A 72089-nucleotide genomic window follows, 5' to 3' on the forward strand; every position below is an offset into this window, starting at 1 on the left:
TGGACATTAGAATGAGTACTGTGCTGGGTATAATGTGCAAGTAGTGAATCATGGAACTTTACATCAAAACTAGGGAGGTACTGTATGGTGACTAACATAATAAAAAATATTAAAATAAAAAATAAAAATAAAAAATAAATTAAAAAACTTAAAAAAAAAAAGAATTGAGTACTGTAAAGGATATAAATATCAGGTATCATCCCTACCATCAAAAAGGGCAATGGCTGGCCCTACAGGAGACTGGGAGAACCATAGTGGGGAAACATCTTCACCTTCCAAGCAAGCCTGACTTTGGGAGGTTATGTTCGTTCCCGTTTTAGCAATGGTCCAATGGAGAAGTAACAGGAACAAAGCCAAATCTCTGGGCTTTGGAGGGTACTGGTTAGAGACATAGGAACCCCTTTCACATTCAGTACGTTGGAGGTCGTGGTGACACACTCATGGTGTGAATGAGGGTAGCCCTGAGGGATTATACAGCTGGGGTGTCATTAGGTCTTTCACCGATCAGGGACTGCTGATTTTCTGTTGTTATCTGCTGCCAGTACACGTGGGGATAACTTCCCGCCATCAACCAAACAGTCATCTAGGTGCCTTCACCTTCTTCATCAGATCACGAAATCTAGTGTGCAGGAAGACTGAGCCAAATTTTACAACACAAGTTAGTGTCCCTACTGCTGGGAAGTACATAGCTGATATGCTTAATGCTGACAATGAAGCCCCCACTAGAGGCCAATGGAAAATATGGGTGGCATTGTATTAGAGGGCAGTTAAGGAAGGTCTTTGATGAAGTGAGTGTCAGGTGACCTCTGAGCACCTGTGCAGTCCTTGGGTTCATGAACAGTGCCCTTCATAGGACTTTGCAGGTCCACTTACTCAAGTCCAGGACAGCTGGCCCTCTCTGTTCCTGGGCAACCTTCCCAGAATCGATTTCCATGCTCTTCTGATAAGTTCCCTCCTTCTTTCCTTTCACACTTCAGTTTCTTATTTAGATTCAAGGAAAACCTTCATTCTTCCAAAATTGTCCCTTTCCTTCTCCCTTCTGTCAATTCTCATCTCCCTTTGACCTGAACCTAAGACCCAATTTTCTGGATCAGCACTATCCTATAGTTCAAACCACACATACATAATTGAAAATATTCTCATGAACACAGTAAGTAAATTTAAAGAAACAAGGACAATACATTTTAGAAAAATATTTTATTTAACTAAATTTATAAAAAATAATACATTTTAACAATTGTTGGGGTGTGTATTTGCTTTTGTGGGTGGTTGTAAATATTCACTATTTAATATGAAGAACATATGTTAAGTACCTTTCCTGCTGATAACATGATGACAACTATTGTTTATATTAACTTTGAACAAGGTTCCAGGCCTCTCTCTGATCCTCATACATTTTATCCCTGGGCTGGGCAAGAGCCTGGCAGAATTTTGCCATTATAGAATAGATTTCAGAGAGTAGAGAGAATCTGGGATTGAGCATATATGAATAGAAAGATGCATATCTAAAATATCCATACCTTCTTGAGGCTCTGACATTTCTAGAAATTTTAAAATGAGAGTCATACTATTAATATTTTGGATTACAGATAATAATATTACACATTAGCCAACCTACACACATTGCTTTAAAATAAAATCTAAGCATTATACTAGTTTTGACAATATTAAATAATTTTACAGTACAAAGATCTCATTTGTAGACATTCTGTCACACTGATTCCAGTAATGCTTTTACTTGACCACTTGCCCCTTCTGAGAACCCGAAGTCTAAAGCATTGCATCATGAGTTTCATTCATATCGGATCTGACTGCGTTTGTGTCAAGCCAGGTGTATTAGTTAGATAGAGCTGCTTTAACAACAGAAATTTATTTTCTCACAGCTCTGAGGGCTGGAAACCCAAATAAGGTGGGTTTCTTTTGAGGCCTCTCCCCTCGGGTTGCAGATTTCTGATGTCTTGCTGTATCCTCATGCAGTCTTTCTCATGCACACATGCTTGTCGATGTCTTCCTCTCCTCCCTTACAAGGACACTGGTCATATGGGATTAGGGCCCATTCTCATGATCTCATTTATCTTCATCACATCTCTAAAGGCCCTGTCTCCATACACAGTCATAGTTTGAGGAACTGGGGGTTAGGACTTCAACATATGAATTTGGGGGGCATGCAGTATAGCTCATTGGTAACCTAAGGCACACTACCCAGCTGTCTTTACCCATCCCCTTTCATTAGCCAGTGGCTTTGAACATTGTCACAAGTCGCCTATCCCATTCTATTGAGAAAATCTGAGGGGTTTGTTCTGGCTCTTTCCCCAGACCTCTGTCTCTTTGATCAATGTCTACCTTGCAAACACATTTTCTGTACCAATCTAACCATAGTTCAGTGAAGAAATTCTCTAAAAATAATCATAAATCTTTATTTGCAATATTTTAAAATGTGTAATGACACTTTCTGCATTTAGTTTCATAAGACTGAAAAGATGATTTAGTTTTGTTTGATTTTTTTGCATTAATTTTAAGACAGAGTACCTCAGAAACCATTTTTACTCTGCTTTTAATTCTGAAACTTTTTTTTTCAAATAAGATAGTTGTTTTTCTATGACCATATACTCAAGTTAATTTTAGACCAAATGACTCTTTACTTATTTAAATAATATTCCTAAATGTTGCTTGTGTCCTCAAATAAATATAGTTGATTAAAAGAGTAGAGTTGATAATATTTTACTTCTCATCCTTGCAGTTGCCATGGTCTTCTTTGTGTCCTGGGTCCAATCTCTTGTCGTCTGTTTTGCTCTTGTGTTTTATAGGAAATTAAGGTCAATATTACTGACTTGACTTTACACCCCAAATTTCTCTGGCTATGTGTGCATTAACGCTCTATGAAAGGAGGTTTAATGCACGATGTGTAATCCATACTAGTCCCAGGAAAACTATTTGATTAGCAGTTATTACGTTTAGTTCCTGTTCTTCGATCTCTGTCCGCATAACGTCAAAATGAAACACAGGGTTGAAATGAGAGAATTTTGCCTATCGGTGGTATGGTCTGACCTGCATGATACTCAAATAAAACAGTCAACTAAATTTTCTCATTGTGAAGCTAATATTATTTATCCACTGTTGGGGGAAAATCTATCTTAGGTGTTCTCCTGGTAGTGGCAACCTTCTATTTTTTCTAATCTGTCCTAAGACTTATGCATGGCTTCCTTGAGTTCAGGGTTGATTTTTTTGTTTGTTTATGTATGGATGAGTTCCTCCGTAACTGACTATAATAAAGTTTTAGCTTTATAGCAGTGGTGTTCTAAAGAAGTGAAATAAGGTATACAGGTTGCTGTTTATTAAATGTTTGAACTGATTAACTTTGAGTGTCATGTGTGCACAGCTGTTGGCCCCCAATTTCCACAAGGCCTTGTCTGTGAGAGAGAGATTCCTTATCACTGTCCATTGGGTGGCTTCTTCCGCAGCTTCCATTTGGGGGCATCGTTATGAAGTTGTTCTTCTCACTCTCAGTGCCTGGTTCTGTCTCCTTCTTGGCTTTTGCCCTGGCTCTCTGTTTTGCACACAGCAGTGTGGAGTCACGGTGACACATAGTTTGAGTGGAACTGTCCTCCACATGCCACAAGAGGACACTTTCATGTAAATGCGGTCCAGGCACTTCACAAACCCAAACTGACTGAGTTTGGACAGTTAATGTTAAGTATGGCTTACACATACTTACACATACTTACACATACACAAATGATGGCATCATTTGCAAACATAATTGTTTTATTTAAGAAGGTTCAGGCTGCAGAATAAATAGAAGTTTGATGTGAGGAACACTGCACGTGTCTTCAGCTTGCTCTGAATATCCGCCACATTGATACTGCCTGTTTTTGCCAAGCTTCTGGAAAGACAGGGCTGGATCTGGTGAGATAGGGTTTGTCAGTTTGAATACACTGAGGAGACTGCTGCATCCATTGCTCCATTACATGAGAGATTCTTAATTGTTATTTTGTTTTCCTGAATAGGAGTTCACTTTTGTTCACATATTTACTCATTCATCCACACGCGTGTCCGTACATATGTTCAACACAGGTACACCTGCCACTTGTGAGGCACAGCATGGGCACCAGTGATCCCGAGACAAGGACCAGAGACCACCCTTAATGGGCTCACAGTGAACTAGGAGAGAAGCACATTCTGCCTGCTGTATGGGACCATGTGCAAGCCGTCCAGCATGCACTAGTGCCCTAATGAGATCATATCTCAGTGGTGGAGTGGAAGTTAGTTGAGTAAAATCAGGAGAAAAGGTCTTCCAGGCAACAAAAAGCATAAGTGAACGTACATAGTGAGAGACAATATTGCATAGTGGAGAGTTATTAGAGGTTGGTATTATTGGAGCTTAATCACGAAACAGGAAGATGGGCTGGCTATTGATAAGAGATGGATCTGGAGAAAGAGGTGGCTGAACATGGAGGGCACTGCTTGCCTTCGTAAGTGGCTTGGACTTCATCCCGTAAGACAAAGGTTCTCATCCCTACCAGGCATGGTCCCTGCTACTTACAATGGATGTGTACTAATGCCCCATTTACTGTGTTGAAATCTGCAGATCCTATAAGCTGTCTGCAACCTTAATTTTTAAAAAAATTGATATAATGCTTTTACCATAATATGAAGACAATGTACAAGAAAAATTAACTTATAATAATATGTATTTAAGGATGCAAATGAATTTAACATCATTAAGAAACATGATGACACTGAGCTGCATAAATGAAACATAGGATAATGGGATGTGTGACAGCTCCCAATGCAGACTGGTGCAGGTGTATCATACTGATGACTCAGACGCCACGAGAACATCGTGGTGACATGATTTCCTAAAACGTTAAATAACATGTGCTATCTTTCGGAATAAAGCAAAGTGCAAAGTAGATGCATTACTGCATATACTGAAATACCAGCATATACTAAAACTGTACAAGTACTTTGTGTTTATGGGCAAAATATCTCATGCATCGCAAAACATCTGGGACCTCGGGCTCCAGGACTAACTGCAGTATCCTTTCGTCCCCGTCACTGTGCCAGCCAGAAATCCACACACCTTTCCAGACAAGCAGGCGCTGCCTCTTTTGAGAAATGTTGCTTTGGACAATGAGAAGTGAGAGTGGTGGGAGAATATCATGATTAGATCTGGGTGTAGACAGATAATTCTAGAGTGTTTCTGACTTGAGTTTGAGGAGCACAAGATGGAAGGCAAGAGAGCCTGTCACTGGGCGACTGCAATGATCCAGGTGAGGTATTTATGTGGGCACAGAAAGAGGATCGTGATAGCAGGAAGGGAAGGAGAGAGGGATCTGGAGACACTTGATCTTGGTGAGGTAACGTTGTAAGATGCAGCCAGTGACTAGGTGGAAGGGGAAGTGCTCCAGCACAAGTCTGAGCTCTGTCCTGAGAGACGGGCCAGCTGGTCTTGGAAACTTGAAACAAACACTAGAAGAATAAATACAGAGGAAAAATAATGAAAATAGTTCTAGCTGACTTTAAGTGCCCGTAGATAGCCAGGAAGAGATGCTTTGTAGGAGTGTGTGTGTGTGTGTGTGTGTGTGTGTCCACCTATCTAAAATTCAGTGGACAGATCGAGATTGAAGATAAAGATTTAAGAGTCATCAGCATACAGTTGATAACTGAAACCACGAGTATTTCCTAGAAAGAGTGCGTGGCGTTGGATGAACAGAAGAAGATCAAGGGTGAAATATGTTTTTAATATTTACAAGATTAAAAATTCATTTCAAACTCTTGATCTCTCCAGAAATAAAATCTTACTTCATTAATTTCAAGTCACCCCAATCATTTGGATAACCAAAAAGGAGTGAGGGATCGTTCTTCTTTCACATTCATGCCTAAGAAACGATTTCCAGAAGCTGTGCCGTTTGACACTTACGAAAACACGTGTTTAGTTTTAAGGGACCAAAGTCAGTTTAGGGAAATTTGTTCAGGAGCCCCTGACTGCAGCTGAGGTGTGGCAATGACAAATATCACCGTCCCCATTTTACAGATGGAGATCTGGATGCCTGGGGAATGAAGCAATTTGCCCATTGCCTAGGAAGTCACCCTTATTGAGCTGCTACGGTGCCTCATTGTGTCTAGCTTGTGTCAGATCCCAATAGTGTTTTAGATCGAAGATAAGAGACAAGATTCCACTTCCCAGATCACAAAATGGCTTCATTGCCAAGAGGTCTTCCTGCCAGGGAGACATGTTACGTTAGCAGAAATCGGTTTGGAAATGCAGTGTCAAATTTCATTAGCACAAACTCCCCACACCTTTAGGTTAATTTATCACATCCGTATTAGCTAGAATAGAGCTTAAGGTTTTCCCTGCAATGAAAGAGATTCACCTTGTCAAAACTCAATACTTTGAAAAACCCTGAAGACAGTGGCATCCCTAGTGCATTGGAATTTGACACCCTGAGTAGATCACTTTCTAACAGGTGCTTCTCTACACAACAGTTTAGAAAATTACCAAATCATATCACTGATGAAGCATTTCATTTCCTTGGTTCATTTCCTTAGTTTTAAAAGAAAAGTTAACAATTGTAAAGGAAGACTCACGTTTGATTTTAAAGACAATGTTCAAATCCAGTAACATCTTCTCTGAATGTTTTCTGCTTGTACTAAAATTTGCACTTACTAAACAAAAATCTTATACCTCACTTGAAACTACTTCACAGTATCAATATTTAAACACAAATGAAAAGACCTCCAAATGGTCACAAAGAATGACAAAACTGAAGTAACGCAATTCATTTTCTTAGTCTTTACCATCACCATGTTTTCTGCTGTTTCATATGTATTGCTTCAATGCGGCATATGCAGAACAGAGAATATATAAACTGAGTCCAAAGTAAGCTGTATGATTCCGAGTTGCTACTCCAGTCCCACCCGTGTCATGGGGTAACTGTATAATTGGGAATTCCCCAAATGTAACTTCCATGTAGACCGTGACGTTTGTTAAAAAAAGAGTAATAAAAATGGGCTAATTTGTAGCTTATTATATATATATATATATATGTAATTATATATGTAATTAATATATATGTATATGTAATTAATATTCACTAGTAACCACAGCAACCATTTGGAATGTAGACCAACAGAATATCCCCTCCCCCCCCCCAGGGAGGTATATTTCATCACTGACATTGTTTAGAATTGTCAGTTCATGGTGATAATAAAAAGACAGATTTTAGTTAGTTTGGTTATTCATCTTACGTTTCTACATTCAGTGGTCTTTCCCCCTCTCAGTATCTTAATGTCTGCTGTAGTTACATCCAGTAATCCCAGACTTAAAAAAATCTGTAGGACCCAATTTACAATTGGACACTATCTTGTATGATTGTCATGGACTAAATGTTCACGTCTACCTCCAGTTCCTACGTTGAGACCCTGTCCCCCAGTGGGATGGTATTAGGACGTGTTAGAGGTCATTAGGATTGGTCACCAGAGAGCTTGCTTTCTCCCTCTGTTCCAGGCCAGGTGGACGTCAGGACAACATGGCGGTCTGCAGCCTGGAAGAATTCTTGCCAGAATGGAACCACGCTGCCCCCGATCTCAGACTCCCAGCTCCAGAACTGCAGGAAATGAATGTCTGGTTTACAAGCACCCAGTCTGTGGTAGTTTGCTGTGGCAGCTTGAACAAGGACAGTGTTTTGTTTTTGTTTCTAAATAGAAACAGCAGCTCAGCGTTAACCATAGTGGTGTGAATGGGCCAGTCTAATAGTGATGCATGCCTTCTAACAACAGGGGTTTAAAATAAGTCTTGATGTGGCCTGAGGAACTAGATTTAGCCTTATATTTCAGGCGATAATAAAGGGTCTAAAGTAATGAAGCTTATAAAGGCTTATGGAAAAAAATAGACGCCATTGGGAATTTGAAGCTACAGCCAGCCATGAGGAAAGCGTAATCCCATCTTCCTCATAAGTGCTCGATGTGTTAACATCTAGCATTTTGCCAAAGGCCTTAATCACAGCTAAATGAAATCAAGGATACTCCCTTACCACCTCATCAAAAAGAAATCTGGGCATTTGGATAAGCAAGGTTAAAAACTCGGGCATTATTGTGCTCCACAACCGTAAATGCCAGTCTTGCTTGATTTGCCCGTCCTTATCGGGGCACTGACTGAATAATAGCCCTTTGGTGTGCTGCGGGGTGTTCTCATATCCCTCTCCTCGGCATCCCAATGTTTTCCTCACAGGAGACTCTTAGCCATTTCGCGAACACCACCAGGCATCGGGAAGGGGCAGCGGTGTACCGAAGCAGACCCGTCCCCATTGGCAGATAAGAAAGACAAGTGGAGGGTTCCAGAATGACCACAAAGCTGCACCAACCATCTCTCAAGTCTATTAAACGAATGGCATTATAGAGACACTAACACGTTGACCTTGCTCGAATGTTTGTCTGATTTCAACCTACTTTTCCTTAATGTCTGTTCCTTAATTTTCTGAACATTTATTTGTAAGTCTAAATGTGCAGATATTCATCTGCTATGTGTGCAAACACAGTATTTGCCTCTCTCGGAGTTTCAGTTTAACCTCTCTTGGTTTGGAAGGAAAACAAATAAGCACTGGAACAAATGCTTTACTGAGGGGAGTGCTCTCAGAGTAGTCTCCTGGAACATCCCAAAGCCAGACAGTTAGGTGAGCTAGGAGCCCACGGAACTTGTCCCCAACACAACCAGACTGTTGCATGTCGAGTCACTGAAACTAGAGGTCTTCTGTCATTCTTAGGACGACAGACATTCTTTTTTTTTTTTTTTTTTTTTTTTTTTTTAGAATTTCAAATCATTTATTGATTTTGAATTTTTATTTAAGCCTATTTGGAGTATTTCTTTTTTTTTATGTTTTTTTTATTATATTATGTTAGTCACCATACAGTACATCCCTGGTTTTTGATGTAAAGTTCGGTGATTCATTAGTTGCATATAACACCCAGTGCACCATGTAATACGTGCCCTCCTTACTACCCATCACCAGTCTATCCCATTCCCCCACCCCCCTCCCCTCTGAAGCCCTCAGTTTGTTTCTCAGAGTCCATAGTCTCTCATGCTTCATTCCCCCTTCTGATCAGCCCCCCTTTCTTTATCCCTTTCTTCTCCTACCTATCTTCCTAGTTCTTATGTTCCATAGATGAGAGAAATCATATGATAATTGTCTTTCTCTGCTTGACTTATTTCACTTAGCATTATCTCCTCCAGTGCCTTCCATGTTGCAGCAAATGTTGAGAATTCGTTCTTTTTGATAGCTGAATAATATTCCATTGTATATTTGGACCACAACTTCTTAATCCAGTCATCTGTTGAAGGGCATCTCGGTTCCTTCCACGATTTAGCTATTGTGGACAATGCTGCTATGAACATTGGGGTACATATGGCCCTTCTCTTCACTATGTCTGTATCTTTGGGGTAAATACCCAGTAGTGCAATGGCTGGGTCAAATTTTTAACTTTTTAAGGGACCTCCACACTGTTTTCCAGAGTAGCTGTACCAACTTGCATTCTCACCAACAATGTAGGAGGGATCCCCTTTCTCCACATCCTCTCCAGCAATTGTTGTTAAGAGCCTTATCAATTTTTGCGATTCTAACTGGCGTAAGGTGGTATCTTAGTGTGGTTTTGATTTGAATTTCCCTGATGGCTAATGATTTTGAACATTTTTTCATGTGTCTGTTAGAGGATGACAGACATTCTTAAGAATTTCATAGAATTTGTGTGTCTTACATGGTGAGGAATTTCCTCCTACAGTCCTCCCTGATCCCTCTTGGCTTCCAGCGTTTCTCCCTCTCTGATTAAATCAAGGTTAACAAGTTTGGGACCATGACTTACCGCAGCTCTTCAGCCAGAAACACAGAGATAAAGGGCACTCCAAATGGTTACATTAAATGAATCTCTACCTTAGAGAAAAAGTATTGACTCCATTTCTGTTTTTCCAGAAGTAGAACTAATCAGCTGCTATGGGAATCAAGTTAGACATTTCTACCTTTTAGGAAATTGCAGAAGAATTATTAAGTGGGATTGGTTTGCAGACATTTGCTACAGGCATTGTCCTCAGCTCATTGCATATGTATGCTGGCATGAGTCGGGACCGGCTATCTGAAGCGATGCCATGTCACCAGGACTGGCAGTTCCCGACTGTGACTGGTTGCATCTTTCATTATGACTAGTCTCTGCCTTTGTATCATGCAGAGAGCACGTATAAATGATGTCCTGTGCAGGCAAAATAAGCCCTATTTTATTATTGAAAGATTGGGCTCATATATGTGGCATGATCACTCAAGACACAGACAGAAAATATTATCTCCTCAAGGTGGAGGGTATGAGCTCTAGAATCAGTGTGCTTCCATCTTAACCACACCACTCACCTCGTACAAGACCCCAAGCAAACTGTGCAACTATTCGGTGCTTCAGTCCTCCTTTGTAAAATAATGTCAGTGAGAAGAGTGAATGAGATAAGGTGTGCACCCAGTTAACCACAGTGCCAGACATGTGGTTGGCTTTCAGGTTTAATTACAACCATGATTGTCCCTAGGACAAAATGGGAGATTGGAGACCTAAGAGTAACTACTATTATGAAGCTACTGCTTTCAGATAGTTTATTTGATGCAAGTGACTCGACTCTGTCATTTGGTTGTGGAGCCGTTTGGAACTTAAATGTAAAAAATTATTCCAACTTTTTAATTTTATGGTATTTTATTCTGGTAAGAACACTGAATATGAGATCTGCCCTCTTCACAAAATGTTCAGTCCATAATACGGCATTAACTATAGGCACAATGCTGTAGAACAGATGTCTAGAACTTATTCACCTTGTAGAACAGAACAACAACTGTCCATTTCCCCCTCCCCAAGACCCTGGTAACCACCATTCCACTTTCTGTTTCTACGACTTCGACTATTTTAGTTACCTCCTGTACCAAGGAATGCAGGAACATGCTTAGCCATGCCTGCCCCCAAATACCAAGCATACTCCTAGGACTGGGATTGGGATAGGACAAAATGGATGAGGGTCAGAAGTGGAAGGGGAGGGATGCCAGTTGTACATGTTGCTTGGTATTAAAATTTTATTTTTTATTTTTATTTTTTAAAGATTTTATTTATTTATTTGACATAGAGACAGTAAGAGAGAGGAGTGGAAAAGGGAGAAGCAGGCTTCCCACTGAGCAGGGAGCCTGATGCGGGGCTCAATCCCAGGACCATGGGATCATAACCTGAGCCGAAGGCAGACCCTTAACCAATGAGCACCCCAGGTGCCTCAGAATATTTTTCTATATTTTGATATGTCAGTATATTCCTATTCCATCTCATGAAACAAATTTTCAAGTCATTTTAAAGCTAAAATCCCATATTTACTTGAATTATCTCAAAGTTGGTGGAGAACTACCTCAAAGGGACAGATACTCCATTCAGTTTAGAAGAATTGACCGAGGTCCTTCTTTTCCTCCTAAGTCCTATTCTTATATTCTGTGATTTAAAAAAAAAAATCTGCAATCTAAATATCAGGCACAAAGGTAGTGAACACCCTTGCTATTTTCTTAAGGCAGGCATACTTCTCTATGTCTAAATCCTTAATTTTATCTCTGTAATGTTTCTTTCCCTGAATTTATCTGTTGAAATCTTCCTGTATTTCTTCTAGACTCATCTTGAATGAATCTAGAGTTCTATTGATCTGTGACTTAAGAGAGCATTTTTACTTTAAAGAGCTTAGAGTAAATCTTGTGAGCCAACCTAAATGGAACATTCCAAAATGTGTTCCATTAAACACTAGTAAGTCTACTTGAAATGGATTTGGTGGTCAAATAAAGTTTAGGAACCACTGAGCCACATCTCTTCCTTCTAGGAGACTGCTAGTGCTCATCTTCACATTAAAGCTCTTAAGGTCTGTAACAAAGTGGACTAGTTCATCACACTGGTCTTCTAAAATGAGCCCACCCCTCCCTCACTTTTCATTACATGTCTCTTAGCTTGGTCTCGCACATACAAGACAGTTTTTGGAAGCACTTTCTCAGAGCACAGGGAAGAATCATAAGTGAAGGTATAAACTCATCTGTGTTCTCACTGAGATTATAGTGGGGTTGGGTGGGGGAGCTTCATCTCCATCTTCAGTGGTTAAGAAGCCATGGCTAATCCAGAGAATTGGTGATAAGGACACAGAATGGGGGGCAGTGTCAGTGGACACAGAGGAGAACAAACAAAAAACAATATGGCGGAAGCAGACTATCCTCAGGTTGGTGCCTGAGTGGGTGTGTTATAGAGGACTTCAAAGTTTCAAGAGTAGTTGTATGGGAAGAAGGTGGCGCCATTTCTTGATTGAGGAGAGCCCAGGATGATTTCAGTTTTAGCATGCTGTATTTTAGATGTCAAAAAAATACATAAATTAAGAGAGTTGGGGGTATTTGGAAGAACACTGGCAGTAACTGGAAATTTAGAAGAGCAGTCTAACCTGAGAAAACAGAGGCTGGGAATTTGTTTCATAAAATAATAACTAAAGCAGATTACTGGCTATGGGTTCAGAGAAGTGCAAATTTTCCTTTTTAAACAATTCAAGTTGTTTGTGGCTAACCATGTATGTTTGTTGAAATTTATAGAATTTATTGTTTTAATCACACTTTTACCACATAAATTCTTTTTAAAAAAATAGTCATTTTTATCCTTGTTATTTCTCCTATCCAGCTTCTTCTTCTTCTTCTTCTTCTTTTTCTTTTCTTCTCTCTCTTTTTTTTTTAGGCTGTCAGAAGCACAAGCTGCAATGGTGATGATAGGAAGATGCCGGGTGAAATGCCAGTCCTAATTAGAGACTTGATTTCTCTGTAATAAAAAGCTTACATTTGATTGGACGGTTCTGGGTTGTCAGGTAGAATGAATCAAATGTGTCTGCACGTTCATGTCAAAATGTGAAAAATGTGAATGTGCATTATTTATATTGTATTTCATGGGTATAATTAATTATGTGTCTGTGGAAATGATGTCCCCAAAGACAGTTGATTTTATGTTCAATCTGTATGTGCATTTGTAAAACTAATTTGTTCTCATTAAAATTTTTAAGGGTTTATTTGAGCTAAACTCAGGAGGCCTTTCTGGGTATAAAACTCAGAAAATACAAAGCAAAGTCTAATTTCGGTTTTTACTAGTGAGTGAACTATCAATGCCTGAAGCATTGTACTAAATATTATTGTAGTGAATATGGCTGGGCTATAAAAATAAAGAGAAGACAGACTTCCTTCCCAGAAGGTGCTTTTAAGCTTGTTTGGAAGACTAGGGTATAAAGCAAATGCAGATAATGCAATCTGACCTTCTATTGCTTAGTTAGAGAATATTATTTGTGGTCAATGAAATATTAAGCCAAATGATGAGTTGACCAGTTTTTCTTGTTAATTGATAGAGATTTTGAAATTATTATGCTTTTTTTTGAAATTGCATGTCATTTCTTCTAGCTTTTACTTTCAATATTTTCTAAATATATTAACCACTGATATTAAAGTTTCAAAGATATTATCTCAAGTGGTATAAATAAAACATTTTTCCTTGTCAGTGTCAATGGTAAGTTGATTTACTTTCAAGCAGACCCACAATTGAATTGTAATATTGCAAATGATTTATCTCAAGTTCATTATGATTAAATCTATTCATTGCGGTAGGATATAATTGCCATCATTACAGCAACATTTACCACAAAAATTTTTGTTCTCATTTTCACTTTTCATATGATTATAAATCCTTATGTTCTCCTAGTCATGCTATAATCAATAGTTCAATGGGGTATGACAGGTAGTTCACAGATATATTGGAGATAATTTCATTTAAAAAATAATATTCTTCTTAATATTAGCATAAGTAGAAAGAATATCTGTGTCTGACGTGAAGAGTTGGCCTTCCATAGATTATGAGCGTGCCATTCCTTTGACAGTATTCTTTCGCTAATTTTTAACATGGTGATGATGGTAAAACAAGCTGATTCCTCTGTTTTATTTTATCCAATTTCAGAGATCAGTACCCTCCACAAGATGAAGCAATTATTTCCCTCTTTATTTGGTGTTTTCAGAGACCATTAAGCTGATTTTGTCCACATTGGGAAACAAAGTAATTTTCTATTCAAGGTATTTCTGATTCTCAACAGCTCATTTTTCATGACTGTCGGTCCCGTACTCCGAGAAGTCGGACTTCTTGGCAGGCCCAGCTATGACGAGAACATGGCCACGAGCTTGGAAGTAAGAAAAATAAAGGATCTCTGTTAAGTGATAGCCACGAAGCCTGTACAACTAATCCTATGGTGGTATTGAATTACTTTCTGTTTTAAGCATAGAAGTGGGTGAATGATGAGAAGCAGGGAGGGGTTGCACGCTGAACTCACAGTAGCTGGGGGAGACTGAACTGGTCACATCACAGGCCAGCACCAGCAAATGGGCTGAAATCATGAGATTAACATCAGGGCGTCCTTGGAGTCTGGTGGATAGACAGGGGCCATGGAGCGAGGGCAGGGCACTCGGGAATACCACCAACCTAGGAGCAAGAAGCCTCAGAGAACCTACGAAGGAGACCAAGAAGTAGACACTGGGTAGGAGGAGAGCAGGACCCAAGGAAGTCAGAACATTTCCGAAAGACGTCAAATCAAATACAGCAGAGGCACTTTGGATTGCAAGATAAAAACGTGCCTTGAATTGTGTCGTATGCATGCGAGTGCCGACTGCTGCCGGGGATATCACAGTGGTGTGTGAGGGGTAAAAGCTAGATTCCAGTAAGGGAAGAACAAGGATCAGAGGCAGCTCCTGTGGTCTCACCTTTCAGGAAAATCCGTTCAGTTGTGTTTATGGTCTCGGTGTAAACTCGTTGCTAAATAACTGGAAATTATTAGTATCATTATCACCCATAGCACTGGCTCTGTGTGTAGCAAGAATCAGATTCTGGGTTTTCTCTATGTCACTTGAAGATAACCCTATATCGAAGGTCATAAAAATTCTCGATTCTCTCTTCTCCGTCTGTATGGTTTATTTGGGGCAGATAGATTCTAGAACTTCATAAAATGGCGACCCTTGAGGACTGTTGATTTTAGTCTCTTACTTCACTAGGCTTTACTCAACTGTATAAAAGTTTTCTACTTTTTCTTATTCCATCTACTTCCACATAGCCAATTAGTTGAACTTCTGTTCATAAAACAACCAATTTGCGATTCTTTCAGGACCACTTGGATTTTCTCCCTGTACCCTAGGATAAATTGATTTGGGACCTTAATTACATCCGTAAAATCTCTTCATAGCAGCACCCCTGTGGGTAATTGATTCAATAATCGGAGGCATGCATATATGAGGGGACCAGAATCTTGGGATGGGAGTCTTAGAATTCTGCCTACCACAGGCCTTCAGTTTTCACACCTGCATCGATTTTTTTAAGAGTTATTTACAGTCACCTTTCTTAAAATTCAATCTCCACATAAGATCAGAAAAGATTGTAAATGATAGTGATCTTTCGTAGAGGAATCATGAAATGATGATAGAAACCAGAGGTTATTAGTTTCAGAAAAAGGACACATAAAGATATCATTTTTTGAAGAAAAAATGGTTTTATCTGTTACAAATTGGCATTTCTAAATATTTTTTGGAGAAAATATATAGAAACCTACCTAGTTGCTAAAGTTGATCAGAACTAAGTATACACACAGATACAGACGTACGAGCACAAATAAAATGAGAAAGCTGAATAAAAGTGGTAAATTTTTGCAGTGTAAGTATTTTGGTTATGATAATATACTTTAGTTTTTTTTTTTTTTTTTACAAATGTTAATGTTGGGGGAAACTGGGTAAAATGTACAAAGCATCTCGTTCGTGCGGTCTCTTAGAACTGCATGTAAATCTACGATTATCTCAATAAAATTTTCAATTAAAAATATTTATTTCCTTCTAATCACCAGGACATATAAAGGGGTTGTCTTGTTGGTTTTCCATCAAACCACAAACGTTAGCATCAGCGCTCACAGCGGCAGCTGCCTGCCTTTTTCTGCTCCCTCCAAGCACAGAAAAGGACCCTTCCACTGCTGCAGAGGACCGACTCTCTCTGCTGTTATGAAATCCAGAGATTTAAAAAGTACTTATAATTGTAAAAAGCGCCTGTTTTGTTTCTGGACCCAAACCAGCACAGTATTACTATTCTTTCTGGAGATTGTGTTTGAAATCATCTCCAGCCTAAATCACTACGACAGTCCTTGTGCAAAACAGCTGAATTTGGCTTGGCAAACCATTATTTTTCTCAGGGTAATGCTGAGTATGCCTGCTATCTCTCTAGTGTGAAGTTGGCAATTGGCACCTGGATTTTATTACCCTCTGTAATGCCCTTGCAAATCCTACCTGTCTGTAATTTAGCACAGCTACAATTTCTTGTTATGCCTATGTTTTAAACTTCAGCTTTTGTTTTCATTGTGCTTACAGTTTCTTGACCGTTGTACAAGTCAGAAGTAACGATTTTCAGTTTTTCTCTTCCACCTACTTTGGCTGCCGCCTTGCGCGGGTCAGACTTTATGCTTCCTGCATATCTTTTTGAATTTCAGTGGGGACTTAGGTAAAATGTGTCCCTTGAGTCTAGTAAACCCTGTCAGATAGATACTTTGACCCCTCATTTCCATGTGTGGGAACAGAAATTCTGGATAATTTTCTGAGCTAGTAAACAAGAGATCTTCACTTGAATGCCAGGTATTCTGATTCTAAATTGAGTGTCCCTCCCATGACAGCCATGATTGCCCGAGTGTAACAGACACTGCCTGGCCAGCTGACTCGTTTGACCTTTGGGAGCAGGTGAAAGCCCACACTTCGAGCCTCCCATGGTGGCCCCCGTTCCTTCCCATTCAAGCTCTTCATTAAAAATAGCATAATCCAGGACAGTTAGAATACCACACTGAAAAGCACAAGCTTCTCTTAAGCTTTACTTCCTTTTTGGCATATGGATTTTCAAAAATATTTACTGACAATAATATTTTAAGATCATCCTTCCTAAGTTATTGACAAATTGGTTAATTAGTTCTGAAAATGCTTGCTCTATGGTGAGACAAGAATGTCTGGCAGAGCCAAGCCAATGATGACTAAATCTGTCTCCACGGAAGGGAGGAACGTGGAACTGAGCACAGGAGGGCTGTCAGTCTGTGATGGACAAGGCGGCAGTAAGTAGCTTGAAAGCAAATTCGCTAAAAGGTAAGATCAAGAAAAACAAATCACGCTAATTGCTTTGAATGCTGAGTTAAAAGATGATTTTCCTCTTTTTTAAAATCTTTTAACATTTCATATCTTCGTTGCAGGAACGTTTATGTCCTTTTCCGGGTATGTGACACAACTGTGCTGATAATGCCATTCTCAAGAAGGAAGGACAATTGCATTCCCCTCTGTGGATGAGCTAAATCAGCCGTCTAGGCACGTTTTTGAAATTAGGCTACTGATGCCCCCCGGTTACCAGTGTCTTAGATGGAATCTCATGAGAAGTCTGGAGAAGCATGGTACTGTGTGTTTTCACTGTTGGGTTTTAGATGCAAGGTCAACTGTGTACTTTGTCCGTTTGCAGGCTGAGGTATGCCCCAGACAGGGTCCCCCTGAGCACCAGCCTGGAGGCTGGAGTATGGAAATGAGGCTTCCTGTCCCGGCCCTGGTCACTGGGGACAACTGAGCTGGAGAATCTGTAAAAATGGGAACAGTAACAATGGTCCGCAGGGCTTTGCTACCTGGATTAGAGAAATAGGAGCTATAAATCCTTATAGTCCAGAATTCGATTTCTAGTAACCACTTACAGCTATGGCTTCTTCTAGCATCCATTTACAATGTAAAAATTAGATCGTGTATAAGTGAATAAAAAATAACTATATAACTAGCATCCATATATCTACTTCCTAATTAAGAAAAATAACTACCTTTGCCCTTATTCTTAATATATAGAGCCCATCTCCTTCCCTTTGACTGAGAGGGAACTATTTTCCTGAACATGGTTTTTATCAAGACCTCACTTTTGTAGATATGTCACTGTATGTGGAGTGAGACTATGTGTTTTAGATTTATTTGTAGTGAATTTTACATAAATAGAATTATATTTCATGTGTTCTACAACTTGAGCTTCAGTTCACAATTATATGTTAGAAGATGAAAGTTGCTTTGGGAAAAAACAGAAAAAGCACAGTGAGAGGTAAGGGGTGTCAGGAACAGCAGCATCGAGGGGCCGGGGCGTGCCAGGTGGTCCGGAGGGTGGTCAGGGTGGCTCTCGTGGAGAATTACATAAAGCCAGGTGTGACTTCCAGGCTCTGTCTACCTCTAGAAAGTCATAAATTCCCTTTGTTTGGGGGTTCTCAGTATTCCTTTTCTCTTGACAGAAAGTTAAGGGTTTTAATCAATTTTTCTTTTTTTAAGAAAAAGGTTTATTTATTTTAGAGAGACAGAGTGCGAGCAGGGGAGGGGCACAGGGAGAGAAAGAGAGAATCCCAAGCAGACTCCCCACAGAGTGCAGAGCCCAAAGTGGGGCTCGATCTCACAACCCTGAGATCATGACCTGAGGTCAAATCAAGAGTCAGACGCTTAACCCAGGGAGCCACCCAGGTGCCCCTAATTGATTTTTCTATTTGATCCAAACAGTTGTAGTTGTCTTTAGCCAGAGAACGGACGAAGTATCTGGACATCCAAACCACCAGAAATAAAGGCTTCTTTCTTTCTCTATTATAAGATTTATTAAGTGCTTAAGACATGCTTTTCTAATTTTTATTTCCTCAATTATTTCTTTTTTTTTTTTCGGGTAATACCTTAGCAATTTCTGTGTCTCAACACGTTGAGTGCTTATATCCTTGTGTTCTTGATGCACTTAGAGCAAGGTCATTAATTACAAAAATATTTATTGTGTTATTTTTCTTCCTGCCAGCGTTACCATAGATGCTGAGGATGATAGGGAGCAAGAGGGCCAGAAGCCTGGAGAGACCTCGGCAGGAGGGGTGGCGACCTTGAGCACAAGCAAGCCCGCGGAGGGCAGAGGGCGCTGCGGGCCCAGGCCGAGGTGGGGAGGCTCCAGGCAGATTATTTTCTATCTACGGAAAGAAATGATTTAAAGTGGAATGTTTAAATATAGCCTTATTAGCCTGGTCACATGCAACCTGGTCAATCAGATTAAATCTTTTTATTTCAAACTGTTTCATTATTCGTATTTTAGAGTAAATCTTTCAGTGCCTTTTCAGCCATGCTTTCATTTCTCATCAGCTCAACGTGATGCCATAAGTACAATCTGAACCAATTTTAGATATTTGGACATTTAAGGAAAATGTTCCTATTGACATTGGATTTTGCCGCACGTAACTTGGTTACTGGCAGACATGGAGGAGACGAGCGCGGTGGACAGAAACTGGCAAGGAGCCCTGGATGGGAAGGTCCCAGCCTGCAGGCTGTCCTCTAACCAGCTGAACTTCCAAGGACAGCCCACGACCTCTCGGAGCCTCAGTGTCCTCACATATTGAATAAAGGTAACGATCAGTCTCCTCCTGCGATTTTGATTCAAATACAGAATATGAAAGTGTGATGCCAGAATGACGCTTTCAAGTTTTGAATGAATTCATGTCCTTGCTTAACTCTTCAACATCTTGTCCTTTTATGTGGAATAAAATCCGGCGCCTTTCCTGGCGACCCGCACAACCTGGTTCCCTTCCACCCTGCCCCTGTAATTCCTGGCACCTCCCCTCCCCCACCAGTTCATCTGGTTGGTCCGTAGACCAGTCTTCGCGCCCGCTCTTCCTTCGGCCTGGGTGCTTTGCTCCCAGCATTTCATCCTTCAGGACTCAGCACAGATGCTGCCTCTAAAGGGGTCTGTCCCCCCACGGGGGTCAACGGGGGGGGGGCACTGGCTCTAGGCCTTTCAGGCACGGGTCACACACCTGTTCGCAGGTGGCTGTCTTCTGGCTGACCATCTAGGATGTGAGCCCCTTGCAGGGAGGATTCTGTCCCTCTTGGCCACGGCTGCTGAGTTTCCAGGAGTCCATAGCAGGTGTAAGGCGTCTAATAGATGTGTCTCGAACAGGAACCAGCCGCGGCTATGAAGGCCTATTTAAAACTCAAGCATTATTCATAGCGTTTTGACTATGTTTTTTTATAGTGTATTTGTTACCTAGCCTAACATGGTCAGAGAAGTCAGATGACACCGTCATTCAGATTCGGGGTTTGCTGTGGGGGGGTGGCCGAGCCTCTGCCGTAAGCCCAGCCACGGCCTGGGGTTCCTGTGGCTCGAAACCAGCCCGGGGCTGTGACACAGGAGCCTTGCCAGCTGCTGTCTTCCACCCGTTTTCTACATCAGGACAGTTTACCCACCAGCGGCCTTCCTGTTCTTCCAGAATTCCAAGTTGAAAAGTGCATTTTAGGGATCGATACTGCGGCAGTGTCCGCGCTGCTGCTTCGGTCTGGAACCCGGTGAGGCTCCGGGCCCAGCGACGCTGAGGGATGCTTCCTCAGAGGGAAACCTCTTCTCTGTGTAATGCTGTCAGCAGGAGACGCTTGGATAATACTGGTAGTTACAAGACGCTCTCCACGGACGTCAGGAATTCCCCGTAGTGTCTCTAGTCCTAATCACACTCAGCGGATTTCTGACTTAGACAATGAGCACCATATCACCACACAACCATATGGCCCTGGGCCATGCACAGATGGCTCAATAAACGGCCTCCTTTGTCCTCGCAGCAGCGGTCAGGCATGTAAGGTAACTGTGGCCCAAAGGCATCAGGCCACAGGGCAATACCAGCAACACAAGCATGGCTTCCTGAGTTTGGATGCTCTTTTCTGCCCTACTTGCATTAAGTGATATATTCCTGAATTTCATTTATTCGACCTTTCCTTAGGCCTTACGCACCCCAGCTCACTGGCAGGCCACCACACCGTGGTACGTGGAGTAAATCAGTGGCGCTCACTCTGACAACGCGTGTGTGTTTGACAGGTGCCTGGGGCTTCCGGAGAAGCTCGGATGGAGCCTTGCATGGTGGAAGGACTCACGCCAGGGTCAAGCCGAGAAGTACTGGCCTCAGCCCATTGGCTTGGAAATGGCATAAATGGCAAGACTAATATCGACTCCGTTCTCAAAGCAACAGGCATGCACCAGGCTGTGCTCTGGATTCCGTGGTCAGTGTCAAAGGGGCTGTGGTGGGTCAGTTAGGGACAGAACCAATGCCAACATTATTATCTCATGTTGTCAGTGGTCCTGAACTTGGGTGACCTCAGAGTTAGGACAGCAGTTGAGAGATGCTGTTAAGGACTCAAATGCTTTTTCTGGGGGAGGCGAGGCTTCTGTTTCTGCTACATGAACATGTCAGTCTCCGCTAGTTACAGGACGGATGTAGAATTTGAGGTTTTATGTGCAGACAGGGAGACACCTGTGGAGAACAGAGGGTGTTTTTTTTTCAATTTGATACCATGATTACAGAAGAATTTCCCCTCTAGCCACCTTACAACCTTTGCAGTAGGACTGGGCCACATACCCACATGACTGCTGGAAGAGGGGCTGGAAGGAAGACTAGCTGCCATAGTTGGTCTCTGAGGTCAGAGACAGGCGCTGCTGGAGAGAGAAGGGGCATGGGCAACAGAGAGTGTCTGTCCCATGAGCGTCGGGCACTGTGTTTCTCTCTGGAAATATACTTAAGAACAAAATGTAAGATGCAGCCAAAGAGCTTATGGGCAAGGGGGAGAGACGCATCAGTAAACAGGAAACTGCATTCAGAGTGATAAATGAGACCCACGGTAGGGACCCAGGGAACGACAAAAACATTCAAGAAACTCACCTGGCCCAGTTCTGGGGGCACACTTTGCACAGGTGGCTTTTCCCGAGAAGGTAACCTCAAGTGTAAACCCAGGAGATGCGGTTCTTGGCCACATGAACAAAGAGGGATCCGAGTAAGAAGGCAGGTAAGAGGCTGAGCCGTGGAAAGCATCCACGTATAAAACGCTCACAGGTCGTGTGTAAGAGCCTCCTGCCAGAACGAGCTGTGGCTCGGGAGCACGTGGAGTCCGCATGGGGCCTGAGACGCGGGCTCCGGCACGTGCTCCCCAGACCCCTTCCCACCTCGGGGGCCGGCAGGCTGCTACTCCCGGCAGCGGGCTCTGGGGTACGGCACACGGCTACACCTTTGCTTAAGTCGAAAATGCACACGTAACTATAATAATGCGAGTGGATTTTTTTACTAGCATTTTTTTCAGTCTTTTATTTAATAAACATTCATTAGCCACTGTCCTACGCAAACAAGAGAAAGAGAGGTAGAGGTAAAAGGGAGAATACAAGTGGGGTCTCGAGCTGAGAAGGTTAGTTTACAATGGAAAACAGACAGGAAGCCCATGGACACAGTGTGAAAAACAGAAAAGCCAAGGAGGCACAGAGTATCACTGTATCAGTGTGAAACCTGTAACTCATGCCTCCTGTTTGGTCAATAGTAGTAGATATGTATTTGCTCAATTAAAATGCAAACAGAGGGTTTCATACTCCATATGTTACAGAAAATTCCATATCATTGCAAACTGCACGAAGGAGGATTTTAAACCACTTTTAAATTGTTCAGCAGCCTTGTAACAGTCATTTTCTAAATCAGCTGACAAATTTATCAACCTCGACTTAGGTTACCCCCAGTTTTGCAGAATCCTCTTGGGTAATCCTTTGCCTCTGAGTTTCTCAGTGTAAAACTGTCTGCCCAGTTGTTTCGAGCACCCACACTCATTGGCCACCTGCTATTCTGCTCTCCAACTTTCCTTCATCGTGTATGTGGATAATGTTCATCTTCGTCACGTCTTATTAAGAACTAATGAAGCTCTTCTGGATTTAATTTTAGGACTCAGTGGCTGTCTAGATTTCCCGGTTTCAGCATTCACTTCTGTCCTCACACGCGGGGGTAATCACTCCTCCCCATCCCCGCAGATTTGGTAACTGACGGGTGCCTGAAGGCTCCCCCCCCCCCCCCCGGGCAGGACTCTGCTCTGGACAAGGCAGAAACTCTCTCCTGCCACCTTCCCCGCCTGGTTTCCCCAGCCCAGGGGCCTTGGGGTCAGAAGGCACAATGTGCAAATTTCATCTCTCCTGGTCAGGAGGACAAGCAAGGCTGTCTGTCTGTCTGTCGCCAAACACATTTTCTCTCTCTCTTGGTGCCTGTGCGCTTACAATGGCTGCTTGAAGAACGTGCTCTAGCTCCTTTGGGGAATGAATTCAATACGGTGAAAATAACGAAGCACATGTTCAGAGTTTTAGGGTTTTAAATTCTACGTCATAACACTGATTTACTGTCTAATAAAAGGAAGTAATGATGACGTCAGTAATGGTGCACAGCGCTAACGGCACAGTGTTCCCGGCACCGCTGACTGCAGCGCGCTTCGGGAAAGGACGGCCAAGCCTTCAATATAGAGTTAGAGGATTTCAGGCACTAACCACCTTTTTATTTGCCTTTTATTTTCACATACACGCTTTTTTTTTTTAATGATTTTATTTATTTATTAGAGAGAGAGTGAGCATGAGCAGGGCAGAGGGATAGAGTGAGAAGGAGGAGAAACAGGCTCCCCGCTGAGCAGGGAGTCGACAAGGGGCTCGATTCCAGGACCCTGGGATCATGACCTGAGCCGAAGGCAGACACTTAACCGACTGAGCCACCCAGGCGCCCCAGATATAAACACTAACTCTTAAGAGCAATATAACGTGACAAGTATTTACAAAAAGCAATGTCCTTCTCTCTTTAGGAAAGAAGGGAGAGAACATCTTTGTAAAATGTCCTAATTCCAATGAACCATTCTCCAACCTCCTTTCCTCCTAACCTGGCAATTTCAAATTTCAGTGTGCATTGGCCGATAACTGGCCTGGATTCCAAATTGTACCTGCAAGCAGTACGTAACTCAGGAGTTTTTAAGGCCTCATAAAAATGAACTGCAAGTCAATGAAGATACTTAAGAGAGGAAGAGGGAAGTCTTCTTTTACAATATTTCCAAGGTGAGCCATAGGCTTATTCACCTGCATATCCACCTCATGAAAGACTCACCCCCATTCCTGCATCTTCTTTCGTGTCACAGTTTGTAAGCCAAGTGCTGAAAATCAATCCGGGGGCGCCTGGGTGGCCCAGTCGTTAAGCGTCTGCCTTCGGCTCAGGGCGTGATCCCAGGTCCCTGGGATCGAGCCCTGCATCGGGCTCCATGCTCTGCTGGAAGCCTGCTTCTTCCTCTCCCACTCCCCCTGCTTGTGTTCCCTCTGTCACTGGCTGTCTCTTTCTCTGTCAAATAAATAAATAAAATCTTAAAAAAAAAAAAATAATCCGGCTACAGATGAATCATTGATATGTTCAAAAAGTTCCCGTGGAATAATGCATCCTACTGATTTCTCCATGACATTGATTCCACAAATTTACTTGCAACCTCATTCTTACCTATGTGCATTTGTTATTGTTAAATGAATACCCCTGAGAAAGTCCATTTTACCTCAAGTGGGTGGAGAGATTTCTAAAAAGTATGCTGAAGTCTTAGTTCACAAAACTCAAAGGACTCGGTATAAGCAATTAGTGTGAACCCCAATTAAATCCTGCAAAACTAATCCTCTTCCTCTACAAGAGTCTATTAACTAGAGTTACATGAAGGGAAAGGCTGTTAGCTTAGATTTTTCCAGCCTGCGTACTATCACTCTTGAACTAAAACGAGTGGGTTTGATATTAAATCTTGCAGAAAGCACTGTGCTTGTGTGTAATAACAAGTCATTAAGATGTGGGGGAAAACATTCGATTTTCCAGATGTTCCTGCATATTCATGATCGATTTAGTGAAATCTGTGTTGAGTTCCCTTAACGGAGACAAGTGTCCTTCCTGTCTCACGGACTTGATCAGGAGATAGGGAGATTGATTGGCAAAAACCAAGTCAGTCTGTGATCCGTCCTGAGAAGACAGGAGCTGCGTCTAGAAACGGGGATGCATTGGGGGCAACCGAGCCACCCGGAGTTTGAGAAGCCCATGCCACACATCTTACCTGCTGGGTGCCCAAGGATGAGTAAAGTGAGGCTTCTGGAATATATCATATGAAAATGGCTTATAGTCTGTATGTGCATGCAACTTTTAAAAAACATTTCAAATGTGCTTGAAAATATTAAACTTCAGCTAGTAGTTTGGAAAGGTCTGAGAAGAGTGGTTTGAGAAAGGATAGAGTCAGAAGTCCCAGTTCTTAGGTGATACCAGGCAGCTATCAGGGCAGGCAGCAATCTGGAACTTTCCACATGCTCCCAGGAGGGTCTGGGAAGGTCAACCTGAGACTGCAGGGCTCACAATGGGGGCTGGGCTGGCCCCGCAGCAGAGGTGCCGTCGGACTTCTCTGCCCCCTACCAGAGAGAGCGCGTCTGGCCCCATTCATTTGCTCTAGCAGACACATCTCCTTCATAGCCCTCCTACCATGTTTTCTTGTTCTCACATTCTAAATGTGTGCTTTCCAGAGAGAAGTCACCCCAGGGGGAGGCATACAGAGGACAAAAGGTAAAGAATAATGAACTGAATCTACACTCATGGAACATCACCTTAAAAAGTTAAATACCTAAAATCAACATGAAATATGCAAATATTGACTTCCAGCTTCTGATCCAAGAAACGAGCATCACGTGGCTACAATCAGGCAGACCTCCGGCTTCGACTAGACCAAGACAGCGGCCAGCCAAGGACTCCGGACATGGACAGCACATCCCTGAGGGACACGAGCAGCGGGTGTGCAATTCGTTCCTCCACTCCTGCACCCACGCAGTGTGGCCGCCTACTCCTCACCAGGTGAGGTCTGATTCCCCCGCCCTCGAAATTCAGTCGGCTGCACTGAAGCTTGTACCCCGTACAACAACGCAGAAGTGACACGCTGTGACTTCCCCAGCTGGGTCAGAAAAAGGCTCTGCAGCTTCCACCTGGTTATTCTGGGACACCTGACCCCACGGCACCCCCACATCCACCCCCTGTTCAGGGCCCAGCGGGCATGGGAGGCCACATGTGGCGGTCTTGCGAGGAGTTCCAGCAGAGCCCTGCCTTCACCTTGTCCAGACGGGGAAGCAGACGGGAGAGAGAAATGTTCCTGTACAGCCAGCAGTCACGTCATTCCATGTTCCTGAGTAATCCTAAAATCATGAGCCCCGCGAAGCCTCACACACCATGGAGTAGAGACAAGCTTCTCTAAGTTTCTGGCCCACAGAAACCATGGGCGTCATACAAGAGTTGTGTTACAGTACTGAGTTCGAGGTGGTTTGTTACACAGATAAGCAGAGAAGGGACAGAGTGTATGGGTGTGCAGGTGAGAGAAGACCCAGAACGCGGCAGGCAAGCTCCCCTGTCCCCGTTCCCCAAGAGCACGTATGCTTGTCCCTGCATTGAGGTGTCGTGTTGGGAGCCAGGGGGGTCAAGAGGGATGGGAGTGTATTTGAGAAGAGAAACATTCTTGGTGATGAATTCTGAGCATTGAACTTGACTATCAGTTCAGAAATGACTATAATGTATGAAAGACACTGAAACTGGAAGATACTAGAATAACTTAACATTTTAATCCACCCCCCAGCCAGCAATCAAATGGGGCCCTCCAGGTAAGACAAGAATCCATTTGCAAAAGAGAGGGAGCGACACTGACAGCCCCAGTCAGCTTGTAGAACCAGGTTGATGCTGAACACCTGTTCGATGATGGAAAGTCTGTTAATTTCTAGACACTGGATGTGTGGGAAGCAAGCTGACCGAAGTGTGAATGCCATTGGCCGTTTTCATTAACATTGAACATTTTTATTCATTAATCATATTGACAATTAGTGATTTATGATAAATGAGTTAAAGCTCTGCTGCTTTCTGTATTCCTGTGATGTGCTTTGTTTCCTCCATGTTTCAGGATCCCAAGCAGGTGTCACACTATTAATTTATCGGCTTTATGAAGCCCTTCTGAGGTCCATTTGCACCAACTAGATCCCTGCTGTCGAGGCACTGGAAGCTCCTTGCCTCTGTGCACTCACGTCCTTCCAGCTATGAAACGAGCATGATGTGAGCAAAGAAAAACTCCATCAAGCACAAATCAGCCAAGGAAATCTGACTTATTTGAGAATGCAGCAAATTGACATCTGGCCCATGTGGGAGAAAGATGGAAAATAAGTCATAAGAAAAAGGAACAAGGCTATTACAAATGGTAGGTAATTATCTAATGGAAATGTGAAGTTTTAGTTGTATTTTTTCATTTTTGAATTTGATTAATGGTGCAAGACTTCAGCAAATACGTATGTAATTTTGTTGAATGTTTCCCTAGTCAATGTCTCATCGAGACCAGATGTAGAATTATTCAAAACTTAGCAGTGAGCGTAACAGGCATGAAAGATCAAATGTTGCAGCTAAGAGCTGATGTATGAGCTCTCCGTGGAAGGGCTCAGTGATGGGGAAAGGATCCAGGTTTCTCTATCCATTTTATAGGAAGATGCGACCGGATGAAGAAGAGATGTCTTATCGTGAGTGGTTTTGTGGTTGTCTTCAAACCAGGATGACTGTTCATGTCAACAGGAACTGACATAGTTGATATTTCACCAAGTTTCACCTTACATCAGGCAGGTGAAATTAATAAAGGATATTCACAAAGACACAAAGCAATGCTTTTAAAACAGTGAAGTATATGGAGAGAAGAACCGATGCTCTGACACGAACTGTTGCTGTGCCAGGGAGATGGGCTCGTCTCAGGTGCTGAACCAGAACACCTTTGCACACCAGCAGCGCTATGTCCGAATATTTAACATACTGAGTTTGAAATGTTCAGGAAAACACCCTGTTCTTCCCATCGCCACACAGTGCACGTTAACAAGGTGGGGAAGAGACCCTCCTCCTTTTTGTGAATTGTCCTGTTTTCTTTCACAGCAGCAAGAATGAAAGTAATGGTGCTACCTCATGATGCACTGTGCTCCTGTACTTACACGTATGTTTTCTTATTTATGTCAAACCTCGTGAGACAGATAAGGTGACCCTGAGCCAGCACGGTATCAGAAGGAAACCTGAAGGCCTCTTCGTTAACTGCTCAAGGAGAAAAATCATGTGGGGATACGAATTGGCCACAAGGAGATTTGAGTCCTGTTTCTAATGCCATTCATGACGACCTTAGGCCATAAAATTGTTTGTGTCTTTGCTTCCTCATGCCTACAAGTTCAGTCGTAAATCACTGTTGATCTCGTGTGACATCCTATTTAATAAAGAGGTACCATACAGATATATATAATGCAACCTACACGTTTAAAAAAATCCGAATTCAATTTGCAATTATAAAATAATTTGAACAAATATCTGTGACATACAACTGGGTTAACAATATATTTTCTTATCTCCGTAGATTTTTCTTGCTGGTGTATAACAAGGATGATCAGACTTTCAACTCACACTGGATTTAGCTCTCAGCTCAGCTGTGAACCTTTACAAAAGTCACTCTGCATTTTCAGACCTAATTCCCCTTCTCTGTAAAATGGGATAATGATGGTACCTAAATGGGGAGGACAGTCTTTTTTTTAATTTTTTAAAAGATTTTAATTTTTTATTTTTTTCAGTGAGAGCGAGAGAGATCACAGAGGGAGAGGGAGAAGCGGACTGTCTGTAGGCGGAGAGCCCAACGCAGGCCTGGATCCCAGGACCCTGAGACCGTGGCGTGAGCAGAAGGCAGGAGCTTAAATGCCTGAGCCACTCAGACGCCCCAGTGGGGAGGACTATCTTGAGAATGACATGAGTTGATATACGTAAGGTAATGAGAAAAGGGTTGACACATGGTAATCCCAATAGAAAAGCTAGTTCTTAAATTTTAGGAAATGTTTTAGTATCAGTCGACTTATCTTAAATTTCTATGAATAACTTATTCACTTTTACCAAACACTGAGGCTTCATTTTACTTTGCCTTGTCATGTTTTTCATTTACATAATAAATTTACTTGAATTATACTAATATTTTCAGTCACTTTCTGGGGGGGAATTTTGAGAGCCATCTGTTTGTTGATAATAAGGAGGTGTCCACCTTTCTGTGATATACTAATATCCCTTTATAATCTCGATGGTGTGTATGCACTGGCTATTTTGCTGTATGTGATTTTAGTTGTGTGCTGTATCATTGAGAGTGTAAACTTTCCAAAGTGAGACCAGCAGATGTCATTCGTGGAGAGTAATTTTTGGGAAAAAATCTCAGGAAGCGGCGGTAAGATGACCACACAGAATGAGCCAAATCCTGTGATATCTCTTAAACTCTCTCGAAACATTTTTAAAGATAGTTGAGAGTGAATGGCTGGATGTCTAAGGTGTTACCTGGCTTGTGGCAAACTTGCAATGCTTTACCTTAAAATCTAATTTGCTAATGAGTCAACTCCCCAATATTTGCTAGATAATTTCTGGGTGCTGGGAAGTGTGAGCAAATTTTGCATTCTATTCCATAATATCTTGGTATTAATATAAATAGTGCATTAATTTATATAACATGGAAAGGCGTGGCAGTGTATATGCCAAGATTACAGGAAGCCCAGTTTTAGAAGGGGAGACAAATATATTTTGATGTTCCTAATATCTTACACATCGATTAGAATGTGGGTGTGGATTTGTGCACACGCATTATCTGTATTTATGTCCACATCTGTGTGTATATTTGACTGAACGCAACTTGATTGTAGATTTTGGCAACCATATACAGAACCAAATATTTTTGGAATAGAAAAAGATTCTATTCTTTTGGCTTAATTTTCTTTAATTAAAAAAGAAAAATTTACCGTGCTTTTATTCTGTAATATCTTTTTTATTTTAATGCAAATCTTAAGGCACTATTTTGGAGCCAAATCAGTTGAAGCCATATGGTCTGTGAAGTTTTTTTCCAAGTTCATTATTTGCTAACATAGTCTGCCACACTTTAATGAAATGGAGTACAGGGGTTTGGATAAGGGCCAACTAGCAATAAATTTCTCACATTGCTGTTGACTCACCTAGTTTACCCGTTTCAAGACATTGTGAAATTTGCCAAGGAAATCCTGTTTGGTCTAAATATTGAACATGTAATAGAAAGTAAATAAGAGTTAGAGAATTTGAAACTAATCAAGTACAGGAAAATAAGAAAAGTTGAGACCTTGTAAATACCACGAAAGACTTTAAATAACTTGAGTCTATCATATTTCACTAACATTTAAAGGTTGTCTTATCAGTGACCTGCTGACAGCTTCTGTCTTTGCCTATGGTTGATGAGTACCGTGCAATATGAGATGTAGAATATCCATTTGCTTTTTCTAGTAAACGGAAGAATATTTATTTTCGGATTATTGTAAGTTAATTAAATGACACTTTGAAGTTTGTAAGTTCCACAGGAAAAACAGAGTGTTGGATGTCTTGGTGAACTAGACCCATCGTTCAAATAATATATTCAGTTTTATATTGTCGGTTGTGGTCAATGAAGCTTTTCAGTGTAGAGCATATGCTCTCAGCTATTTTATGAGAATTACTGCTTAAAGCAATGATAGGAGACACTTGATCCATAATCTTCTATCATATTTTCATCCTTGGAAATCTTTTCAACTAATGGTGCTCTATGTATGTTTCTCAAATTGCTCTAAGAGCAAGCATTATACAGCTCTGGCGGCTTTAGGCATCTTCACCATCACTGTTAGAGTGTCTATACTATTATAGTTTGTTTTTCTCTCTAGGGAGACATAGAAAAGAAGAATCTTATGGTGAAAACTACCAAGTTAATGAAATGGATAATGTAATTGGCACATTTTCCAGTGTAGTGTTTCCAAGATATTTAACAAAGGTGCTTTTTATTTTTACCTCATTATGTTACAACTTTTACCTTTTTCCAAAAGTTTGTTGTGTTTATTAAATATTTAAACATGATTTTAGTTTCAAAAACAAAGCTTTTAAGATATTTAGCTTGTGTTAGGAGAGATACTTCTGATTTATGATTAAAGAACTCAGGCAACTAGCCAATATCTGAGTTCATTTAACATTTACTCAACAAATGTTTGCTGCTACTTTTTTGGCACCTTGCTGGTGTAGGAGACGTTTTTGAGCAAAAGAGATAGAGACTTTCCTTTCCTGAAGATTATAGTCAATTGGATGACCGCGCACCCCCAAAATCTGCATTCTTAATATCATGTAATTAGAATTTAGAGAATCATATGTGACTAGTGGCTACTGTATGGGTTGGACGTTGTCAGGTCAAGATGCTGAGAAACTACCAAGGAAGCTGACGCAACAAGCCAGCCACAGATGGTGAAGACGTGGTGTTAGTCAATGGCAGTGGGAATGAATATAAGAGGGTGTGCGAAAGGGATTTTTAGGGAGAGGAAGAGATCTGGGTGAGTACTGCTGTCTGGGTGAACAGCCAAGTCCACTGCAGCATCATTCAGCGACAGGGACAGGAGGGCAGGTATGAATCAAAGATGACTCATTATCTTTGAAGTAAAGAAGAGAAGAAACACCAAGATGGAGATGTGGGTGAAGACTGATATTGGAAGGGCAGACACAGAAAATCAACAATTCATGAAAGAGATTGTTATGTATACGAAGTAGAAGGAAATTCAGAAACTGGTGGTGTCACTACTTCCAGAGCAGTTTCAACAAAGGGTAAAGGTTTAAAAGTCAAAAGTCATGGCTGAGTAGAATAAAGACTAAGGAATATCCAGTGGATTGGGACTTTGTGTCAGAGGTAACAGACATAGAGTCCTTTCGAGATGTAGGCTCTCTGTGGGGTTTAATGGTTGAGAAATAAGCTCTTGGTAAGAGCAGATAAACTATGTCTTCTGAGTTAAACTTTTAACTTTATACTAAAATAAATAACTGATATGACTTAATCACTCTTTTGTACAAACATCTCTCAAACAACCTTCTCTGTTAACCTATTTTCAGCAAATATACCAAATAGTCATCAGAAGCAGGAGAGAATCTCAAGGAAGTGACTCAGATAAGGAAACCTTGTTCTTATTTATCTGAAGGGGAAATAGAATCATTGCTACTTTTTTCTCAAATGGCAATGATTATTTTGAACCTATACATTGTCTTTCTTCTGCATATGTGTAAAGCTTTAGAAGGTATTTCTTGTCCTGGGGACCATAAAGACAAATTTCCCTGGCAGGACTAGAGTCTTATCCCAATCAGAGGAGTTTAGATCCTACTGACAAATTCTAGCTAAAGGAATAGCAGCAAGTCAAACCATTTTAGGTGGTTTTAAAATTCATGATAGACTCTTTACCATTCCACGAAGCAACTGGGCCAAAGGCTCCTGCAGGAGCTGTGGAAGCCGATTCCCAGAGTGGGGCTCCTTGGAGGACCTTCCGGTGCTTCCTGATAGCTTGCAGAGTAGCCTATTCTTTTATGAACCAGTGAATGAGAGGCAGGGCAGAGGAACAGTGACTAGATAGCATGATACAACTGCTACGCTTTTTCCCAGAAGCACAGGAGGGCAGAAGGGGATAGCCCTACATGAAAGCCCAACTGGGGAAGTTGTTCTAGAAGCCATCTACTGCTCTGGTGCTGTGTGATGTTGTCCCTGAACCTTCTCAGTGGGTTTCATCTGAAGGTGGTGCCACTTCTGAACGGAAAGAAGATGTCTGTGTACTTTTGGAAGGGCTCTCCTCCTGTCACAATCAAGGGAAAACATCAAATCATGGTTAAATGTTTAGAATAGTATCAACTAAACAACTGGAACAATGGCCAAAGATTTATTAGCTCCTAATACTCAGACTATAGTCTGTAATATTTCCTGTTTAAAGGGAGACGAAGTCCTCAGAAAAATGACTAATTCCAGGACCAGCATACAAAACGAGCCTGGAACAGCTCATTCTGCCAGAAATCAAGGTCGTTATGAACGACTCCCAGGGTCAAGACTACCAAGGTTGTGTCAGTCGAACTCGACCAACAGTAAAGATTATGACTGCAGTGCATTGAAGAACCTCAAATATGTTTTCTCTATGAATTGCATCTCAGGGCAAGCAACTTGTTGCTGGATGAGCAAGGGTTCTCTCTATGAATTATTTCACACAGTAAATGAAGAAGGCACGACAGGAGTAGAATATCAGTTGTTGTTTTTTTTTTTCCCAACCCTTCATGAAATAATGAGTCCACATGAAGATTGTCAATGGCTGCAAACCTAAGGAAAGGAAAAATGACCAAACATTTTGTTACCCTGGTGAATATACACCATGCTATCTGTGGACTATTCTTGCTCAAAACTCAAACCTGATCTGACCAATTGTCTATTCTCATCTACAAATTTGCTGGTTCAAGAAAACTATGGTGATACAATAAACAGAGTCCAGGCTGGGGGAGATTCTGTAGAACAAATAAACTGGCTCCTTCAACAAATATGTTGTGAGCACAAGCCAAACAAAACAAAATAAACAACACAAAAGGGAGATACCGCAGATTGCAAGTTGGCATATCAAACAACGGAACTTAACTCAAACCAGTTATATAAAAGTGATTTTTTGCACTTGGGAAAATTCAAACACTGCATAAGTGAAATAGTTAATATTAATTTTAGGAAGATAATAATATTACAGCTATTTTTACAATCTAACCTTTTGGAGATAAAACTGTTATATTTAAGGAAGAAATGATCTGATGCATGTTCAAAGTCATCTGGGGCACAGGCAGCGTTTGGGGGGGGTATCTTCTTAGACAGCAGAATTCTACATATACCCACTCCGTCCAACCAAAGCTTCTAAAGGTCACACTTAGAGTAACCATGTCTTTGGAGGGGACCAGGTTAATGTGAGGTGGGGGAAACCTGTGTCTACACTTTCATTTGGGTATATAAATCTTCTTTTCTATTCTTATCTGTCTATTAATAAGAGTCCTCCTTTCACGCTATAATTTGGATTTGGTCCCGTGTGGTATTAAGAACTACTATTTTCTATTGTTCCCGAACTTTCTTGCATCCTGAGTACTGATATTTACTTTCATTCATGTTCTTTTGTCAGTAATGCACAAATGATTTCACTTTGAACCTGTTTCAATTTGTCAGGTGTTCTAGGCTTTCTCCAGCCCACTTTGTCAGATTCCAAAATTCTTCCTTAGATACCAGGTCGTGAACTTCTGCTACCTTCTATATTCCTTGGTAATCAAAATAATTCACATAGGGAACGTTGCGTTTATATTTTCATGGCCTGGCAATTTGACACCTCTACAATTCACGGTCACCAAACTCAACTGATTCCCTCAAACCTGCCTGGCTTTTCGCCCATCTTCCTCTGGTTGGCTTGCTCTCCAGCTCTCCAAAATAGTTATTTCAACCATTAGAAGCTCTATTCCAAACTCCAACCCTCCCTGAATCTCAGCAGTGGACTGCTCATGCTACTTTACCTGAAACAGAAGTTATTAGAGAGGAAATCCATCCACGTTCCTGCATGCATAAATAAATAGAATATTTGGCATCCCTTTTCTACCCCAGCTCTCCCTCTTCTATTGGTAAATACTGGAAGCCAGTACCTCCTCTGGGAACTACTCCATTTATGCTTTTTAAATAAAGTTGTTGATTATCTTTCCCCCACATTTTCAGCTCTTCTCTCTCTACCTGATCTGCCCACCAGTACTGAAATGTGATTCAGTCTCTCCTGTTTTCAAAAAGAAAATAAAATGAAATAACTCTGCCTGGATGTTGCGAGATCCCATTATCCCCATCTAGTCATGGCCAGACCCTGGAGGAGAGGGCTGTGTGCACCAGCTCCCCTCCTCACTCCCCCTCACTCTTCAATGCCATCCCTGCAGCTCTACTCCATTACTCAGTGGAGTCTGACGCTTCCTTGGGACCCAGAAAAGCAGGTTCGGTAAAGCCAGAAACAACTTTCACCCACTGCCGACTCAGCTTTTCAGTAACATCAACATGGCTGACACTCCCTCCTCCTTGGGCGCTCTCCTCTCTGGGTGTTTCTGACCCCGTTCTCTCTCCTCTTGCTATAACCAGTCTCCCTCATCCTCCACTACCAGGCTGTCTTCTGCCTGTTCTATAAGCACTGGGGTTTCTCCAGGTTTAGTACTAGGCTCCTTTTCTTCTTATTTTACTCTCTTCCAAGGCGCTCTCATATACCTGCAGCCTTGATTACTGATACCCAGAATATTCCCTACTTTATTCTTCTGCTGAGGTTCTTATTCTAAGTGCCAGGTCTGTATCTTCAATACATGGATGGCATTCTCCACGAATGTTTTAGAAGCATCTCCATCTGGGTAACCCAAAAATTGAACTCATGATCTTTCCCCACATGCTTAAGACACTGCAAAGATTTCCCTCTATTCATCATCCATCAAATTGTCTTAATTAGTTAAAAATAATTTGCCTCAGACCCATTCATATATAGTAATTATTGCTTTCCAGAGAAAGTCCCAAGAGATCGCTATTAAAGTGAAAATGGAATTCTTTTTCTGTTAGAACAAAAATCTCTCCTTCAGATCTGGCTATCCTTATGTTTTACTGGAGCACTAGAAGATAGGAATTTCATTTTAGTTTAATCCAACGTGATTTGTGTTATTTACAAAATGACATGTGGCATCGAGCTAATATCAATCCTAAAAGACTATGCTCTCATCGTTGGAATTAATCAATAAGGTAAACCTGATTTTTGGAATCGATTTCTTCCATTAGCCACCTAACAGAGCCAACAGTTACACTAACTTCACCTCTGCCTCTGAGGAGGACGCCAAAAAAAGTGGAGAGGGAGGGGAAGGCAACAGTCTGAGACTTTTCTGCTTGGCATATTAGAACATTCCCAAGGGTCAAGTTCCATTCTTTGGCCTCCAGTTTGGGTGGAAAGGAAGGGTTAGAAAAAATGGGAATTTATTACACAACTTATTTCAACTTGAGTGTGAATTGGCTAAGATGTAATGAAAGTAAAATTGCACTCAGGGAATCAAAATATATAAATCTGATTCTGAGCTCTGTCATAAAACCAAGGCTCTGCTGAATCACGTAGCAATGCCCTGCCTCAGTTTCTCCAAGTCAAAAATGATCAAATACCCACTGACGGTTAATGTCTGTGGAAGTGGTCTGTGATTACAGTGCAAAAAAATTATAAGCTATTATTCTTTTTAAAAGTCCATAGATTACTAGGCCATCAAATAATCAGATTTAGCTTCACTCAAGCTTGACGTTTTTAAAGCTTCTTGATATGAGAAACCTTCCACCTGGATATCCCAGGGGAATCCAGAAAATGATCAAAAGCCCCCCGAATTCCTGTGCTGCTGACAGTGTCAACCGAGGCAAACCAACCAGCTCGCAAACAAAGCAGACCTGGGCCTTTTATCATCGTCCTGTGGGACCGTGTACCAGAATTTTCTTCCAAGGCACATATTTGTTTTCATTTGTCATCTTACTTTTACATTTTTGTTCTCCTAATTTCATTTAATACAAGATGCCAAACACAAACATGTCCTGTGAGATGCTTAGAAGAAAACGTGTTTACTTCTCCCCAGTTGAATATTTTCCAGTTGCATAAAAAATTCTACAGGACAAAGTTATTACTAATTAAACCAACTTTGAAGAAACAATTACAGCTTTATCTCATCCCTATTTTCATCTAGACAATGGATGTAGTCTGTCCTATTCTTTCTATTTATCTGATTTCATTTCAGTTGTGGAGGCCCTGGCCCCCTCTCTCCCGGGGGGTCTGAGGCTCACTTCTCAGTAGCCGATGGTGTGAGAATTTCCTCGGCCAGCCCCTGCTTTCCAGGTGATTTCCTTGTGGTTGTGGCATGCCGGTCATGATGTCCTGCGTGCTGGACCCTTACTGCACTTTCCGTAGCATGGCTGACGGGAATTTTTTTTTAAAGATTTTACTTATTTATTTGAGACAGAGAGACAGAGAGAGAAAGTGCGCGCACGCACACACACACACACACACACACAGACACACACACACACACACCACTGGGGGGAGAGGCGCAGAGGGAGAGGGACGAGCAGACTCTTGTCAGCTGAACTGGGAGCCTGACTCGGGGCTCGATCCCAACAGTCTGGGATCATGACCGGAGCCGAAGTCAGATGCTTAACTGACTGAGCCACCCAGGCGCCCCTGATAGGAGGCTTTGGTCTCCATCTGCTACTTTCCATCAGTTGGTTAAGAAGTGGTTAAAAACTCCAAAAGCAGGTGCTAAGAATAATTAAGATTCTCCAAATGCCCAGCGGATACCCCTAGAAATATTGCTAGGCTTTCATGATCCGATCTTTCAGCAGCACTCATTCGTGGGGTTCTGTTCATTGGTCAGCATTTCACTAGCTTTCAAATTATCAATCCATTTAATAGGAAGAATAATCGTATTTTGCGTATCTGCTCTTATATTCTTTAAACCGCTCAGCATGGGTAGGCACGTTTGTGATTTTGTTACCAAAACGAAATCCTTATTTTAGCATCATTTTGTTGCCTACTAGAAGTGTAGCCTCTTCGTTCTCTCACTCGTTGGTGGGAAGCAGATCCTCAGCATGTTACACCCTTCCGGCTGCTGTCAGAGGACAGCCACCGAGTGTATGCTGCGGGTGCTCTTACACACAGTGGCTCATGCGCGTGTGCGGTGGTTCCCGCTTACCTGTGAGAAATGAAAACTAAATGTAAGGAACACATTTTACCCACAAAATGGGGGAAGATTCATAGGAATACTAGTAATAATGTCAACAAGGGAACTTTTATATTCCTGGTAGACATTTAAGTTTGAATAAACTTTCTTGAAACCAATTTGTTCATATGTATCAAAAGCCTCTAGCCTTTGACTCCGCGATTCTGCTTTTAGGAAATGATCCCACAGAAGCGGCTGAACATGTTCGTACAAGGAAGCAGCTACGAAGAAAGCATGACAGGCTTTTTCGGATAGACAAAAATGGGTTTGATCTGCGTGTTCAACGGTGGATGGATAGTCAGATCATGCAGCCGTGGGACAATACGCCCGGTAAAATGCAGGAATAAAAATAAATTCTCTGACTTGGCAAGATATTCACATCATGCTGTTCAATAGAAAGATAAGTCATTGAACAGAATGGGGAGATTTTATTATTATTATTTTCACATAGAGAACTGATTTTCTGTGGGTGGGTGGGTGATGGGTGACTTTCTCTTCCTTCCCCTGCCTTTATCCCCTTTGCATTTCTGTATTTTATTTTGTAAACAATAAACACATGATAGTTTTTAAGTAAACTGTTAGTGAACTAAATGTTTTTAAATAACACCTTTATATGGAAAACCTCATCCATCTCTTCCTTCTCCTCAGTCCCCTCCCCCATGACAGCCACCAGCTATGGTGCTTAATGGAGGAAAATCCTGTCTCTGTGGTCTGTCTACCCTGCTATGTTAAGGGAACACAACTCATTGATTACCTCACTCATAACATATGAGAAAGGGAAAGGGGAGACAAAAATAGAAGATGATATTCGGATTAAGCAGAATCGGTAATTTGTTGAATATATAAAGTTGTTCTTTACATTCATTGAGGTAAGTATTAAAATGCCAGATACTTTCCCAAGTTGGTTTTGTGTTAACAATGCAAAAAAGTGAGTCACCAATTAATTTAATAGGAAACTCTTATTAACTAAGCAAGGTCGTTGTGGATTATTTTTTTCTCACTCAGTAGCTCAAAATGTTGAAACAGCATTCGAGTAGCAAAGCTTTACCCCTTCATTGTATTTAAATGTCATTAAATTATGTGAAGTCATCTGCAGTCTTGGCATCAAAGTTGCTGAATCATTTTGTGGCTTATTTTGGGCAGTGTGTAGGATTTTTCTTCAACCCGTCTGTTTCAGTAACATTGTTAGAAGAGTTCTTTCAAATAGTTTACTTTGTTTGGACTTTATCTAGGTTCTCTCCTCCCAAATAAATAACTTAAGTACCAGTAACATTTATTTTGACCCATCTTCTCTTCTGAGACCGGACGAGGCCTATTGCCCTGCTTGGATCCATGGGGGCATTTCCATAATGTGGAAAGAATGGCATTCTTAATTATCCATTATGTCCTTTGAATGAATTTCCAGCGATGTGTGTGAGATTCTTTAAGCCTTTTTGGAACATTTCAACAAAGTTAAATTTTCTAAATCTAGGAAGCGTTTATTTGCACAAAGTCAATTGCAAATAGAAAGTGTGGCTATTGTTGTTGCAAAAAATAGAAGAATGAGCGTGTCTTTTTCAGCGCATTGCATTTAAAAATGTCAGAGTACTGCTGCAAAGATCACTTTCGATGAGATTTCATTTGCTCTTCATTACAGCCACATCAAATGCAGCTCCGTGTGCAGGGAAAAGCAGTTGGTGGGTGTGCCCCTGGAGGAAACCACCTTGTGGTCCCACTGCCCCCATCCCCATCAAGCTTTCTTCCCAACGGCGTGGCTTTAAATCTGTAGACTCTGAGTTCGCTAGCTGCGCATAAATTCCTATTGACCTGAACTAGCAGAACTTACCCTCCTCCAAATCTGTTCAGAAATGTGGCCCCCGGGTCTGCAAAGAACTGTTTCTCAGCATCTTTCAGCCAAAGGAGATCCCAAAATGCAAACTCCGTGCCTCAGGGACAGGGGACGAATCTCCGGAGTATTCAGTCATAAAGCACTGAATGAATATACGTGTGTGTTTTTAACTAAGCACCTATTTTCTTTCGTTTTCAGGGTTTACATTATTGTAATGTGGAAAATGATTTATTTGCTAATTAATCTAGTTATGTCTTAACGGAAACAACAGTTAACATTTCCGTAGCCTTAGCTGAGTCGTCTACTTTTTTGATGAGGTTCAGCAAGACTCCTGTGTCCAGAAAGAACAATAAGCAAAGACAGGATCCAGGGTCAAGCGCTTGGAAGCTTCTGTAATGTACTGTACCATAATTATGACGGCAGTTTCATCAGTTCTATGCAGAATTTATTGATTCGCTCAATTCACTTCCTTGCCAGGATATAGCCGATCAGTTTGAGTCTGCCTCACACACACGTCACTCTCCTTTTCTTTATCATCATGTGTGCATACGGCGTATATTCCCTTCCCTGCTGCCTGTTAAGGTGGGGTTTTATATGTTTTAATAAGCCGGGTTTACTGTTCCATTCGTTTGTTTCAGGTAATAGTTTCACTATGACTTTCTATTTGTGAAAAGGGATCTGGTCTTATAGAAAGAAGACCCAGAATATCTCCATCATGTGTATAAAAATGTGGCTTTGAAGAGACCTGAGAGTCTTCTCTAACGGGAAGAAGGGGAAGCAAACCAGAGAACAAGGGAGTTATTCCTTTAAATAAGAAAAAAAAAACCTAAGATCTGACATTTTGTGTTTGCGGTTTAAACCTTCACTAGTATCTAGAATCCCATCCGTGGTCCTGAGACACGCCGAGGGCACGTAGGCAAAAATGATGCAGCTGACAGAAGACCAGCAGAACCTGGAAGGGAGCTCTTATTTAGTGGGTTGAAACCACCAAGTGAAGTTGTAACCCATTTCACGATGGCTTAATGTGACAAACAGCCAAAATGCATCTCATTCTACAGCGTGCGACTTCAAGTCACGTCCCTTCAGAGTCTCCACAGTGTCCCGAGTTAAATCAGCCTCAGACTGATGCCTTGTTGCATTTGCTCCATCCTGTCTTCTTGGATAATGGATCAGGGTAGGGCGGATGGATAGCTGTCCCTTGAACAATGTCTGAGGCTTGCTTCTTATCTTTGGGGGCTGTAGGACATCGCTGCTAGGCAAGGCGACAATTCTGAGCTCCACTGGCTTGAACCTGACATTCAGGAGAGCCCCACCCGGCCCAGGTATCGATCCAGGCCGTGCCCAGGGGGTACACACTTCTTTGCTTACAGTTCCAAAGTGTTCACTCAGCCTGTTGAGACCCAGCATTCACATTCTCCCTGGGATTGGAATTCAGGTCTCTTTTATGGACACGGTTTTCACTTCCTAGATCTAGTATTACTGAATTTCTTGATGAGAATTCCCTGCTGTAAACATAGCTCTTTAAAAACAACACCCTCAGCTGGATTTCTAGCGGGCCATCCAGTAGAAAATTATAAGTAAGAATCTGGGGCGCCCGGGTGGCGCAGTCGTTAAGCGTCTGCCTTCGGCTCAGGGCGTGATCCCGGCATTCTGGGATCGAGCCCCACATCCGGCTCCTCCGCTGGGAGCCTGCTTCTTCCTCTCCCACTCCCCCTGCTTGTGTTCCCTCTCTCGCTGGCTGTCTCTCTCTGTCAAATAAATAAATAAAATCTTAAAAAAAAAAAAAAAGAATCTAGTACATATTATAGGTAGTAGTGATTGACTTGGAACTTGGTCTTCCTGTAAAATTGACCCAAAACAAGCATAGGTAATTTACAAGAAGGGAATACAAACAGCCCATAAATACGTGAAAAGATGCTCAACTTCTGTGAAATCAAATTAATTCACATGAAACATAACAAGCCAGTGCCTATTAATAGATTAGCAAGATTAAAAAGATTGATAAATCTTAGTATTTAGTGAGGGAAAAGCAGGGAGACAGAAATCTCAAGCGCATTAGTGACTATCCAGGTTGGTGCAAACTTGTAGGAAGCTAGTTTTGAAATATACAATCGGATTTCAAATACAGGTGCGGCAGTGAAATGAGAGCAGGCAAAGCTACATGGTGTCATGGGGGAGTGCGGCAGCAGAGACTCGGAAGAGAGGGGCAGCTATGTCATGGAGGACAGGGCTTGGGCCCTGAGTAGAGGGTGTGGGCGGTGGAAATGCCTGGTGGGCCCACTAGACATGGGGCATCCTACGTGATTGCCTAGCGCTTGCCCTGGTTGTTCCTCGTTGGAACCAAGGACAAAAATTAGGGAAGCTGTCAGTTATTAATAAATTCTTGGCTGTTGTAGGCTGACTGTTACAGGGATTACTTACTGTCTGGCTTCTTGGACCCATTGCTAAATGGTCTTCCTTCCTCCAAGTCTGACTTCCGGCCTGGAGGCTGGCTTCTCCGGATGGTTGTTGTGGACGATAGGCTGTTTCCTTGGCGTGGCTGCTGCAGACTGCGGGGCAGATTCCGTTTTCATACATGGTTTGACAATTGTCTGTTTGTGTATTCGGTCCCTTGTAGGAATCCAAAGAAGGAGGTAATCAAACTACAATTTTATTAAAGAAAGTATTTGTTAGGTCACAGAACAACTGGTGAGTATTATTATTTCCAACCTAGCATTATTCTAGGCTGTTGCAAAAGGCTGAAGCAATGGTTTTTGATTCACACAAAGATACATATGTCTCTAGAAAAGAAGTAACAAAGGGAGACATCATCCCATTAGTACAACATAAGCGTCTTCTTTATAAACTGCCATGTGAAGTGTTAGAATCCATGCTGATAAATCCCAGCGCCCATAGAGCACCAGGAACACGAACCAAAGAAACAAAAGAAAACCAAAGAAGATGAAGGTGTGTTACCTTGCTACAGGCAGGAAGATGCATGCCATGGGCAGTCAGGAGGGGTCTCAGTAAGAGTGTTGAGTGGGCTTGCCATACAGTCTGGGCTTTTGATTGGGGTGGGGGGGGGAATGTAAGGAAATTAATTTTGGATCGGACCCTGCCAGGAAGCAGAGGTGGTTTGATGACTGAGCTTCTTAACACTTGTGATGATGGAAGAGGAGCCATGCAGTGGGGCTTGAGGTGTGATGGGCAGTGGTGCTCTCACTGGCCAGGATAAGACATGTTCAGTCACTTTTGTGGGACCACAGTGTCGTTGTTTTAGTTTTGTTCCAACATGGTCATGGAGTGATGGCATCTGGTGTTGGTATCCTGTGAGCTGTCGGCGGCATTCAGTAGGGAACCCCATGACCTAGCTTTGTGGCTCCCAGACAGTGTGCAGAGGTGCTCTGAGGCACGACAGCACAGTTTTAAGGGCACCCCGGCGTAGTTTAAACTTTTGAGGGGAGCACAGTGACATCCACTGAGTATCCCATAAGCACCACCATATCGTTTATACCTAACAACGGAAAGCATGCAACGTTTGGGTACTTCCTCTGCTTAGGGGAACATGGAGAAAAAAACCAACTGGGACACTAAGGACACTATGAACTGAGTGAGTCCGAGAACTTCGGATTTGCTCCTACTTGACAGGCCAGATACTGGGTTCCAGCTCTCAGGGCTGGGGTGTTCTTCCTCATCCCTCTCTCTTTCCTTAGCCGTCAGCAGTAAAAGTTTGAAACTGTGAGAACTGCGGGTCCGGACCTGCGCTGCAAATATAGCAGGCACTTGCCACCGCGTCTGTTTCAAGTTAAATTTATTAACTTAAATAAAAATTAAATAATCGGTTCCTTAATCACACTGGCCATACTTTAAATGTGCAGTAGCCACATCTGATGAATGGGTACACCATTAGTCAGCACAGATGGAGACCATTTCCATCCCCTCGGCAAGTCCCACTGTAGAGACAGGTCAGAGGGGCTCACTCCTCGGACCCTTTCATCTGTGCCCACAGACTGGCTTCCGTCCTGTGGCTCCAGTCGTTCCACCGAAAGAAGATGCCATGGATGAGCTCCTACTCTTCCCATTCCGGTTTTCACACCCGCTAGCCAAGACATGCTTTCCAAAGCATGGAAATTGCCAGGTTCCCTCTCCCTGCTCACAAATGGAAGACTGGCAAGGAACCCCCTCTCCATATGTTACAAACAACACCTCAGGCTGCAATATTTGCCTTTGTATTATTTCAACACCGTCTTGAGTTATCACTCCCCGAACTAAAAGACGAGCAGATTCTTACTTCTGCAGTTCAAGCCACAGTGACAACAAACACCAAACAAACACTAAAACAGATCAACTTATCAACTTATTTTCTCAGCTTCCAGGCATTAGGGGGTCTAGACTCGAAAATTCAATATCAGAGTATCTTTTGAAAAGAGGCAACCAAATCACTGCCCTGTTTGCTAGCAGACACCTGGACCCCCTGATGATTCCATGTTGACCTTGACCGGCCCTGAGTTTCTCCAGCTCCTTGGGTGACGCTCCTTTGCTTCCCCCAGGCTTAAACGGCTGGTGGTGAAGCAAAGTAGGTCAGGAGCTTAGACGAGGAGTCAGACTGCTTGTCTGTGATGCCCGGATCTTTTGCTTTCTAAATCTGAGAACTTGGACAAAACCCTTAGTTCTCCATGACTCAGGTTACTCATCTATGAATTTATAGATTTAGAGGGAGGAAAAAGGATAACATCTAACCCAAACTCATTGGTGGTTTGAGGATTAAATGACTCAATGCATGTAAAATTATGCCAGGCATATAGTGCTCCTTTCATAAATGTCAGTTATTAATATTAACATGTGTCAGGTACTGTTAGGTGATTTCATGTGATATGGGATTTATGTCTCATAAGGACACTGTAAGATGTTAATCTCACTTACTGATGAGGAAATTAAACATTAGGAAATGTAAATAATTCACCCCGAATCATACAAGTTAAGTTACAAAGCTGAGATTCTTTGAGTCCTTAACAAGGTTGAGTCTGACCGTAATATTCTCCCAAAACACCGTAACAGTTTCAATTACACACTCCATACGTTTGCAATGGTTTGTGAAGTGTCGGTCTTTCCCGGTAGACCGTGCATATCGCAGGAACAGGTTCGTGTCTGCCTTGTTCAGTGTTCCACCCTAATTTCCTAGAGCATGATGCCAAAAGCAGAGGGGGCTTTTGATAAAAAGGGATCGAGTGAGTGAATTCACTGACCGATGAATGTGTCTGCTGAACCCCAAGTCTGTGTCTTTTGGCAGTGAGCACACATTTTATCTTCTTTTTTTTTTCTACTTTTTTTTTATAATGATTTTTTATTATATTATGTCAGTCACCATACAGTACATCCCCGGTTTCCGATGTAAGGCTCGATGATTCATTAGTTGTGTATAACACCCAGTGCACCATGCAATATGTGCCCTCCTTACTACCCATCACCAGCCTATCCCATTCCCCCACCCCCCTCCCCTCTGAAGCCCTCAGTTTGTTTCTCATAGTCCATAGTCTCTCATGGTTCATTCCCCCTTCTGATTACCCCCCCTTTCTTTATCCCTTTCTTCCCCTACCGATCATCCTAGTTCTTATGTTCCATAGACGAGAGAAATCATATGATAGTTGTCTTTCTCTGCTTGACTTATACATTTTATCTTCTAACAAGCGAACGATACGTAGCTGATACACTGTTGTAGTTCAATGCCCCACCATCCTCTTCTCTATCATTAGATCTTCTACAGAAGTTGGTAGTATTTAAAACGTTACTCTACGCATATTCTAGAACATTTCTTTTTAAATCGCCCCTAGCAAATCTCTGTCATCCCACAGAATAAAAACTTCACTCTTCATTATAGGCTCCCATAGTGTTTTTGTTTTGTTTTGTTTTCTTCCTCAAACCATCAAAATCTATCATCTCTTTCAGGGCACAGCTTGGTAGAGTTCAGTGCTTTAAAAAGCATATTTCCTAAACAGCTCACCCTGTGACAAAGCGCCATGTTCTGTAAGCACGAGAAATGCCAAACATGCGAGCTGCCCCTGGGGCTCCGCAGAGCACGCTGTGGCTTGCAGGTACTTTGAAAGCCTAGGCAAACGGGTCTCTGTAGCTTTGTTTATCCCAGCATTTCCAACATTTATTTGAAGGTGGAGTTTTCCCCCAAAGTTATAACTATTAATTCCTGGATCCCTTTTGGGAAATGTAGGGGCTCTAGAGAAAGGTTTAATTAAAACCCTCGCTTCATCTGGTGTGAACTTAGGGAACCAATGACCTCAGTTAAATCTCAGCTTCTTCGACTGTAAAGTGAAATGACCCTCTTTGCCTCAGAAGATAGCTTTTAGGAAGGGATGATCTAACTCACGGTTAGCATATGGAAAATATACATACCTGTCCACTAGCTTCCCTGCCCTCTCCTGGTAGCAGGGAGATCGTAGGGCGGGTGGAGCTGGCTTAACATGCCCTCGCTTTGCTGAAGAGAGAAGGCAGAGGAACACAGCCAAGTATCGGCAAAGCCAGCACCATACTAACTCAAACATTTCTCGCTGTTGTCCTCCAAGTCTCCTTTGTTTAAATCAATCTGTACATTTATGTTCAATGTATTACTTTATAGTGAGATTTTTTAAAAGACTTTATTTATTTATTTTTGTTAGAGAGAGAGAGAGAGAGCACAAGCAGGGAGAGCAGCAGACAGAGGGAGAAGTAGGCTCCCAGCTGAGCAAGGAGCTCGACGCGGGACTCAATCCCAGAACCCTGGGATCATGACCTGAGCCAAAGGCAGATGCTTCACTGACCGAGCCACCCAGGTGCCCTATCGTGAAATTTTTAAAAGCCTTTTTCTCTCTTGCACTATGACTGGCACACTCACGTTTCCAAGCTTTACCCTCTTCTTTGGTCACAGCTCAGTGTAACTTCCTGCAAGTTGATGTCTGTTTGTTTGTTTTTCAATTTTGCAAATAAAATACAAAATTCTTTTGTAACTTTTAGGAAAAAACTAATCGATCTTTTCCCCCCCTATTCTATTTCTCTGCTTTTCCAAGACTATTCTATTTGGGGTAAAAAGAAGGGAAAGGAAGAAACATTAATTTTTTTTATTAGTGGATTAATAAAGCGGTTGCTCATTTTTTACAAAAATAACACTGATGTTAACAAAATTTAAGTCGATTTAGATAACATTTGTCACCGAAATGGGTCACTGGTTTTGAAGTTGAGTGACGAATTGCAAAGCTAAACAGGCAGGATTTAGCAGTGATGAAAACCATGGACGTGAGCGGGGGTTTAGTAATGCAGACAGTACTGACGTGATCCGGGGTTGGTTAGGATGACTAACGTCTGGACCAGGGATTTGCCTTCAGGGTCAAGGAATCCATCATGATCTTTGACCCACACTAGAAAAATATATATATTGTATCTATAGAGAAAATTCCAATCACCTTGAGAATGACACTTCCTATACCGTACTAAGTACCATTTTACCTCTGAAATCTCAACCCCATGTAAAGTAAGTTGTTGCTAGGTTATGTAGTCCGCAATGAACTGGCCTTTACCTTCTTTTGTTAGAAATTACGGATTCTTGCTTACTCGCTAATATGCCAACATTCTAAACCCATCACTTATACAGAATAATACAGTTAAGGGGAACAATATCCGCCAAGTGCTGATAACAGATTAAAGCATTTACCCATAAGTAATGTCAGCAGAAATGAATGTCTTGACCGAGGGGACCAAAGTCTGCAGTGAAGCAAGAATTACCTGAGACACTGGCCTTAAACAGCTCTGCAAAGTCAAAGGCAAATGTGCTGTGTGCTACTCACGTTTTGTGGGGCCTTTACTTCCCTTATTTACCTACAAACTCTTATCTCTGTGATTGCCTGAAGATTAAGAAGCTTTCTATTTCGGGGAAATACGAGGCATAATATTAGTACAGTCTAGAATGGTATATGTCTTAATGGTAAACAATCCTGAGATAAATCCTACCTGCATCAATTTTTTTTTTTATCGTAATTCTGGATTTAATTTGCTAATATTTAAATGGATGATTTTTTGCTACTGAATTTCTAAGTTAGGTATCTCATGAATGAATTGGGAAAATGCTCTTTCTTTAAACATGTTATAGATTGAATGTTTGTGTCTCCCCCACATTCATACGTTGGAACCCTAATGCCCCAGTGTGGCCGCATTTGGAGATGGGCCCCTTAAGGAAGTAATGGAGGTTGACAGAGGTCATAAAGATGGTGCCTTGATCCAATAGGATTAGTGTCCTTAAAAGAAGAGATACTGGATGGGCGCCTGTGTGGCTCAGTCATTAAGCGTCTGCCTTCGGCCCAGGGTCCTGGGATCAAGCCCCACATCAGGCTCCTTGCTCTGCTGGGAGCGTGCTTCTTCCTCTCCCACTCCCCCTGCTTGTGTTCCCTCTCTCGCTGGCTATCTCTCTCTGTCAAATAAATAAATAAAATCTTAAAAAAAAAAAAAAAAAAGAAAGAGATACTGGAGAGCTCAAGAGATACTGGAGAGCTACCTCTGTTTCTCTCTCTCCCTCTCTCTCCCTGTGCACAAGCACTTAGGAAAAGCCATGTGAGAGCATAATGAGAAGCCAGGAAGAGTGTTTTTGCCAGAAACCAAATTAGCTGGTACCTTGATCTCCAACTTCCCAGCTTCCATAACTCTGAGAAAATAAACTTCTGTTGTTCCAGCCACCCAGTCCACAGTATCTGTTATGGCAGACTGAGCAGAGTGAAATAATCTGACATTGAATTTTTTAGGTAATATAGGAAATATGTTTCCCTTAAAAGTTTGGTAGACTTGCTAGGAAAAAAAAAAGGAATTCGTCAAGTTTTCAAGGGAAATTTGTAAAAACTGAAAATTGTGTTTTCAACTTATTTTATGAGAATTGGTCTAATCAAGTTTTCTAACTTGAGGCAATTTTGTAATGTATACTCTTCTAGAAAACCATCAAGTTGCTTTTTTTATTTTTTAATAAAAGGATTTTTAAATTTTTTCTTTAAGAAAAACTCCTTTACATCTTTAGTTCTGATTTCTTTTCACCTTTTTCATGTATAGTCTAACCTTCTCTGACTTCCTCTAATCAGAATTAACCAGTGTTTATTTTGGTCTTGGCTTCAAAGACCAATTTTTGATAAACGGTGATGTTTTCAAAGTTCCCGTTATTTTATATTAGAATCTTTCCTAACTCCACCCTTCTTTATAGCATTATTTTTGGTTCTTTTAATGAAAGAAATTCAGGAATAAATGCCTGATAATTTTACTTTCAGTGTTTCTTGTTTTCAGATAAAAGTGCCCTCAAGGTTATAAATGTTCTGAATCCTGCTCGGAATGCAGAACATAAATTCTGTCATCGTCGTTATTTAACTCCAAATAGATGGAGATTTCCACTTTGATTTTACTCCAGGAATTGTTTCAAAAGGTGTTTTAAAACTTCCTCTGTATTCCACACAGCAATCACAGAATATGAACTATGAATGTGATTGACTTAATTTCCACTGTTTGGAATTTAATAATTTTTCATATCATGAATATTCAAAATTTCATGAATATTTGAAAACTATTGGTATTTTCAGTTTGGTGCGGATAGTTTTGTGAATGTATTTATTAAAGCAAAGTTTAGTAGGTACTCAAGCCTTTATGTTTTTCGCTATTTCTTTCTAGTTGCAATGTTGATTTCTCAGAAGTGTTTGTTACAATTTTGCATCATAAGTATGAATATAATTATATCTAACATTTTGTGTTACATTTTCCTGATTAGACCCAGACTAATAAAACTCCCTTAACTTAAAAAAAAATTATTTATCATACATAAGAATCCCAGTGGAAATTGACCTTTTGGGGTGAGCACATTGCCACTCCAAACAGAATCAAGTTTGTGTATCTGAGGAAGAAGGAGAATGAATATTAGCAGTGTCTGCCATGATTTGTTTTTGTCTGTGAGTGTGCGCACGTGTCTGTATACACCAATTTGATAGTTTTCTTATTTTACTTAAGTCAATTATGTTTTTTAAATATTATTTAAATGTTAGGCATGATCAATATAATTATTATAAGCAACGTAGAATTTTATTTTTACACTGTGTTTTAAATTTTCTATTGTTATATATTTTTTCCTCCTTTTCCCCCATCCCCTTCTCTCTACCTTTATTAAACCTTCCCTCATGTTGGGTTTCTTCTTTTGTTTCTGGGTTACCAGCCAGCAGCTTCCCTCCCCTTAGCTTTAACATAAAGCTTAATGAGACTCCTACATGTTCGAGTGACAGTTTGGCTGATAGCTAAAACTGTGAGCATGACATTTTTTTTTGTTTCTCGTGGTGATTGTAATTAGCGTATTATGGAAATATTATCTAGTTTATTTATGGAATTACATTTCTCATATTCGTTGAGTCTTTACTCTGTTCCCATTCACTGTCTATATAAGTTAGGGGTACTCTTGTCTTTAAGTAATAGAAAACCTAACTTGACGGTTTTAATCAAACATGAGTTAATTTTTTTCTAAAGTTTTTGTCTTCTGGTGGTGGTTAAATACTAGCTCCATGTTGTCGGATTGAACATCTCTAGGGTTGTGTTGGCTTTCCTTGTGACCACAAGATGGCTGCTGCATATTCACCATCACGTTCTCATTCCAGGTAGAAGGAAAAAACCAACTGCATGGGTGATGCATGTATAAGAAGACAAGAATTCTTTCAGAAATACCTTGAAAGATACATTTGCTTACATATCCATGCCTACACTCAACAACATGCAGGAATGGGAAAGCAAGTATCCTGCTGAGGGGTAGTAATATATCTTCACAAACAAATCAGGGGTATATTATCAGAGAAAAATGGGGCAGTGGGTCTTAGGTATGTATTTAGCCATATGCATCACACGTTTTATCTTCAGAAATCAAATCCTATGCTGAACCCTGCAAGATTTCCAGTGCTCCTATATGTTTATGTAAGTTTTTATATTTTTTGTCATTTTCTCAAAATGAGGGAGGGTGGAATATTGACATTTTGAATTAGAAGTCTGTCTTTTAAAAATTTCTTACCCTCAATCTTTACCCCACTAGTTTCATTTTTTAATTGTTCTTGAATTTCTTTTCTTTCTTTTTGAATTTCAGATAAATTCAGTTCTATTTATTTGTTATTTTTTAAAAAATTTTGAGTACAGTTGACACACAGTATTATGCTAGCTTCAGGCGCACAGCATAGTGAGTCAACATCTCTATACCTTCCGCTGTGCTCGCCACAAGGGCAACAACCGTCTGCCACTGTACGAGGCTCTGACAACATTATGAACTGTATCCCTATGCCGTACCCTTTATCCCTGTGACTGATCCCTTCCCAAACTGGAATCCCATACCTCCCACTCCCCATCACCCATTTTGCTCATTGCCCCACCCCCTTTCCCTCTGGCTACCATCGGTTTGTTCTCTGTATTTATTGGTCTGATTCTGCTTTTTTCATTTGCTTCTTTTGAACTTGTTTTCTTAGTAAGAACTTTGATCAAGCCATTCCCTGTCTCACAGGACTTCTTAGCATGGGATTAAAGGTCATCAGACTCCTGGTCTGCCATTCTCTTCATTGCTTCTTGGGCTGGAATCCTGCTTCTCAGAGAGCACCATGCTTTTCTCCATTCCTGGTCTTTTCAGATGTTGGGTTCCTGAATAAAACCCTGAAAAGCCTCCCTGAAAAACTCCTATTCATTGTTCAAGAACCAACTCAAGGTCCTTTTTCTATGAACCTTCTGTTCCTCAGATGTCCTGGGTCGCTTCTCCTTGGGCAATCCCATTACCCCCAGTTGTCCTCCCTGGGGCTCAGCTCTCTGGCACTGAGGGATCCGAAAAGTGTGTGCATCTGTTTATCCGTAGAACTTAGTGAAGCCTGTGTAACTGGTGAGAACTCAAATATTGGACTCCATGAATAAATAAATAAGCAAGGAAAACATCTTCAAGGAAAGTACTTTTTCTGTATCAGTAGAGAATGACTTATTTATTTATTTTGTTAGAAAACACAAAATCAATTTTTTAAAATAAGAAAGTAATATTCTGGAAAATCTTACTCTGTGTCAGCACTACCTACTTCAAGAACTAATCTCTAAACTTGGTTTTGGGATCAGTTGTGAAAGTTCATCTAATCTCTGTCTGTCTGTCTGTCTGTCTCTCTCTCTCTCTCTCTCTCACACACACACACACACACACACACACACACACATCATGTACACACAGATAAACTCAGGCAAAACCATGCCTAAATTATACCTATACATGTTGATTCTAAGCTTCTATTTTTAAAATAGTTTATTTAAATTACTATTTGTCTTAAAATAAAATGTTATTTTATTTATATCTGGTATGGAATTAAAGAAATAAAAAGTCCTTTAGTTGCTACTTTTGTAAGATGTGGGTCCTTAAATATGTTTTTAAAGATAAAAATGCAGAGAGATGTGGGCAGTGACATGTCAGTGGGTGTAAACTGTGGTGTGCCAGAGAGTTGAAAGGCTTATGAAAAATGTGAAGATAAGCTTAATTCCAAAATTCAGTTTTTGTTGTCTCTTTCCTATTTTGTATTTTTTTTGACGTGAAGATATTTCCTACTTAACGTGACAAGAGCCTTCTGCTCCAAAACGTCCAGTGTGAGAAGAAATTCCACGACATGTTGACAGATTTCCCCTCCATATCCTCCCCACTTGTGGCAACAGAAAGGGCTAACGAGCCTGATTTAATAATTGGACTGTCAGAGAATCGAGCTTTATTTTGGGCAACGCATGTGCCTGACACGTCAGCCTTTACCTGATTCTCAGACTTCCTTTAAGTGGGAGGCAGACAATGGAAGTGACTGTATTAACAGTGCTGAGGGCTGATTAATATGCCGCAGAGACGGGGGTGCGGCTGCACGGGCTACGCAGCCATCACCCTCGACGACAGCTCTCCCACAAGTGCGCCAGGAGGGGGACAAAATGATGTCGGAGAGTCCGGTCCCTCACGGAAAGAAAAGAAGGAGAAAGGGAGAAATTGCATATTTTATCTTCTTTCAAAAACTTTAGGCTAAGTACTGCCAACTGTCTGTATTCACAGTGTGTTACCTCTTGCTTTTTGGCTGTTTTCGTGCTGAAGCAGAAATTAGACATAGTTAAAGTCTTTAATTGGCCCTCCTCCCTCCCACTTGTTCCTTCCTCCTTCCTCCTGTCGTCAGACCAGCTGAAGTCCTTGGAATTCCATTGTTAATAACGTGTCAGATCAGAAGGCAGATAGGCTTAGAGCATTATTCCAAGAGGTGACGCTGTCTATGCTCGGCATGCGTCGCAGGATGTAACAATCAACCTGTCTCCGCAGGTCAAGGCATCAGAAGAGTCCCAGCCGAGTACACTGTCCTCCTCTTTTCTGGGCCACACCTCACTCGTGAACATCCATGCTGTTTCTGCACTCGCACCATGTCCACTGATGTTGGCTGAGCAATGTTTCCCTCGTGCAACATAAAACAAAAATGAGCTAGCTTCCTATAAAGAAGAAGATACAGACCATGCCTGTTCTTTTATTTTACTCCAACATTCTCGCTCGTGGTCAATCCTTCAGCCCGTTGCCCTGGTATTCTGGAAGATCATGGAATAATCCGGTCTCATGAATAATGAGGAACCAGTAATCTGTGAGGGACGTTCACTCTTGCCCCCGTACACCCCCATCCTTCCTTTTCTATATGTTACCTCCTTCCAGCTTTGATTCAGGAGGGCTACCTCGTCCGTCATCTTATTTGACTGGAGCCACGCTTAGTATCCAACCTAACATACTTGTCTGGTTCTTGCTTCTTGCCTCTCCTTCTCCCTCCTCTCTTTCTCTCCCTATTTTCCTTCTTTGCTTCTACTTTTAAAACATTCCTGGGCACTGTGTGCCAGGCACTGTGTGCTGGGAGGGGGGCTGCAGTGGTGAGCAAAACACGTGTGTTCCTGACAGTCTGACGGGAGAGACAGCCACGTAATCACACAAACCAGAGATAATAAAAGAAAGAAGGAAGGAAGGATGTCATTGGAATAATTCATATCGGAACGGACAACTGTTAGGGAGGAAAACATGAGCTGAGCGCTGCAGCTTCCACAGAAGTAAGCCAGCAAGGAGAGGGAAGAGACTCCCCGGCAGAAAGATCAGGTGTATAAAGGCTCTGTGGTGGCAAATATAAGGGTACCTCGAAAAACCTAAAGATCCATGTGGACAAACAATAGGGGGGCAGTGGGTATTTCTGTGAGATGAGCCTGGGAAGGTGGTCTTGGGAGTGCAGGACGATGCAAGGCAAGTAAAGCGTTTGGGATTTTATACTTCTTGAGAAGCCAAGCATGCTTGTTTTCCCCCCTAGCAGAGGAGCGATATGGTGTGATTCGAATGAGACAAGTTAGGAAGGCCACTCAGAAAGCTGTTGCTTGAAACTGTAGCTTCCAGAGAAGTGCAGGTGGAGAGGGTGGGTGCTGTGGAAATGGACGAGGTGGGTGGGTGATGATATGTGTTGGCATTCAGAGTGGTAATATCTGAATTGGGTGGGCAGGAAGGGAGATACACAAGTCAAGGGTAACTTTGCATAAGGCTTTCAGCATCACCAACAGGGTTAATAGAATTAAAATTTATAGAGATACAGGAGCTTGGGAAAAAATCTGATTTTGAGAAAAAATATCGAGGGCACATGCATTATTTGAGGCCCCTGTGAGCCATTCACAAGGGGGATGTCAGCTTGGTCATTGGATTAGTGGGTCTGGGGCCCCAGGGAGACACACATTTGGGGTTCATCAACATTTGGGTGCAACATGAAGCTGTTGCAGTGCGTGGAATTATGGGACAAGAGTAGGTATTACAAGCTTCCAGTACCAAACTCTAAGGAACTTGGCCATTTTAGGGACTGTGCATGAACTAGCACATTGAGAAGGAGGGGACAGTAAGGTGAGACAGCGTGGTTTCAGGGAAGAAAGAAGTCTTTCAAAAAAGAAGGAGCAGTCAACAATGTTGAATGCTAGTGAGAAAGGGATTGAAACATGTCATTGGGTAGAGAAAAATGCACGTGGCTGATACCTTTCTGCGAGCGGTCTGCTTTCATATTGTACCGTCTACCCTGAGGTGACCAGCCAGGGCTTCTCAGCGACCTTATATCAAATGGAGTTGCTTTTGTCAGCTACTCCCAGAGTCGCTGTCTGTACCTTTACCCCTTCCACCAGTGTCGTGCTTCCAACCATTCCCTCCCCCGTGGCAGTGTTGTCGATGCTCTCTTCTCAGAAGACATGGAAAGGAGCAGCATAAAGTGCCTTCCTCCCCTCCTCTCTGTCTGCAAGCTTCCGGATGTCCGCGTGATGTACATGTGTGCATTCCTCACGTGTTCCCTTGCTCTCCCCTTGCCCGTGCCTCTCTGGGACCCCACTCAGCAATCACTGCCCTTTCTTCCATGCATGCAAGGTCCCGTCTTTTATTGACTTCTCTGCCTGGAACTACGCTGAGCCACTCCCTCCCCAAATACTTCTTGAATCTCCTCTTCTCAGGATGCCACCCTCGCTCTCTTTCCATTGATTGATCAAATTCTAAGGGAATATACAATATATATTATATATATATTATATATGTGAAAATACCAAACACATATTTGAATATATATATATATATTCCCTAATATTCCCTAAATCTCCCATATAACGAGCTCTCTTCTCTGAGTTCTGCAACGCTTGGCCTCTACCATAGCAGTGGTCTTATTCACTCAGTGTCTGTTTTTGCCACGAAATTCTGTGTTTCTTGAGGGCAAGTGGCCACATCTTATTCATCTCTGCACGCCACTCACCAAACCATGCGTGACATAGGAATTTGCTCAATAATCATAGAATGAATGAATAAATGATGCCTTAGAACATTATTATAACTTTGAAAACATAATTCTTGATGTAAAGTATTGACTTTATTAATGTCCTGAAGATTACAGTCCTCTGCTAGAACCCCATTTCCATGGGTGGACATCGTTGAGTGTAGACTCTATGTGCTACGCCTACAAAATCCCTCAGAATGCCTACGTACCCTTGCTTCTGCCTTAAGCCAATGTATGCGAATACCAGAAGTCTTCTGCTGACCCCATAGTGAGAGCTGACCTACCAATATAGACACTGCTAACATTCTAGATTCTGTCAGTAAAGAACTATTGCAAACTCAGTTTTTGCCAAGTAGAGAGGATTCTGCATAACTCATCCATGGAGATGTTTTAAAAACCAGCGGTTACAGTGACTGTTTAAATGAGGCTGAGAATATTTGAAGTTCTGTATTTACATAATTCTTCATGCATGAGTGCTCATCGCGTGTTTATTTTTCAAAACTCATGTCACAGCTGTCTTGCACACCGTATTTCTGATGACACCCTTTTCATCTTAAATCTAAAGATTTAGGCATATGCAGTGTTGTCCCCTCCTTGCTTGTTCAGATCAACAGAATTCTGTAGGAAAGGAAGGCCGTCTGGAGCCACACGTTACATCCCACGGATTATTTAAAAGGAAGACTTCTGTGGAGAGAAGGCAACCTGGCCATAAATTTGCTCTCTCCTGGTGCCCTGCGCTGAGTGCTAAGTATCAGATTCGGCAGAGTGTGGTAGAAATAAGAGTCATCAATATGGTTGCTGCATTTCTACGGGAAACAGAGCGATGCGCCTGGGCTTATATGTTTGTAATATAGTCAGCTATTTTGCAGCTCCTTGAGGTGGAAACAGATTGATAGGTTATGCCCAAAAAAGGAACGTTTTCTTTGGTTTAAATGAGATTTTTTTAAAAACTGCAATCACCTCTCAAAATGGAAGTGATAGAAGGCTAAGCGAAAAGAAAGTCAAAATGTTGGGTTTTTTTTTTTTTTAATGTTACTTGATTACCAGAAGTTATATTGATTCTTTCATGGATATATCTAAAGAAAATACCACATATTTGAGCATATACATATCTTGTATACATATACGTACAAAATGTACTCAAATTGTCTTTCTTTTTCTTACATTAAAACAGGGATTTTTAAAAATACTATATGAGTCACATTGGGTTTGTTGTTAGCATTAAAACATCATAATTTTTTTCCTAAATAAGAACAATTTTAAAAAATATTTTATTTATTTGAGAGAGGGAGCGGGAGATGGAGAAGCAGGCTCTTTGCTGAACAGAGTCCAATGCAGGGCTTGAACCCGGGACCCGGAGATCATAACCTGAGCCAAATACAGACACTTCACCGACTGAGACCCCCAGGCACCCCTAATTTTCTAAGAGAACTTGGGAGGCACACCCACCAGAGCTTAGCAAGTTACTTGGAACCTAATACAACATAACCTCCCCACTTATAGAAGAGTGCTCTTCCTACTTGCGGGGCCCAGATCACCTCATTTCGTGTCGGGGGAGAGGACCGGGATGGGGTGGGGACTCCAGTTTGTTTATTAGGAACTTATCTGCCACAAAACGGTTGTTGGCAAATTCCCTTTCCTTTTCGAGTCTCATTTTCTTCAGCTCTAAAATAAGGACCTCGGCTACATGACACCATCTAAGTCCTCTTCCTTTAGCGAAGAGGTACTGATCTATGGGCAGAGAGTTTGGCCAAGCAAGGTGAGAAGGTTCTGGAGATGTGTTGCGCAGCGCCGGGCCCACAATTCACAATAAGGAATCGTGCACTTAAACATTTAGTAAGAGGGCAGATCTCACGTTATGTCCTTTCCACAACAAAGTAACGTTTAAAAAAAGAAACGTGGAGGGTTATGTGCAGCAAGCACCGCATGAGTGAATTTCCCTTTGACTTTTCCAGGAGCTGTTTTACGCGGTTCGTCTGAGAGGCCCGCAACCTGCCTTTCCTCCCGCCCAATCCTCGGCCTTCGCGCTGCGCGCCCGGCGCTGGTGTCTCGGCGAACCTGACCTCGTGTGCGCGGAGGCCGGGACCGCAGGTAAAAACCACCGGGACCGTGATCAAACCGCCTAGACCGTGATCAGTGTTTCCAGGAAGGACTCTTGAGACAATCCAGGCTGGTTTGTTTACTGCGCCGAAGATGTGCTGAGGCTCAGAGATGACCCGAAGAGAGTCCCCAAACAAGGTCGTTGTAAGGAAAGAACAACTTTTATATATGATTTATGAACTAACTCTGTGCCTTTCGTGAACACAAACAGCCCATCCTGCAAGCGTGTCGGGGCGCTGGGCATCAAGAAACCGGGGTCCTCTCCTGTCCTTGCCGCCGCTTCGGAGACGCTGGGTAAATGCATGGGTGACATCTGAACACCGCGCTTACTCCTCCCATTTGTCCGGACACCGGAGGGTAAGACAGCAAAAGCACCAAAAACATTTCTGTGGGTCGGATTATTCAGGAAAAGTTGGAGAAATTTTCATCTATTTCTGGATATGTCTTACGGAGGAAAAGACTCTAAGAGCACTCTTGCGGTGGCAGAAAGAGTTGAGGTCCTGGAACGACACCCCGGGGCCTTGTGCCGTGATCCACATTCCGGGCAGGAACCGTGGTGAGGGCGGTAGGTGTGCCGTCCAGGTGCCCAACCGACGCGGTGATAGAGAAGAAGGTGGGTGCCGGAGAGCAAAGCGCAGAGAAACTATTAAGGCAATAGGGGACGCAGCCGCGAACATGTTTTAGCTTTCAAACGCGTTGCAGTTGGAGCAGCGCAGCTAGTTTGGGGCTCTGTGGCTGAACAAAGATGCGAAATGACAGCCTGTCGGGGAGACGTCTGGGTATCGCAGCAGAGAGATATTTTCACCTTAGAAACCGGGAGAGGTTAATGTTTTGCACCTGCTACAAATGGGACCCCACAGAGGACTTTGGGGTGGTTTATAGCGCGCTTTCGAGCTGATCTGGTTAGGTGTGGATCTTTGGGACACCACAGTGCAGGGAGAAAGAACATCGGCGGGGAGATTTATAGGGAAAAGTGCTCGGGAGCCCCGGCCTTGCGGCAGCCCGTCGCCACATCTGGCTTAGCGCAGTGGGGACGCCGCAGGAGCCGCCGACATGCGTCACGTTTCAGCTTTCCTGACAGAGGAAGAGCTGGGCCACTGATTGAGCAAAGTCTAAAATACACAGAGCAGTGAATTTTCAGAAATGTGTTTAGAGAAAACAAACGCACAGTAATTTGAATGAATAAGAGAAACCTTAACTACTGTCAGGCCCGGAACAATGGTTTCCTTTAGTGAAGCGATTTGACTGAGTTTTACATGTATTTTTAGTTAATTAATGGATGTCATTGCTAATTGCTTGACAATCAGTGTGCGTCAGTCTTGCACGTACGTGGCTCTGGCGGCAGGGTCCATCAGAGACCAAGGCTCGGTGCGCGGATGGAGGGAGGGCACCCTTGCTGCTGGCTGGATGGCCCATTAGGTCCCACTCAATGTGTGTGTGTGTGTGTGTGTGTGTGTGTGTGTGTGTGTGTGTCTTCGGTCTCTAGTTATTAGTCCACGGAGAAGTTACTAACCCTAATGCTTCTTTAATCAAAGATTTCTTTCCCCCTAATTCCTGCGGGGCTCTTTTGGCACCAAGATCCTGACTTCTATCTCCACTGGCTTGTGTGCAGTGAGTTGATCGTAATGTGTGTTATTTATGATATAAGGATGTTTCACAACATTTTTTTTTTACCCAGAACGATACAAACTAATTTCAGCATCATCACAGACTATTGGTCTCAAAATAGCAGTTCTCTTTTTGAACTACTGTTAATGTAATTTATGAATTGGATGCTGCTAAACTCCTCAAAAGGGTTTTCTTCGGCATAAATAAAATACGCTAAACACGAGGCAACTAGTTCAGCAGACAAATCCTCTTACTAAAAACAAGTCCCATGGATGTGGCCTGCATGGGTCATTTGCCATACACTAAATAAACTGAACTCTCTAAACATGGACAAATTCAAACATATTTTTTTTTAAATGAAGAAAAAGCCATGTGACAAGTGGGAGGTTTAAGCTCTAACGCTCCTTGGTAGTGGCCTATTGAGACTCAAGACGGATGACTTGATATCAGAGATTCTTTTTCTTTTTTAATAAATAATGACGAAGCATTTTGGTAACAGAGTTGGTAAGGACTACGCGGTTACTTTCTCCCCGTGTCTGCAGGGCTCCTGCTTACTGTTTGCTACAAATATTGTGGGAAAATCAGCACCAGCCTTTATCCTGAGTACATGACAGTGACCCTGGGGACAGTGTGTATGTACGTCCTGCCACAGGTCAGGTGAACCCAGAAGCCTACACACAGGACTTGTGGTGATTTAGACCTACCTGTGATTTAGATATAAAATTTATGCTAGAATATTGCCAGATGCAAAATTTGCTAAAAAAATTGACCGTTTTTGCCACGGCACAATATTCTTAAGCTTCATTTTTCTGGGCACCGAGAAATGGAAGAACTTTTTCTTCTAAGCAAATAGTTATCACTGTTACAGTAATATTTCTGGTAAGACCATACGTGTTCATTGGCCATTAATCTATGCAAGTTCTCAGGACAAAGCTTCTTGATGTAATAATGAAAACAACAGAGTAATATACAAAGAATAATTTTTAAAATAGGGAAGTATTAGAGAACCTCAAGAAATGTGACGAATTTGTGAGGCTTAGTACCTATTATAGATTTGTAACTTAAGGAAGAGATAGTTACACATGAAAAGGACAAGAATATTCATCATGCCATGTTTCATTATCAACAAAAGCCATGTTGGGTATTAATATTCAAGCTTTTTGACTTCAAGTCAAATGAGTTCTATGATAGATCTAGAATCGATCTATAGTATCCAGAATTATTTCAAAAATATTACAAATAATTTAGTCCACTCTTCTCATTTTGTGTATGTAAAATTTTATATGCGCGTACTATTTCTGTAAGGCTTTGTATATATGTGTATTTGAGAATACTTTTATAGACAAAACCTCACTTTATCTTCACAACAATTTTGTGGCTTGGGTGGCACTGCTGTTCTCACCATAAAAATAAGGAAACTAAGGCCCAGCGACTTGCCAAACTCATGCAATCTTTAAGAGGCCTAGATTCAGAAAAATAAATAAACATTACAGCAGAGAGGCACAGCCATTAACCTTTATGAAAAGTACAGGCATTAACCAGTCGTAAGAGCCATGTTTTTGTAATTCTCTATTGTTTTAATTGCCTGTGAAACTGATCCAAAATTTACTTTTTCTAATTAGACTGATGGCCATAAATGTATTTTTCAGATCTGTACATTACTCTCCAATATCAGCTTGAAACCCTGTGATTTCACCTAACTGCCCAAAGCTGTTTCCATTTTGCCAGAGGCAGGGGGCAAAGGGACTAGAACTCTTATATATCCCAGTAATGGCTCTCAATGAACTTTTTAAAAGTAAGTATTGTCTTTAAAAGCCATACTTGGTGTTTAAGTACCTTCTAATACACATGAAAAGGAAGCAATCATTTTCAAAACGTCTTCCAATGGAGAGCAGCCGAAGATGAACATGGCCTTGGATTATTTTATGTGCTCATGTGCACGACGGCTCTCTATCATTTGGAAATGGCCCCTTATCTACCCATGGGATATCTTTCAGCGGTATTTGTAAATAGACTACAGAGCAATTGCAGGCTTGGGAGAGATCAAGCTACTTCTGTTTGTTTAAGAAGCTGCTTCTGTTAATGAAGAACTTCGGGTGGTTTCTCCCGTTTCACTCTGATAAGACCCCGGTCAGGACACCCTTCTTCACCTGACTTTAAATGCCCTCTACTTAACACCACAAATAGAAACACACCACAAAACGAACATGCTGTATGGGGACCAATCAGGTTGTTCAAGGAAAACCTGTCTCAGAGTGGGACTGTCTGATGGTTTGCAGCAGAATTCTCTAAGAGTCTTCATTTTCAGCAGTCACCTTGTTGACCCAAAGATGTGATAGGCATTGGTATAGGACAGCTTCCCTAAGAAGTATCACATGCTCCTTCTGATTACCTGTGATAGCATCCTTTTGATATTTACAAATGATTGCATGTAGGACTGTAAAAATATGTTTGAAAATCTAACAAAGGCCCTTGCAAACATTTAACATTAAGATTCACACAATTCTGTTAACCTTGCCGAAAAAGCTGTGGAGGTTTGTCTTCAGGCTCTGTGTGCAGTGTGTGGTCCATACCACCGCAAGGAAGGATATCTCAGGGCCTAATCTACACACAGGGCCCTGACACTGCTAATCGTCTTGGATGTCAACCCATGTTTCTAGCAGTGGTAATAATTTTTTGATGGATTTGCATCCAGTTTCATAGACGGTCACTTAGTTCATCTTGCCGCAGAGCTGATGAAGTTTCCCACTAAACAGAGTGCGTCAGGCTTTGCCTTTTCCTGCTATATCACCTTCCGTAACCAGTCACACGATGCCCAACTTGTTGGAGTGGATGCCAGACTCCTGCACAAATTGTGTGTCTCTCTGGGAAGCGTCAGCTTTGCCCTGGTTTCTACTTTTATCCTTTTCTGCTGTGGCGTCTTTTCGAGAATCTTCTACAACTAAAAAGTGTTTTATAGGGATCAATTTAGTTAAAATTAAGTTACACAACATCTTCAGCCTTCTTAATTGATGGCACCTAAAACCGTAAACTTTAAGAAAACAGGCAAATGTGGCCAGGGAGCCAGTGGTCCGCCCCCTACCCTGGGTGCTCGCGTCTTCCCCCAGGACACCTTCTTCCTGAGAGTACGAGCACCGCCGGGGCTTCACCCAGGTGAACGTGCCAGTGTCCACCTGTGCATCTCACAGTAGCAAAGCCCAACAGTGTCACCTACTTCAGGGGACACAGTGGCAGTAGAGGCTTCGCATGTCTCTTCTGTCTCTCCACGGGTCACGCTGGGTTCTCCCTGAACTGTGTAAATAACCTCCGCACGGTGGAGACCACCCTGCTTGGGACATAGAACAACTGCATCAGTCAAATCAATCTCACTGTCTTGAAACCAAGAAACAAGGGTGTTGGGAGGCATAGAAAGAAAATAAGGGCTTCATGGGAGTATCTGAGAAAGTTAGAGAGATGACCATTGAAACCTCATCCAAGGAGGACAAAGAAATGTTGGAAGGTTCCTTCCTTCCAATTTTCATCCATAAGAAAGTCACGTCATTTCTTTGGACAGCCTGGAGCAATAAAATGACAGGCATTGAAATTAAGATCCCGCCCCTCTTACCAAGCACCGAGCACCAAGCTCTTCAATGAGGGTGATGTTGCATTGTTGTTTCTAACTTAGGTGCGTCTCAAATGGTGTAAGTACTTTACATTAAGCAGGGAACTACTATCTTAAAAAGAATAAGATAGATGTTTTATTAGAGTGGCAGAAAGCCCCGCAACTGTATATAAACTGATTCCTGCTCCAACTGTTATTATCTAGTTTCCTAACCAATGAGCAGATCATGAAGTATAATATCCCCTAAGAATAGTGTAGTAAGTTCTATTTAATTTTCTCTCCGATGTCAAAGACAACAAAACATAATAAGAAGGAGTGTCTTAATGGTTAAGATGGAATAAATAACCATCTACTGACTTTATAGTCTTTAGTGTGCATATGTTGATAACAGAGCAGGGAAAGAGATATACTGCCGTTGTAAAGGATAGTTTATCAAGAACAAACCAATCTTTTGGATAGATAAACTGCTTTAAAATTGTGCGACATAGATGCGTGCCTTTCTGCACTCAAATGGGATGTTTAAATAGGTAACACATTTATCAACTTGTGATACATCTAAATTCCTATTATAAAATATATTTCCCATCTCCCATTCATGACAATTTTCATGCTAATTAGTGTTTTTGCACTTCCACAATAGGCATAAATTAGCATGAATATCTGGCTATATGTCTAGGCTGGATATGAAAACGCTTTCAAAGCTAAGAATAACTTACAGGGTTTAGTGTGAGGTAAGAAGAACTGTTTAATATTTGTAAATATATCATTTCTGTAATAAAATTTTATTATGTAAATCATGTGTGTTCCATAAACCTTGGACTGCAGTTATTTGCATGTTATTAATGGTGTTTATTAACAATGCTGAGAAACTGATTACAAAATAAAACTGGAAAATCTCCACGATTTTGGCCCTTCTATAAAATAATATGCTTGTGCATTCCTCGATAATTCCAGTCCCATATAAAACAATGTGGCAAATCTAGACCTTCACGTTTGCTTAATTCTTTAAAAAAGACATGTCTAGGTTTTAAAATGAATGAAAGATGTGTGACATGCTGGTTGACGCCCTGTTTCAGGGTGCGGAGTGTGCTGTCAGGAAGGTATCTGTGCATAGTTGAGACTTGAGTGGTACTCGCTTCCCGGGGTTCCGCGTTTACTCTGACAAGCTCGTCTGCAGCCCAGGGCTTACTGTCCGTTCCGTAAGGAGCGACCTCAGGAATCACTGAGATTGGCAGGAGGGAACTGTAAGAACACAAGTTAGAAACACAGATCTAGCAGCTGGTCGAGAACTTCTGCTTGTTCCCTGGGACTTTCTACTCTCTCTTTCGTCTCCTGTGTCTGAAGCAAAGATGGGATCCGTTTGCCGATACCCACGATGCTTGAGCCGTTCTGGGAAGACCACCCAGCTGATGCTCCCAAGCTACTAGCAACCTTAAAAACTTCTATTATTAATGTGATGAGCACTGGGTGTTGTGTGTAAGTGATGAATCACTGACTGCTACTCCTGAAACCAATATTGCACTGTATGTTAACTAAAATTTAAATTTAAAAAGGTAACCCGGAAAAAAAAAAAAACCCTTGTATTATTATAATGTATGTATTATTCTTACGGCACTGCTAAAAACTTGCAATCTATTATGCAATGAATTTTTATGTTTACATATTTTATTTCTTCATTTATGTACTATATATATATATATATACATACCATATATATATATATATACATATCTGCACCCAGTGTGGGACTTGAACTCACCCGTTTTATATATTTTTTATGTTATGTTAGATATTCATTTTATGTATTTCATGTATATTTTCACCTTCTTCGTCTTTGAAGGGCGTACTAAGAATGGACCACATGGAGAGCGCTTCCAGTATTTACCAGCACGACTGCTAAATTACAGGACCAGGGAAAGCAACTACTATTTGTGGTGTGGGTGATACAGTGTTAGCACATTCTGTGTACTGCATTTCCAGATCTCACTTTAACTCTTTGAAGTAGGTCTATTTATCTTCATTTTTGCAAATGAGGGGGGCAGAGATATTGAGTAGCAAACCTAGTAGAACCAAGCTCTCCAAGCTAGCAAGTGGCAAGGCTGGAGTTTAAGCTAGGTTAACCTCAAAGCCCGAGACTTTTCGTTATACAAGCTTATTGCCTTTAACATATCTGCTTAGAAAGTATGTGATTCATCTTAAAGATAATTTTACTGCATCCTGGCTGTTTTTTATAAGCTTGTTACTTGTAGCTATAAACTTCTGACACCTGAGTTCCTAAGTTTTGAATCTGAACTAAGGGATACTGACTCCACATTATAAGGATGAATCACTGGTGAATTCCAGGTTATTGCTGTTGCTGGTGATGGTGGATGATGGTGTGTGTGTGCATGTAATTACTGGTTTGGTTAAGTTTCCTTTAAGGTCACAAACATTCTTCTGGATGTTTGAAGCATTTTACAAGCACATTTGCATTGTTATTGTGAAACATATTGAGTAAGGGACAAGTGAGGCTAGGTAGGGAGAGGCAGGCAGGGGGCTAGGTGAAGAGGCTCACACAAACCCAGGCTCACAGAAATCTAGGATGTGGAGAAATGTTACAGACAAGATATTAACCAGAGAGAAGGGAGCATAACAAATCCACCTTGTTTGCCTTCAGTGTCATAGACAAGATATTTACCACGTTCGCAGGTCAATTTTCTGTAAAAGACGGACCATAAAAGCCCTCAGTGGCAACCCATGGCAGGGCCCCTCTCCCTCTAGAGAGCTTTCCTGTTCTAGTCTCACCTTCACTTAATACATTTCACTTCACCTCACCTTTTTGTCCTCCAGATTCATTCTTCAACTCTGTGAGATTCATTCTTCGACTCCGTGGGACAAGAACCCTGCAACTCTGTGATGATATCATAGTAGTTATCTGTATCAATGGGATAAACTACTCCAAAACCTGACTTAAAGCCACCATCATTTTTTGCTCCCGATTCTGAGCAGACAGCGTGGTCTGGGTTCAGCTGGGTGCATTTCCTGCTCCACGTGGCATCCAGGCTCACTGATGCATTTGTGGTGAGTTAGGGTACAGATGAAGGACTCCTGGTCTCAGAGTCTTTATGCACTCAGAACCACTGTGCACGTCACCAGGGTCTAGTGGTGACGTGCAGAGTGGCTGGGGCTGCTGGAACTCTCCGCTGAGAGACCTTTCTCTCCACTTGGTGTCTCGTCCTCACTGAGACCAGCCCAGACTTGCTCCAAAGGGGTAGGCGGCGTTACAGGAGGGCAAGAACATAAGCTGAGGCCAAAGCTTGAAGTCACACGAGGTCACCTGTGCCACATCCTCTCTGTCAGAGCATGTCACAGAGACCCCCACAGTCAACGGATGGGGGAACAGACCTCCCTTCTTCCCAGGAGTTGATGAAAACAACGTGTTGCCGTTTTTAATCCAAAATGAACATAGGAATTTAGAATGCAGTTATCGGAAGGAAGCTTTCAATCCCAAACACCGCAAAAGAATCAAAATATTCTTTGTTTGAAATAAAAATGAGCCCTGTATTTTCCTTTTCCAGATACAATATGTACATCTTTACTAGTTCTAGCATTTATTTATTTGCTCAGATAACCTCTTCTAATACAAACATTCAGTGCTATGACTTATCTGATATTGAGTGTTCGGCTGCAGGCAGAAGGGATCAAATTCTGACATTGACTGCGGAAAGCAGTCTACTTTATTTCCTTTCCATGTACGAATAAAGTGATTGATGTGTCAGCTGGAGTCATGGCACCTTTTCTGTTTAGCTTGCTACCTGATAAATAAGAAGGAGTTCATTGAAAAAAAATATTATTTATTCACACTAATACAGAATGCATGAATCCTAGCAAGGTTTATTTTTGCTTAAATCAGATACAGGAATGATGTCTGACTCTAGATACCATTCTGTGAACCTCAGATGCTTCCAAGAAGATTATTACCTTGCAGTCAGCACCTAATGCAACACTTGAAGCCTGCAGTTGAGGAACTAGAAAAAAAATGACATTGAGAAATCAATATTCTTTTTGCAACATGGACAATCAAAAGCAAAATATCGAATTAGGTTATAAAGTGCTTCATAGGCTTTTCCTACATGTTTATTTTAAAGGAAAGTTACTCTTATCACTTCATAAGCCTCTTTGAATTTTAATATTTTGTTAATGATTAATTTCTAGATTAGAAATTTGCTGTGCTCACGCCGCTAATTACTGTACCAGTCAGTAACAGAGACACCTACCAGAGAGACCCTGATGGCGATCCAGGAGGTGACATCCTATCTAGATTAAAAAAGAATCCATTAGCTGGATATCCAATTCTTCAGCCCTGCTAGTAACGAAGATGTTACCAACCTGAAAGAGTTTTATAAATATGTATGCTAAATAGATGACTTTCAGTATTGCTTGGATAGGTTCAGATGGGTACGTAGACAAAAGAACGCCAGGTTGAAAAAAGTCGGTGAATCTGAAAATATTATAACTGATGCTGACCTCATTTGCTGATCCCATCACCGTCCATTAAGTAATGAAGCCATGGCTCCTATGAGCAGAGTCAGCCCTCTACTGAAATTATTATATTAGTAACAATGCTTCTATCAGCAACTTCTCAAGCATTTCCGGTCTCCATGTCGTTCCATTGTTGTCCATTCTTTGGAGGATTGACTCTGGAGTTAACATTTTAACCTTTATTTGCTATTGCCACACTTTTAGACCACTTACCTTATTACATTTATTGTATTCGTTTCAGAGTTTCAAGCAGGATCATAACATTGTAAACACCAATCTGGATTCTTAGAACTTTCTTTCAATATTTTCCTATTTTAATTAGCGTAAGATGTAAGAGCAGAGCAATTTGAGTAGTTGGTCTAACGTGTGCTGTGCTCCAACCCTGTCCGTTCAAGAAGCCCCTTACCATCGTACACGGAAAATCCTCTTATGCGTTCTTCCTTTTCAGTGTTATACAAGCTGTGTTAGTATCATCATTTATTTAAGAAATTCTCATATATATTCCCAGCCATAATTTTATTATAACTTTCCCCCTTTATTGGACTGCTGACTTAATTTTAATTGGAATTCTGAAAGAGATAAACAGTTCCTGAGATTGAAAATGTTCTCATTTATCTGTTAATCCCATTGAACTTTTATGTTTGGTTTAACATGTTAGTACAGGACCCTATATTCGGCCTCAAAATATTGCCCTTGGCGCCCCTGATATATGATTATTGATTTTACCAACCTAAATAATCTATACATCACATTTGACAAAAGGGCATAGAATAAAGAGAAATAACACTCCATAAAGAAATTGAAAGTCAATTTTCATCCAAAGTATAGACTTTCTCTGTTTACTTTGTGTTTGTTTCCTGACTGTAACTTAAGTAAAGTTCATTTACACACACACATGTATAAAACATATAAAGACAAGTGCACAGGTCACCGTTTTGTGTAAGGCTACTTAGATACTTAGTATAGGCATTTTTTTCCCTGTATCCTCCCCCCGTTATTTAACTTTTTGTATTTGGTGGTATAATACAGATTTTATTTACATATAATAGATTTTGCAATTCAAGAAAAAAAAATGCACAACTCATTCAAAGTGGCTGAAGAAAACGCTTCCAAATCGTTTACACCTAATTATTTATAGTAATCTTACTGTGTCTTAAAACAATATTAATTGTTGTAATTACTATACCAAATCTGAGATAAGGATGACTGCATTTCAATTAGAAAAGTATCGTGGTAAAGAAGAATACTTTCTCTCCGCAAGGATACTGATGATAATAGCTCATCATAGTCAGTCAGTGGACAAACATTTATCCGGAACCCAGTGAACCCAGCTATGTTAAGTCCTAAACACCAGTACTCAGAATGTGACCTTATTTAGAAATAGAAACATTGTTGATGTAATTAGCTAAGATGAGCTAAGATGAGAAACATTGTTGATGTAATTAGCTAAGATGAGGTTTAAATATTAAACCAATATTAATAGAGGGTGGGCCCTCACCAAGTACGACTGTTCTCATAAGAAGACGACCATGTGAACACATGGGACACAGGGGCACATACAGAGACACACACAGAGAAGGCCGTGTGACCAGAGGCAGAGATTGGAGCGATCCTTCCAGAAGTGAAGGAATGCCGAGGATTGCCGGGAACCACGGGAAACTGGAAGAGGCAAGTCTTGCCTAGAGCCTTTGGAGAGAGCATGGCCCTGCCACACCTAGACTTGGACCTCTAAATCCGAAACTGTGAGAGCAATAGATTTCTGTTGTTTCCGGTGGCCTATTTTGTGCCACTTTGTTCCAACAGTCCCAGGAAACAGATATCCTGAGCAACAGGGAAGCACATCGACCCTGTGTGCTGAGGTCCTCAGCCAGCCTCAACTACCTTAAATACCCCTGATGATAAGACTGCCCCTGTGGTCCTCACCTGACCTTCAATGCTGGTCAGCAAGGTCACTCCTCTGGCTAGTTGAAACTGGCAAGGTTTGCCTTCAAGGAGCCAGCGTTTAAGGTGGATCAGAGAGGAGAGAAGATGGAGAACGAACAGAGCCGTCGAGTCCCACACAAACCAGACATCTTAGTGTTTCCTTCATCATGCTGTCATCTTCCTGTGCACCTAGTCAAGTGCCCGAAATATACTAAGAGCTCAAGAAATGTCTTTCTTTGGATGGATCCCAGAGGGAGATGTTCAAGGACTGCCAAGGAAAAGTATATCCCCTGTCTCCCCCTCGACAAGATCACACTTCCCAGCAGTCATGGTTGTAAAATCCAATTTAGACTTGCTGGAAATTCAGCTGAGCTCTGACTCCGGATTTATTTGTCTTTCTTCATAATTCAGTTCATGGTCTGGGGAGCATGCAAAGTTCCCTTTTCAGGACCCCCTTTGCGATCACACACCCTTCCTTCTGTATCTTTCTTTAAAACCCATCCCCTCTCTACAGGGGCCCTCAACTCTAAACAGGAGTTTCTCCACTTTGAGCAGGATGCTTAGTGAATTCTTTGAACCTCTGTTTCCTCATCTATAAAATACACGTATCAATATGAACCACGCGGAGTCGCTGTGAAGAGCAAATACGCGTGTCTAGTAAATGAAGATGGCAGCACCTGGTTACTCAAGACAATCGTGTGGATACGGCTACTATCCATTTCCCAGCCTCTCTCCATGCATCGCTCGTTTTGTATTTCCTGTTTCCTTCTCTTCTGTAGGCTAAATTTTCTGTCTGTATAGTTTTACTCTTCTTATCCCATTCCTTTTCCTTGTTTCTTGTCTGCCTTTCTTCCTCTGTCATCCTTTACGCCAGGGGCTACAGCAAACACAGGACCCAACATGAAGTAGGTTTAAGGGTTTGGATTTTGAATGGGTTTAAGGTTAGGAACGTTGGGAAGACCTAAAGGCAACAGAGAGATCCAGATATCTGTCCAAGTGAAGAAGGTAGGAATTACTGCAGGGTCAATGCTGAAAAGGATGGGATTCTAAGAACAGTAAAGAAATCAAAACCAAAATTTGCCATCTTGATTTTGCCTTGGGCCAGTCCTCCTATTAAACACTTCTGTCGTCTGCCAAAATTTATATGACTCTTCCTTGGTTTTCTGTAGATTTTAGATATTCTGAACCCTTCAGCCTGCCATCTGGTTTTAGCACGGTAAAAGAAGAAATTGCAATCTAACATTCCTTTAACTAGACTCTGAGCATTTTGAGTCATTCTGCTTAGTCATTGCTTTCCTTTCATTCCTTTGGGCAATGAAACATGGTCTGTGTCATGCTACAAAAGCACTCTCTTGATCAAAAGAGCTTTTTGATGTTTCAGGGCCTTCTTTCTCTCTTGGGATGATTTCCTAATGGTGGATGTATGAGCCGGGGCTTGGGGGTGCTGGAGGAAGGAATACGATGGGGATCCCATGTCCAGGACACACCTGTTGCTGTTCTGAAGAAGACATAATTTAGACCCCTTCCCAGGCTTTTACAGAGGATGCAAATCTTTAGAACACCACAGAAGAGAGCAGAAATGTCTTATGAGAAATGCAGTTTAATTCCTCCACTTCCAATAAAATTGAGAAATGATCAATTTCAAGGGTTTTAACATTGTGTGTCTGGATGGCTTAGGTAATGCACCTAACTGTTACGAAGAACTCATAAATAGTAACATAATTCTGAGGAATATATTTTTCTGGATACCAATTTTCTTTTTTTTTTTTTTAACACTTGTTATTTTTACTCTGCACCGAGTGGGAAATGGAGAGTACAAATTGAACAACAACAAACAAAAACCCTGCTTTCTGTTACCTTTTTGCCCCATCTGAAATTCAGAGCTGTAACTTCCATCTGAAAAGCTCTGTGAGGGAGGTCAAATGGCTTTTTTGTTGTTGTTGTTCTCGGTTTATTGTCACCACTGAGGAATGATAATATTGAGTGATTATCTGACATCAAATATGGGAATGACATCCTCTACTAGAGAATGGCTTATCAGCATTTCCTGTCTACAGAAGTTTGGTCAGTAGTTGGGATCAGGTGCTTGTTATTTTACACTTGTTTTTCTACATCCATCGTTCAGTCGTCTTCTTACCTGCTCTGTGGCCTGAGATGGTGTCTTCGATTTCTTACATCACCCAGACCCCCTTACCTTCTGGATACTAGTTCAGTTTGGCCAGTGGGAGGTAGGAGAAGAATTTGAGAAGGTGGAAAGAGAGCTAGGTAAGAATATTCATTCTTACTGTTTCTTCCCTCTTTGTGGCCACAGGTCCTCCGGGATCATGGCTATCATTTTCTTGGGGTTCTACAGAAATACTAGTTTCCTATTATTGCTAGTCCCTAAATGTTTCACTATTCATCCTCCATTCCCTTAATCCTTTTACAACTCTGTAAATAATCTCTTGCTTAGTTAATTACCCCACTGAGTTAGCCATTTTTTCCTTTTTTTATCCAATAATGTTGCAGAATTTGATGCCAATAGAGGACCTAGGAACCTGAGTTCCAAAATGAGATTCTGTGATTATGTTTCTCACATATCTAATGAGCTCACATAATAAAATCAAGATTACTCAAGTTTCCCTGGATGCTGTCATGGGATGGAAGGAAGGACGGGACACTTCAGAGATCAATATACTGTGGTCCTTGGTCACCAAGAGGTGTATTGGTATTCCATTGCTGCATAACAAATAATCCCCAAATGTACTGGTTAAACACCATAGACACTAACTCTTTCACAATTTCGGTGGGCCAGGAAATCAGGATGGTTTTAGCTCAGTAGTTCTATTAACTCAGGAACTATAAAGAGATAGCTATCAAGATATCTACTGGGGTTGCAGCCATCCTAAGATTTAACTGGGACTAGGGAATCTGCTTCTAAGATCCCTCATTCAGATGAGTTTTGGTAAGAGACCTCAGTTTCTTGCTGGTTGTTGGTAGGAGGACTTAATTCCTCCTAAAGGAGTTGTCTGAATGATGACACGTAAGTGGCCGCTCTTGAGTGAGTGACATGAGAGGGCAAGGAGGGAGCCACATGTCTTTTTGTGGAATTGCGTGGTGTGGAAGCTACAAACCACCACTCCTACTTAATTCTATCCATTAAAA

At 41.6% G+C, this 72089-nt stretch overlaps 1 long non-coding RNA gene across 1 annotated transcript; it reads left to right on the top strand.

Moving 5' to 3' along the window:
• The first annotated feature begins 26861 nt into the window (after positions 1-26861).
• On the top strand, positions 26862-38007 carry LOC123787539 (uncharacterized). Its single transcript, XR_006778269.2, has 3 exons — positions 26862-27149; positions 27428-28730; positions 37730-38007. It is a non-coding gene; the product is annotated as an uncharacterized LOC123787539 (long non-coding RNA).
• The last annotated feature ends 34082 nt before the right edge of the window (positions 38008-72089 follow it).

Source organism: Ursus americanus, chromosome 19, assembly GCF_024610735.1.
Source record: "Ursus americanus isolate L20-20 chromosome 19, mUrsAme1.1.p, whole genome shotgun sequence".
Classification (NCBI taxonomy): Eukaryota; Metazoa; Chordata; class Mammalia; order Carnivora; family Ursidae; genus Ursus; species Ursus americanus.